This window comes from Salmo trutta, chromosome 4 (assembly GCF_901001165.1).
Source record: "Salmo trutta chromosome 4, fSalTru1.1, whole genome shotgun sequence".
Lineage (NCBI taxonomy): Eukaryota > Metazoa > Chordata > Actinopteri > Salmoniformes > Salmonidae > Salmo > Salmo trutta.
In genome coordinates, this window is record NC_042960.1 from 5,227,556 (window position 1) to 5,299,644 (window position 72,089).

The window sequence follows — 72,089 nt, forward strand, 5'->3', positions numbered from 1 at the left end:
TAATAATTGTGCACACTTATATATTTCCCTGAGAAAGACAAAACTCACTTTTACTTTGTTCAAAATTCAGGTTTGAGGTTCAATGACATTTTGATTGACTGTGAGCATTGTGTTTGTTCAACAATAAAATTAATCCAGAGGAATACAATTTCCCTAATAATTGTGCACGCAGTGTATAGCTGAGGTAGTACAGGCATACGGACAAGATGCCCCATGAGTGAGCCAACAGACCTCAGGAGAGCAAGCAGAAGCGACAGTGGCAAGAAAAAAACTCCCTTGAAGGAAGAAAACCTTGAGGAACCAGGCTCAGCTGGGGAACCAATTGTCTTTTGGCTGGTTGGGTACGATACGGTGCGTGAGTTGGATGGTGTCCGTGAAATGAGGCAAAGACTGGAGGACTGTGCCCGAGTTAATGCAGGTTCTGAGAGATGAGCATGTTGTGGTCTGTCCTGATGTTGTTGATGTCAGAACAGATGTAGGAATGATAGGCTTGAGAGGACCAGCAGCCAAGGAGTTGTATGGTGTGGTCTTAGATGCCATGTCGGGTGCCATGGAAGTGGCTCCAATGCGGAAGGTGTGTCTGGAGATTTGCTCAGCAGGATACCCAAACAGGGATAGTATTTGTCTCAGGTGGAACCATTGGCGATGGGATAAGATCGGATGGAGAGGCATGTGGAGATTGTCTGAGCTGCAGGAAGTAGGTGAATGGTTTGTAAGGGCTGATGGTAGTCGTGAACAGGTAGACTGGTGTGATTCTGCCAAACTGATCGGTTTCTCTGTGTTTGATGGTGAAATATTTCGAGAATGGTGACATCTGACACGCTGAGATGACAAGAAGGGTTGTAGATAACAGATGTAAACTCTGAACATTGCAGGAATCCCAAAAATGACAAAAGAGACATTGATTCTAGTGTGGAAGAAACTGTGATGGAGATGTAGCCAGACCACAGCATCTGAATGCAGGCAGACAGGATGTCGAAGGTGATGGGCTGGCGGCAAGGGGGCTGGTTGACTTCGGTGTGTTGGAGGCCCTTGAGAAGGGAGACTTGCGGGTGAGAGGAGGAACATGAAGACCCAGTAAGCAACTTGAGAAAGAAGTTGATCCTAGCCAAGTACATCCGGATGGAGGATGTCCGCATGGAGAGGGATGAGCTGGCATGGGTGACGAAGGCAGACATGGTGACCAAGTTGTTGGAGGGAAAAGGCAGGTAATAGATTGTATGGAAAAGCTGGAAGCAGGAGGGCTGCAGGAGATGATGCAACCGCTGTAGAAATCCCTGTACACGATGGAAGGGGCAGCATCAGTGAAAAGCTGTAAGTCTGTGGGACAAGAGACAGTCATCATATAAAAAAGGTGATGCTGTTCCAATGACTGAGAAGGTGCCAAGGCCTGAGCTCTGCGAGGCAGGAGGGGTCAAAAACCAGGGTGTAAAAGGAAGGCACGGAGGAGAGAAAATGAAGGCCAGGGAGAGAAAGTGGGACACGAAGAAGCGGCCTTGAGAGATGACCCTCGATGCATTATTCAGGTGGCCAAGCAATAAAAGCAGCTGACATTTAGTGCAGTGAGGAGATTCCAATAATTGGACAGGAGAAAGGAAGTTTGTTGAGAGGCAGGGAGGACTGAAAGGAGACTGTCTCATATGATGGCGAGGAATTTGAGGCGAGTAGAGGGGCCTTCTGTCTTCTCCTCAGAGAGTGGTACACCAAGGAGAATGAAGGTGGAGACAAGGGTGGAAAGGCTCAGCGCGGCTGGGGATGAAGCGGTGCCAATAGTGAGGAAACCGTTGAGGTGATAGAGATCATAAAAGGAAGCCTGTTGACATTCAGCAAGATCCAACACAGGGCCTCAGGCTAAGGTGTTGAATATTTGAGGGCTGCTCTTGCATTCAAAAGTCAGGTAGACAGAAGTAATACCGCCCCTCCCATCAGACTCCGAAGAGATTCCAGGTGTTGGGATAGAGGGGCTGCAACTTGAAGGTGGATATTATGTCAGCTTTGGCAAGAAAGGTTCCACGGCTAGAAAGTTTAATGAGAATCATGGCATGGTTAACCGTGGCGTACTGGAAAGAGAAGTCAGAACTCGGGATGAGGCTGTTGACTGAAGATTCATGGGGGGCAGAGAGATTGATGATGATACGCTTCTTGCTTGAATACTTTTGGGTGGCAATTCCAAGGGGACTGATGTGGTAGGTGAAGAATAGCAGGGATGAGAAGGGGCCAATCATAACCCCTGCTTCACCTTCTTGGTGAGGAGGTTGGAGCATAAGTGAGGAGTACAAGGAATAGAGAAAAAAATTAACTATTCATGCCATCAAATAAATATTGGACAAAGGAGGGGTCAGGGTGAAAGTCCAAGTCTGCAGCCCTGGTGGTGATGTTGATGGGGGTGGTGAGGTTGGCCAACATTCAGTAGAAGGAGGAGTGGGATTGAGGGCAGGAGGTATGGGCGCCACTGCAGCATGTGCAGGAGCTTGCATGACGAAGTGTTACAGCCATAGATGCTGAAGTTGTTGCAGATCATGCGAACTTCGGAGAAGATTACAGGATGACCACGGCGGTCCTTCCTCCCTCAGGACACGGCAAAGGCAGAACATTGAGTAGAAGGAAGAAGAAGGTAGGGCGGAACAGCAAGCAGAGGCAGGGAAGATGACACTTCAGAGGGGCAGACAGGGAGCATGGTGGCAGGGTGGGATGGGCAGCCACAGAGGTCGCAGGTGAGGGACACTTTTCCGGCAAAGATGCGACAGTGGAGCTCCACGTCGAGGGCGCCACAGTACATCACGATGTTCCACTGCAGGAGCCTGGAGGCATCGGCTTCCGAGAACCGGCGATGGTAGTCATAAAAGGTTGCACCACCGAAACGGACAGCCGGATCCGTGATGATGGATTGGTAGTCGTCCAACTCTTGGTGGCGGGAAGGATGTTCTGAGATGATCTCTGTAATGGAAGAAAGCCAAGTAAAATTCTGGAACAGTGAAACCCTGGAGTGGTGAGAGTCAGTGGAGCGAAGGGGAACCTATAAGAAGTCTCAGTTGATCATGCGGGGTAAGTCCTGTGTGGTAGAAGGAGTGAGGAGAGCAGCAAGATTAACGTCTGCACCCTGTACAATCTGCTGGCATAGAGAGGAAGGGACTGGAGGCGGATTGAGGATCATGTCGTTGGGTGGAGAATGAGCCGGGGTGGCCGTAGAGACGGAGTGGTGGGCCGGAGGGTGGGGCTGGGCTGCGAAGACTGGATCAAAGAGGCAGTCTGTAACTGGCTGAGTAGGTGGGGATGTGAGAGGCCATTGAGGTCAAAGAGAAGGTGAGAGGCTGCAGTGGTGGCAGCAAGACCTGTGAGAAAGGTTGACACTGGTAGATAGAAAGGGACCTGAGGTGGGGGACGGGAGCCGGAGAGAGAGAGACACAGAGAGAGATGGAAGGCGTTTGGCGGGGGGGGGGGGGGGGGGCTGGTGAGCTCCGGCGGGCAGATCGGCCTGGAACGGTGGCGGGGCACAGAGACAATGGACCGCAGCCGTCTGGTTAGCGGTGTTGTGTCCTTGATAATGGAGAAGGGAGAGTCTGGAACATGGTCTGAAAACACCTCAGAATCCGAGGCAGTGAGATCAATCTCCCTAGTAAATGAAGTAAAGAAGCTAACTTAAGTAAACTGTGTAGAACTACAATAAATCGAGGCAATTTCAGTGTCTTGTATGTGAAGCAAAACAGAGGATGAATATAATTATTGTCAGCCGAGCACCGATCATCATGTCATCGGCATACAAATAATACCCTCGATATTTATTGAAAATTCGCATCATGTTCATCACCATGCGCTTCACCAAAATGCGAAGTTCATCAAACTTCTTTCATCTATAGACTAATAAACTCTTCATGCTTTTCCACATTGTGGTGGGAGGACAACAACATATCATTGAGTGTCTCCAAGTTTACTTCAGCATGATAGTTAATATATAAATATCTGATCATAAAAGCATTTGCACCGCAATTGTGGCATTGTCAAAAAAATTATCCACCCTTGTCTTAAGTATTTTGTTTTGTCAATGTTAGGATATTTTCCTGAAAATGTGCTATTTCCGTCAGGCCTGTCGGGAGTTTTGTTATGCTTCAGCTAATTAATCCACAGAAAATGGCTGGATGCAGTGTTTTCTAACGGCGGTCAGTGTTTTAAACATCAAACGGGGTTATCAATGACAGAATATGTGAATGACAGATGCCAGGGCTGCTCCGTGGTTGAAGCGAAAAAATTAAGGGCTATTAACAAACATTTTACGGCTAAGAGATTCACAGAAATGTATCACAACAGTACAAACCTGACAGAGTTCAGCCTGACGTTTGAATCACTCTACGGAGGTTTGTAATGCTAGGTGTATGTTTTATAACGATAACCAGCTCATTACGATTTGGCTTGACTGACTCGTCAAATGTGAGAGGCATATCCAATGTTAATATTGTATAATCGTAAAGAATTCAGAAGGCCTTATTTTAGATTTACCTAGAGTGTTGTTGTTTCATCCATACAGTTTTTAAATATGTTAGCTGGTAATTTAGCAAATCCAAAATAACCTGGCTAGAATTTTGGGAGAATGTAGCAATGATAGTGAAAATGAATTGTATCAGTTAGCCGTACATTCAAAAGCATGGGAATGCAGGGTGGGTGGAGGGGGTGGTCCAAATCTGTGCTTATTTTTGTGAAATGCTTAGCACTTTCCCTAGACTTTGAATGCACTGCTAGTGTGTACTCAGGGGTCTCCAACCCTTTCTAGCATGAAAGCTACATTTAAAAAATTAAACGTTACGAGCTACACATTTCTTTCTAGCTTTCAAATAGGCACATACATCTCCTCTCCCCTGCAACTCTTCCCTGGGTCCTTAGTGTACAAGAGAACGTAGTGCACTGTTTTTTGTTAATATACCTCATAAAATAATGGTAAATAAACAATGCTAAGGGTGGTGCTATAAAATCTGTGGTTTCCCCCCCTAAAAAAGTATGTTTATATTTTCCCATAACATGTTTTCACCATTTTATTTGGTTCAGAATCTATAATGGAAAGGGGAGACTCTCAAGATAGTGTTCTTCTCTGTTTTGCTCTATGACCACCGGAAGTGTCACAGGACTCATCTGAAATCGGTAACGCTGATGTAGCGTTCAAACCGTTTAAGCCACTATGGAAAGGGGAGACTCTCACGAACGCAATGGTGTTCTCTGTTTTGCTCTACTGGACTCGTCTGAAGATAAACCATACAAACAAATGGAAGTATGGAGGTAGTTTTGTGCCAAGAAAAATAAGGGGTTAAATAAACTCAGCAAAACAATAAACTTCCCTTTTTCAGGACCCTGTCTTTCAAAGATAATTCGTTAAATTACAAATAACTTCACAGATCTTCATTTTAAAGGGTTTAAACAATGTTTCCCATGCTTGTTCAATGAACAATTAATGAACATGCACCTGTGGAATGGTCGTTAAGACACTAAGAGCTTATAGACGGTAGGCAATTAAGGTCACAGTTGTGAAAACTTAGGACAATAAAGAGGCCTTTCTACTGACTCTGAAAAACACCAAACGAAAGATGCCCAGGGTCCCTGCTCATCTGCGTGAACGTGCCTTAGGCATGCTGCAAGGAGGCATGACGACTGCAGATGTGGCCAAGGCAATAAATTGCAATGTCCATACTGTGAGACGTCTAAGACAGCGCTACAGGGAGACAGGACGGACAGCTGATCGTCCTCGCAGTGGCAGACCACGTGTAACAACACCTGCACAGGATCGGTACATCTGAACAGCACACCTGCGGGACAGGTACAGGATGGCAACAACAACTGCCCGAGTTACACCAGGAACACACAATCCCTCCATCAGTGCTCAGACTGTCCGCAATAGGCTGAGCGAGGCTGGACTGAGGGCTTGTAGGCCTGTTGTAAGGCAGGTCCTCACCAGACATCACCGGCAACAACGTCGCCTATGGGCACAATCCCACTGTCGCTGGACCAGACAGGACTGGCAAAAAGTGCTCTTCACTGACGAGTCGCGGTTTTGTCTCACCAGGGGTGATGGTCGGATTCGCGTTTATCGACAAAGGAATGAGCTTTACACTGATGTCTGTCCTCTGGAGCGGGATCAATTTGGAGGTGGAGGGTCCGTCATGGTCTGGGGCGGTGTGTCACAGCATCATTGGACTGAGCTTGTTGTCATTGCAGGCAATCTCAACACTGTGCATTACAGGGAAGACATCCTCCTCCCTCATGTGGTACCCTTCCTGCTGGCTCATCCTGAATGACCCTCCAGCATGACAATGCCACCAGCCATACTGCTCGTTCTGTACGTAATTTCCTGCAAGACAGGAATGTTAGTGTTCTGCCATGGCCAGTGAAGAGCCCGGATCTCAATCCCATTGAGCACGTCTGGGACCTGTTGGATCGGAGGTTGAGGGCTAGGGCCATTCCCCTCAGAAATGTCCGGGAACTTGCAGGTGCCTTGGTGGAAGAGTGGGGTAACATCTCACAGCCGGAATTGACAAATCTGGTGCAGTCCATGAGGAGGAGATGCACTGCAGTACTTAATGCAGCTGGTGGCCAGATACTGACATTTTTTATTTTTATTTTGACTCCCCTTTGTTTAGGGACACATTATTCCATTTCTGTTAGTCACATGTCTGTGGAACTTGTTCAGTTTTTCTCAGTTGTTGAATCTTGTTATGTTCATACAAATATTTATACATGTTAAGTTTGCTGAAAATAAACGCAGATGACAGTGAGAGGACGTTTCTTTTTTTTCAGAGTTTATGTATTCACCCTAAAAATATATGGGGGGTTGGAAATGATGCAGACAATTACATTGATGGAAACGACAATCTGCAATATTAAAGCTGATCAACCCCCCCCCCCAAAAAAAAACACTAAAGGAATAAAATATATATATAAATAAATATATAATTATATATTTTTTTAAATGAACAATTCACTCGAAAAGCACCCTGGGAAACCCTACAGTGGTAAAACACCCCCCCCCAAAATACTGTAACACTACATGTGTAATTCCCTAACGCTGGGTAAGTGTAACAGCATCAACTCTAATAAAGTGCTAATTTAAGTCGGAATTTGAAACACCCATGGTGTTAGGGACCCAACACTCTGGGGGTGTTAGTTCATCAACATATTGAAAAATGTTAGTTTAACACCATTTCGGTGGGTCAAATAGAATTTCTAAGAAAGTATTATATTTAACACTGTGGGTGTTCAAATTCTAATCTCATTTGCTGTGTACTGGGCCAAACCGAACCAGGCCAAACCAGGCAGTACTGAGATGGCCTGGTTACGTTGCTGGAAACAGTTTGGTTCGGTATGATAAAGGTGACTTAAAAAAAACGTAAATGAGAGTTGTACTATAATTTCATAATCGTTTTATGCATGTCTTTTTTTATTTAATACATGAGGATGTTAGACAGCGCTTCAACCTAAATGAGATGAGGTGCAGGCAAATATCACAAGAGACCGGTGTCATAAGCGTCATAAGGATTGGACCAAGGCGCAGTGGGTAAAGTGCTCATCTTCTTAATTTATTAGAAATAACACTTAAACAAAAGAAACAAACAACGAAACAGTCCCATAAGGTGCACAGACTATACAGGAAATAACCACCCACAAAACACAAGTGAAACAAACCTCAACTAAATATGGCCTCCAATTAGAGACAACGACAACCAGCTGCCTCTAATTGGAGGTCCTACCAAAAACCCAACATAGAAATAGAAAACTAGATTTAAACACAGAAATAGAAAACATAGAACCTAAACCAAAAACACCAAAACAAACAAAACAAACACCTCCTGCCATGCCCTGACCAAACTACAATGACAAATAATCCCTTTTACTGGTCAGGACGTGACAACCGGAGATTAAAAATGATTAGCTTTTAAATGTAAACGAGAGTCACGCCTATTGTTCTCTCATATTATTCTGATACTTGTTTAATGTTCATCAACATTTCAGTGTCACATCATTTAGCAGGAGAGCTCATTTTCACCAACAGTCCCTGTAGTCCGTAGTTATGTGGCACCAGAAATGAGTCCGTAAGAAAGACCCTGTATTTCTTAACACCCATTAACACATACAAATGTAATAATAACATCAACAATTTTTTTTTGTCCGTGAGAGGGACACCATGTGGTGGTGTGTGTTGGCTTAACACAGTTAACACTCATGAGACAGCGATAACATTCTGACTGAACCAATGGTGAGATTTCCCTTTATCTGAATGAATTGGAACAGTTTAGCGAAGCTCCAAAAATGGTCATGCTCAATAAAACATTGTCTAGATTGAAGGTGTGGCATGTTTACTAGTGTATGACTCCAGAATCATTACATGGCCTGGGTCGTGTTCATCAGGGCACGCAACGTTTTTGGCTTATCTAAATGGCCACTGTGTTCTCCACCACAGAAGGTAGGTGTATGGCACTGGTAGCCCAGAGTTCCTGGCATTGATGGTCTCGCTGAAGACTTTCAGCTCTGCCTGGAACTTCTTGATCATCTTGCATATGGAGACCTTCCTCTGGGTACTGGCCAAGGGCCACCTGCATATGGAGAATAATCAAAGTTAGAGAAATATTGCTAGTTACAATATCATTAACATTAAAAAGCACACGTAAATAGGATATTTTGTACCTAAATATAGTATTTTGGGCCTAGATGATATTGATAATAGTTCATGAAAGATGGCAGACTCACAAAGTCACTGGATTGCTTGCTAAGGAGCCACATAGTGGACATGCCCTGTGCTGTTGTGCTGACATCGGGGAAGGTCTTCAGCATGGTGCTCTCAGTAGACTGCCCCTTAGTGGTGGGAGGTGGCTGTTGCAGGGAGATGGGGGTGTTGGGCATCCAGCCACCATAGTCATACTGTAACATGAAGAAGAATGACTGATTATTACTGACATCCAATATGGTGGTATTCTGAAATGATGATATGATAGTGGCAAGGAATTACAGCAAAAACCTTGCAACATTTTTACAAATACAGTACCAGTCTAAAGTTTTTCTTTATTTTTACTATTTTCTACATTATGGAGGCAAAGGGTAGCTACTTTGAAGAATCTCAAATATAAAATATATTTTGATTTGTTTCACACTTTTTTATTTACTACATGATTCCATATATGTTATTTCATAGTTTTGATGTCTTCACTATTATTCTACAATGTAGAAAATAGTTAAAAAAAAGAAAAAACCTTTGAATGAGTAGGTGTGTCCAAACTTTTGACTGGTACTGTATGTGAATCCATTCAATTTACTTAGTTATTAAATACTTGATAGTCGCTTCTCATGACCATTCAAACGTTTACTAGACTTCGTATATGCAAATTACACCATCGGATTATGGGTCTTGTTGAGGTTATTTTCCACTCGACTACATCATCAATCTAATACTAAGCATTGGATTCAATACCAATGTTTTTCGGAGTTGGTGTTTACCTAATCCCTCTCTTTTGTCTGGCTCCCTCTGGCCTCAAGGGAAAAAAATACTGGAAACTGATCTTGCTTTGGATAGGCAAGACCTCAAAGAGATGCTCTATGTACTCTAGGTGAGAGTGTGGAGATAGGCCATTTTGAAATGCTTGTGCTTTCTGCTAACACAAGCATTGCTCATAGGAGGGTTTTTCATACTACTTAATGGGACCCATGTCATCCAAAGGGTTGACTCAAGTTTGCCAAAAAAACACCTGGAAGACCTTGGATGAACATCAAGACTCTTGGAAGAATGTTCTATGGACAGATGAGTCAAAAGTATAACTTTTTGGATGACATGGGTCCCATTATGCCTGGCGAATACCAAACACTGCGTACATAGGGTCAAGCATGGTGGTGGTAGTGTGATGGTTTGGGGATGCTTTGCTGCCTCAGGAACTGGACGACTTGCCTTAATAGAAGGAACCATGAATTCTGCTCTGTATCAGAGAATTTTACAGGAGAATGTCAGACCATCTGTCTGTGAGCTAAAGCTGAAGAGCATCTGGGTAATGCAGCAAGACAATGATCCTAAACACACAATCAAGTCTACATGAAATACCTAAAAAGCAACACATTTGAAGTTTTGGAATGGCTTAGTCAAAGTCCAGACCTAATCCCACAATTGAGATGTTGTGTCAGGACTTGAAACGAGCAGCTCATGCTTGAAAACCCACAAATGGTCGCTGAGTTAAAACAGTTCTGCATGGAAGAGTGGGCCATAATTCCTCCAAAGCAACGAGAAACACTGATCGACAACTACAGGATGTGTTTGGTTGTAGTCATTGTAGCTAAAGGTGGCACAATCAGCAATTACTTTTTCACACAGGGGCATTAGGTGTTGGTTAACTTTGTTTATGAAACAAATCAAATAAGTATGCAGTTGTTGTGTTATTTGTTCACTCAGGTTCCCTTTATCTAATATTAGGTTTTGGTTGAAGAAGAGGCAAATACTTTTTCACTGCAATAGAGTGTTCCAAGGACTGATGGAAACCTGTCCACTCAGGGGAACATTACAAAAATGTTCTCTCTCCCTATACTTGCTAGCTGGGTAAGCCCCCATTTACAACTTGCATAAACATGCAACATGTGATAGGAACATGTGGTGCATGGATCATCCACGTTTGACCAAATCGGGGACGTATTCATTAGCAAAATGTTTCACAACGGAAAACGAAAAAAACACATTTCTTATTGGACAAATTCTGCTTGGATCGTATACGACCCTGGTGTTGCCTAGAAACACACAGGACGCATTATAATCCGAAGCGACATATTTTAATACCAAATGTACCACTAATCTAATAGTGATTCTACTGTCTTGATCTGATAACAGTTGTTAATATAGTAGCATGTGTATTGTAAACGGGACCAACAGTTTTTTTTACACTACAACAACAGGACATGATCGGTGATACATTGTGATGAAATCATCTGGGGGGCATGTTGGCACAAGTTAGATGGGTTCCAGAGAACAGGTGAAATCAGAAAAAAAGATTGGGCGTGGATAAGGAAAGAAGGGGAGATCTGGTTCTCAATATGACTAAAAGAGAGGGACGGGCAGTTTAGTTTATTAATTCGACCATTTAAAAAAACAAGCATACATGAAACTTGAAAAAGCCATACATGCACATGAATAAAATCATCGAGAATAACACACAAAGTGTGGGACTTATTTCCATTGTGGTCCTCTTGAGACAAGATGGCTAAACAAGATCGAACACAGGCAACTGACTAATTCTCATTTCAGTCAAACGTCCACTAAACCATTCAGATCACAACAACCTTCAAGTGAAGCTCAAGCTTAAAAATGAAACAATAACAAGTATATTTTTTTGTTTAAAACCAAAGAGCCTTGACTGGGTTGGCATGTCACAATTTTACATTTTAATGCCAATTAGTTGGTTCCAGGCATCCTTTGTGTCAAAAATATCTCCATGTCAATTTGTGTAAAATCGTTGTATCCATTCCTGGAACTTACATGAAAGCATTTCTATGTTGAAAAGGACATTCTTTTCATGAGTGTTTGAGTTCAGGTCTGTGCTCTATCTGCATAGATTGCTTTCAAGGTAAGGCTTTGCGTTACGCAGAAAATGCATCAAAATAGATAAGACTGAATATTTTTGCAGTGTATCTCCTGAGTCGTTTTAGATGGCTACATTGTTCTCTACAGTCTCAGAGTTCAAATAGGTGTAGGGCTTCATTACAGACAGAAATACTCCTCAGTTTCATCGGCTGGTCTCAGACAATCCCGCAAGTGAAGATGCAAGATGTGGAGGTCCTTGACTGGTGGGGTTATACGTGGTCTGCGGTTCTGAGGCCAGTTGGACGTACTGCCAAATTCTCTAAAACGACATTGGAGGCAGCTTATGGTAAAGAAATGAACATTAAATTCTCTGGCAACAGCTCTGGTGGACATTCCTGCAGTCAGTGTGCTGATTGCACGCTCCCTCAAAACTTGAGACATCTGTGGCATTGTGTTGTGTGACAAAACTGCACATTTTAGAATGGTCTTTTATTGTCCCCAGCACAAGGTGCACCTGTGTAATAGTCATGCTGTTTAATAGGCTTCTTAATATGCCACACCTGTCAGGTGGATGGATTATCTTGGTAAAGGAGAAATCACTAACAGGGATATAAACAAATTTGTGCACAAAATTTGAGAGAAAGCTTTTAGTTAAAATTGAACATTTCTGGGATCTTTTACTTCAGCTCATGAAACATGGGACCATCACTTCACATGTCGCATTTACATTTTTGTTCAGTGTATTTGCCGCCATCTTTTCGAGGTCATTGATCGAGACAGGTGGGTGTCATTCAAAGCAACTCTTGATTTCTGAGTCAGGCTCATGACATGCAGCACTTTAGGGTGGACCATCTGTGGGGTGGACACCCATCGGTCTTGACCATGGAAGTGTAGAAGACACTAGTGCCTTCCAAGTTGAGAATTAAGTATCACCTAGTAAAGGTTAGTTGAAAAATGGTGCCCTATTCAATATCCAAAGCCATGACCCTGTTCATGGGAGGATAATCAATCACATTCCAAGTTATTTCAATAGCTGAATCATAGTGTAACATGAAGAATAATAACTGACTACTGTATTAACCACTATAGTCTTGTGGATATATACACGTTTCACCATCTGCACCTTTTCTTTTTTTTATTTCACCAGGTAGGCTAGTTGAGAACAAGTTCTCATTTACAACTGTGACCTGGCCAAGATAAAACAAAGCAGTGCAACACAAACACAGAATTACACATGGAACAAACATACAGTCTATAATATCAGTTATGTCCTTGCGCGCTACTCAGTTTAAGGCGCCGGTATGTAAGGGTCAACCAGTTGAACAAAACTGCTTGGGCCACATGGACAATGAACACTGAAAGAGACAAGGATGATGATTAACTAAGACTTTATTGCATGAAATCAAAAAGCTCTTGATCAGCCAGCAAATAGAGTTAAAGTTATAATCTCTATCTTGGCTGAATGGACAGTTTTTTCCAATTGAGTGGGTTCAAGCTACACTGCTAATAAATCAGGAACGTCACATGCAGTTTCCTCTCAGCAGCAAGGCACTATGGGAAGTGATGTCTAAGTGTTGGCCATTTGGTAGTTTACTCGCAACACTCCCCTTTTAGAGGGAGGCAGGTATCTGAAAGAAGTTATCCTTAAAGTCACCTGTCTCTATGGGAACCATACACCACACCTCCTGCTGGTTAGCTGAAAAATGGAAGGCCACATAATGAGTCTAGGTGAAGCAAATACAGTAGATTCCTGTTTTGCATGCAAGGTTAGGTTTTGCCAATAACAGGAAGGGGCCCGAGGCACAAACTTTCAGTTATACAAGGGTGAAGAACCCAACTAAAGACTTAGATAAAAAGGATCAGCTAGTGGCATTCACAACACAGAAGTAGAAACATTTAACTTCTCATCTTGGCTGCATGTGGCTATTAAAAATAAAACGTGGACTGAACCGCAATAGACTAAACTGCCTGGGTCTAATGATTAGGGCACACCATAAGATAAATGTTTTAAAACAGGTTTCAACAGAAAACATTTTTTTAAACGTTTTTTTCCCCCTTTGGTGCCTAATAAATATGACCCCGATTCATTTTACAGGGCCACACTGTTCTCCACATTGTTGGGATTCAGGTAGGTGTATGGCAAGGGCAAAGAGACATTCCTGCCTTGGATTTCAAAGTTGTATTTCTTCAGCACATCTTGAGTTTCGTGAATCAGTTCCAGAGGGGTCTTCTCACTGAAGTGATCCTGATAGCCATTTCCAAGAGCGATCTAAGTAGATAAGAGTTGACGAAATGTGAAATTCATGAACCACTGATATACTAATTATGACTACTAAGCAAACGATTCGATTTGAGATTGTCATGAAATGCTTTAACGTCATATATAGATTTTTAAATACAGTTTCTCGTATACTCACAAAGTCAGTGGACTGCGAGCTCAGAAGGTACACCGCTGCCATGCCATGGACCGTGGTATTGATGTCAGGGAAAGTCTTCAGCATTGTGCTCTCAGTACACTGCCCCTTAGTGGTGGGAGGTGGTTGTTGCAGAGCGATGGGGAAGTTGGGCATCCAGCCCCCAAAATCAAACTGGAATGACAATGGTGAAATAGATCAAACCACTGCTTTTCCAATATAATTCAACAGAAACGAACTAAAATCACATTTTGAATAACAGCGGAGGATACTGCACACAGGTCTTTCACATGTTTCAAAGTTTATTACCTGTCCATTGTTGACTGCAGCATGTTGGACAGTCACTGTGAAGATCACCATGGTGAGAAACTTGATCAGCTCTGTCACTGAACTGAAAGACTGAGGGATTCCTGCACAGAGGAGACAGTATGCCACAATGATCCGACACCGAATTGACAAATGATCCAGAATATAGTTTGAGATTGATAAGCATAAGGGAATGGACACGTTTATTATGAGAAATAATTGAAGTCTGGTCTGTCAAATTGCACCCTTTTCCCTATATAGTACAGTAGTTTTGACAAGAGAGCTGTTGCCAGTTGTGACTCAGATTGTGTCATTTAAATGAGAAAAACGTAACCTGTGCTGGTTTTGGCCAGGAACCCATGGAAAAAGATTTCCTTGATCCAGTTCTGCAGTTCAGAGTCCTTCTGGACGTCTGAGTCACAGGTGTAGTAGTGAGCAATCATTTTCTTAACAAACCTATACAAAATATCAGGCATTAGCCAAAACACTATGACAACATGGCAAAAGAGCACAAATGCATTTTAGAAAACCAGGTACTAAGATAAGTGTTTTTCCAGTTTTGTTTTGGTGAAGACATTGAGTTTACTAGCAATTCTAAATATTTTGGTATTTTTATTGATGAACATATTAACTTTCTATACGGAACATCAGCCCTAGCCGACTCAGCAAGTAGAGCTCTTGGAGTTATAGGAACAACAAAAACTCAAAGATATTGGTTATGTTACGTATTCCAAACTGCATCAGACATGCGTGTGTCCTGTTCTGGACTATTCAGCAGGAGTGTGGGCTGCTAAGAGGTATTTTAAAAACAAACATGTCCATAACAGAGCAGTACGTTACTTTTTAGGTGTCCACAAGTCTAGAGTTTAGTAAACGGATCAATGCAAAATGCAGTTGCATGAATTTATAAACGCACAAATCAAATCATTCTGCTTTATGATGTTTACAGAATTTCTTTGTGCAGATCTGGGCTTTTTTGCACCATGGAAATCTATAGGCCTGTACAAGCATTACCTGTGGACGATGTCCCACAGCCTGAGTCCATCATCCCTGTAGAAGAAGTTGGGGATTGACTCCAGACCGCGTCCAGTGATGTCCTCTGGCAAACAGAGGGAGCTGTAGGTCAATGAGGCCATCGCTTTCTGCAGGAACTCCACCATCCCTGGACCTCCTACACCGGCATTCTTCAAGATGGGTTAAAAGGATAGTTAACCTTGTTTTGGAGGTCTAGTTTAGGGCAGACAGAGCAAAAATTGTAGTGTGTCTGGGGACTCACGATGAGCATTTCTAAAATTGCAGATAAAGTAAACCCGAAGCAAACATTACATCGCAGCCCACTATCCTGGAATTTAGATTTTTACAGGCTCCCGGGCTCCACAGCATCCCGGTAATTTTTTGACATGTTCGAAAAATTCTGCATTATCTACAGTGTGAGTAGTACTAATCTAGTGTCAGCCATTAAGATACTATAAACTACCGTAAAACTTCCATTTCACAAGTTTAAAGACCAGACATGAAAATGAGTTTAGAATATTTGAGGAAATGAATGATTAAGGAGGGAAATTATAATGGACTGGAGGAAGCTAAGGGATGCAGATGAAGGATCCGGAGAAGTTGACTGTAAGGTTTGGCTTGGAATCTCAGGTAGACATCAGTCAGGCCATGGTAGATAGGAATTGCCTTCACCACAGAAGCCTGATAAGAGAACGTGAAGTGAGTCGGACCCTGGAGGGGATGTGAGCTGCAGGGGCTGAATGGTTGGCGATATAGCGGAGGTACTACAAGATGCCCATGAGTGAGACAACAGACCCAAGGAGCAACGGTGGTAATTCCCTTCAAGTAAGGAAACCGTGAGGAACCAGGCTCAGCTGGGGAGCCATTCCACTTTTGGCTGGTTGGGTACGATATGGTCAGTGAGTTGGATGGTGTCCGTGAAATGAGGCATAGACTGGAGAACTGTGCCAGAGTTAATGCAGGTTTTGAGAGATGAGAATGTTGTGGGCTGTCCTGATGTTGATGTAAGAAGAGATGTAGGAACGATAGGCTTGAGAGGACCAGCGTTCAAGGAGTTGTCTTAGATGCCATGGTAAAGGCTCCAATGTGTAAGGATTGTCCGGAGAATTAGTCAGCAGGATAGCCGGACAGGGATAGTATTTGTCTCAGATGGGAATGGAACCAGAATCTGTGATGAATAGTGGATCGGACGGAGAGACATTTTTAGATTTAGCTGCAGGAAGCAGGTTCGATGGTAGACGGCAGCCAGAACAGGTAGACTGTGGTTCTGTGGTAATAGATGGTATGGAAACATCTCCAGGCTGTCCAGTAAGAGGACAGTGTCCTTGGTGCAACGGCAGATAGGATGGAGTGGCTGGGAGATTAGGAGAAGGTTCACGGGAAAGTCGTCATGGCGTAAGGAGGGATTGGGGTTGGTAGGGGTTCTCCATATGGGGCCAAGCACCTGAATCTCTGAAATTGGAGATGGGACAGAGAATCAGCGAATGAGTTACATTGACCGGGTACATGTGCAGCTCTGAGAAGGAACTAATGGGTGACGGATGGCCAGGTTAGACGTCTTAAGAAACTCATGATAGGGAGGTAGTCAGAACAGCTCTTGTTAATGAGGTGTACCATGGAAGGTTGTCAGAATGGATGAGTATGGCCCTTTGACCATTTGTTCCTCCAGAGAGAAGCAGCTACGACAATTAGGTACAACTCGAAAGGGGCAGATGGGGCTGCAGGAAAGGTTTGGCAGGCCATGCGGCAGCAAACCAACAACCACTGTAGAAATCCCCGTAAGCAGAAAGATTGATGATACGCTTCTTGCCTGAATACTTTTGGGTGGCAATTCTGAGGGGACTGATGCGGTAGGTGGAGAATAGCGGGGAGGAAAAGGGGCCAATCAGAAATCCCTGCTTCACCTCCTTGACCAGGAGGGAGAAGACTGGCTCATCAAGAGCAGAACAGAGGTTGTAGCAGAAGTGAGGAGACCAGAACAATATTTCAGGCCGTCAAGCAAATAAATATCGGACAAAGGAGGGGTCAGGGTGAAAATCCAAGTCCACAGCCATGGCGGTGAAGTTGATGGGGGTGGTGAGGTTGGCTAACAGTCATTTATCAGTAGAAGGAGTGGGATTGAGGGCAGGATTTTAGAGTCCCACTACAGAATGTGTACGAGCTTGCATTACGAAGTGCTGCAGCCGTAGTTATTGAAATCGTTGCAGATTATGCGACCAGTGAAGAGCACAGGATGACCACGGTGGTCCTTCCTCCCACAGGACACGGCAAACACATAATATCGTCTAGCAGGAGGAAGAAGGTAGGGCGGAACAGCGAGCAGAGGCAGGGCAGATGACACTTCAGGGGCCGCTGAGCAGAAAGCGAGCATGGTGGGATGGGCAAACACAGAGGTATTTCCCTCATTAAAATGCAAATCAGTTTATAACATTTCTGACATGCGTTTTTCTGGATATTTTTGTTGTTATTCTGTCTCTCACTGTTCAAATAAACCTACCATTAAAATTATAGACTGATCCTTTCTTTGTCAGTGGGCAAACGTACAAAATCAGCAGGGGATCAAATACTTTTTCCCCCCACTGTATTTCCTTTAGGCCTGTCAGGAGTTTTTTTATGCGTCAGCTAATTCAGTGTTTTCTAACGGCGATCAGTGTTTTCAACATCAAACGGGTTATCGATTACAGAACATGTGAATGACAGATTTCTGGGCTGCTCCGTGGTTCAAGCAAAAAAAACAGGCTATTAATTACATGTTTATGGCTGAGAGGTTCACATAAATGTGTCACAATAATGTAAACCTGAAAGAGTTTAGCCCGATGATAGAATCACTCTACTGAGGTATGTGTTGCTAGGTGTTCATCTCATAACGATAACCAGCTCATTACGATTTGGCTTGACTGATTCGTCAAATGTGAGAGGTTCCCCAATGTTAAGATTGTATAATCGTATAGTCTTCAGAAGGCCTTATTTGAGATTTACCTAGTGTTGTTTCATCCATACAGTTTTTAACCTCTACAGGCTCCGTGTCCCCACTGTACCTTGTCACACCACCCTGGATTACTGAGCTCTGCCTGCCCCTGTTCTAGTAATAAACTTTTGTTACTTCTTCACTGTCTGCATCTGGGTCTTCCCTAAAACATGATAAGCGCTTGATGGTTTTTGACTGGTACTGTATATTTTCTGAGCTTTCTTAAATATCCTAGATATAGGACAGACAGTTAAAACTTTTATTCATTATGATTTGTCAATGCGTTTCTATGGGCTATAGTAAAGGCCAAATTCAATATTTTATCAAATAATTTGTACATATTTTGTGGGATACCTAAAGTGGTCCTACAATTCTACCACGTAAGCCTACTTTGCATTTAACATTTAATTAAGAAGGTTTATGGGAAAGTATTTGTCAACCCACAATACGGTTATCACATCAACTGGCTACACACAGACGAAGTGATAGACAAACGCACGCATCACACAAACAGACGGAGGCAATATTGCTGGAAATTAACTGGCAGATATTGTTTTAGGTTTCGCTTTTTAAGGCAATAGTGGCGACCCAGCGGTGGGATAATGTTGCATTGATTAGTTGGTGTCTAATACTGAGATTTGTTGATGAATAGTTTGGCGAGCTACTCATGTGGTCTGCGAGCTACTGGTATCTCGCGATCGACCTGTAGGAGACCCCTGTACTAACTGATACAATCAGTTTCCGCTAGCATTTTGACATTCCATAAGTATTAGCGTATTATAGAACATTATAAGAATGGAATAGGCAGTACCTCTGTGATCACCCCCTTCTCTGATATGAGGGCCTGTCTAGCCAGAGTGTTGATCTGCAGAGTGTAGCGGAAGTGAGAGATCAGGAGCTGTGGAGAAAGATGGAACGATCGTACATGAAATTCACACCTAAAAATGCTATGTATTGTACTGTACTACAAACAACCTACTGCTTCTTTCAATTACAAAAAATACATACAATGAATACATTTATTTCCAAATACTTCAGGTTCTCTTAATCATGTTAAAAGTATTGAGTTAATAGGAAAATGAGAACTCACACAACTGTAGTGTTATAACAGTTGAAAACAAACAGTGTCTGCATGCACAGCAGCAGGTATGTACCTTGTAGATGGGATGCACCATTGGTAGGTTGCGCAGTGTCGACACGGCAAACACCTCAGCCAGCAGGTGAGTCCTCAGCAGGTGAAAGTTCAGCTCGTGTTCGGCGAAGTCGGAGTTCCTCACAAAGATCTTGGCCAGGAGCCAGTCATACTCAGAGTCAGTAGGAAGGAAGATGGGGTTGTCTTCTCCAGGCTCCTGCTTCAGCTGTGAAAGGAAACGCAAAACACAAATCATAACTTGTTTCATTAATTGAGAATGTGTATATTATTACTATAATTAATTTAAAGACAGAGTACCAGTCAAAAGTTTGAACACACCTACTCATTACATTTACATTTACATTTAAGTCATTTAGCAGACGCTCTTATCCAGAGCGACTTACAAATTGGTGCATTCACCTTAAGATATCCAGTGGAACAACCACTTTACAATAGTGCATCTAAATCATTCAAGGGTTTTATTTATTTTACTATTTTCTACATTGTAGAATTGTCACGCCCTGACCAGGGGAACTCTGCTATTTTGGTCAGGGTGTGGTATTTCTATGGTTTATTTTCTATGTTTTGTTATAGCCTTTCTTTGTGGTTTATTTCTATGTTGGGCTCGGGGGTGATTTCCAATCAGACAGCTGTCGCTAGTTATGTCTGATTGGGAATCACATTTAAGTTCCTTTCCCCCCCGATGTTTGTGGGTTGTTGTCTCTTTTTGTTTGAGCAGTAGCGATACGTTTATTCTCTGTTTTGACCGTGTTATTTCAGTCTGAAATAAATAACATGTGTTCGCTCCCAGCTGCGCCTTGGTCCACTTCTTCCTTCATGCACGACGATCGTTACAGAACAACCCACCGAACCAGGACCAAGCAGCGGGAGGATAAGGAGCGCGAGAGATGGGCTCGCGAGGGGAAGGAGTTCTGGACCTGGGAGGAGATCATGTCGGGGAAAGGACACTGGCGGAAGGATTCCCAGGTCGAGGAGGTGATGCCAGCCGGTGGAAGGAGTCGCAGGCGGCGGTCGAGGAGGCCCGGAAGACACCCTCAAGAAAATTTTTTGGGGGGGCTAATGGGGTGGTCCGGAAGGGCAGAGGAAGAGCCCAGACCACTGCTCTCGTGGGGGATAACGGCGAAGGAGGAGGCAGAGATGTGGCAGGTCCTGTAGGACCTGCGTAGGGACAGCGTGGAGGAAGAGCCTTGGGTGGCAGAGGTGCGCACGGTATCGCCAGTGCGCCTGCACAGCCCAGTGCGCTCTGTGCCAGCGCCCCACATTTGCCGGGCTAGGGGGAGTGTTCAGCGAGGACGTGTTGTGCCGGCTCAGCGCTCCTGGCCTCCGGTGCCCCTTCTCGGTCCGATGTATCCTGCGCCGAGGACGCGCACTGTGTCTCCGGTACGGCTGCACAGCCCAGTGCGTTCTGTGCCAGCGCTCCACACTTGCCAGGCTAAGGTGGGCGTTGAGCCAGAACGGGTGATGTCAGCTGTGCACTCCAGACCTCCAGTGCGCCTCCTCGGTCCAGGATATCCGGCGCCGCTTATGCGCACTGTGTCGCCGGTGTGCGGTCACGGTCCAGCACGTCCTGTGCCAGCACCTCGCCCTTGCCGGGCGAATGTGGTGCGTGTCCACAGTCCAGTCCGGCCCATCCCTGCTCCCCGCACCAAGCCAGTGGTGCGTGTCCCCAGTCCTGTCCGGCCCATCCCTGCTCCCCGCACCAAGTTAGTGGTGCGTGTCCACAGTCCTGTCCGGCCCATTCCTGCTCCCCGCACCAAGCCAGTGGTGCGTGTCCCCAGTCCTGTCCGGCCCGTCCCTGCTCCCCGCACCAGGTTGGTGGTGCGTGTCCACAGTCCTGTCCGGCCCATCCCTGCTCCCCGCACCAAGCCAGTGGTGCGTGTCCCCAGTCCAGTCCGGCCCGTCCCTGCTCCCCGCACCAAGCCAGTGGTGCGTGTCCCCAGTCCAGTCCGGCCCGTCCCTGCTCCCCGCACCAGGTTAGTGGTGCGTGTCCACAGTCCTGTCCGGCCCATCCCGGCTCCCCGCACCAAGCCGGTGGTGCGTGTCCCCAGTCCAGTCCGGCCCGTCCCTGCTCCCCGCACCAGGTTGGTGGTGCGTGTCCCCAGGCCAGTCCGGCCCGTCCCTGCTCCCCGCACCAGGTTGGTGGTGCGTGTCCCCGGTCCTGTCCGGCCCGTCCCTGTTCCCCGCACCAGGCCCACGGCGCGTGTCCACAGTCCGGCACGGCCTGTGTCCGGTCCACCGGTGACCAGTCCTGTTCCGGTCGGCGGCTCCGCTCCGGAGCCTGAGCATGCCGCTCCACCGTGGTCCAGTCCGGGCCAGAGGGGTAGGGCTAGGGTGGAGGCAGGGGGAGAAACACGCCCGGGGCCAGAGCCTCCACCGAGGGTGAGGCGCCCACCCGGGTCCCCCCCCTAATAGACTTTAGGTTGGTGCGCCGGGAGTACGCACCGTTGGAGGGGGGGTACTGTCACGCCCTGACCAGGGGAACTCTGCTATTTTGGTCAGGGTGTGGTATTTCTATGGTTTATTTTCTATGTTTTGTTATAGCCTTTCTTTGTGGTTTATTTCTATGTTGGGCTCGGGGGTGATTTCCAATCAGACAGCTGTCGCTAGTTATGTCTGATTGAGAATCACATTTAAGTTCCTTTCCCCCCACGATGTTTGTGGGTTGTTGTCTCTTTTTGTTTGAGCAGTAGCGATACGTTTATTCTCTGTTTTGACCGTGTTATTTCAGTCTGAAATAAATAACATGTGTTCGCTCCCAGCTGCGCCTTGGTCCACTTCTTCCTTCATGCACGACGATCGTTACAAGAATAGTAGTGAAGACATCGAAACTATAAAATAACACATATGGAATCATGTTATAATGGGAATTTAAATTTTTGTGCTTTTCTTATAACTCATTTCTGTGTTCTATTCATGTGCTGTTCTATAAACCAATTTCTGTGTTCATGCAATTGGCTGACTGTACAAATCCTCACTCTCAGCAGCTGCAATTTGCCCAGACCGTGTTTTGAGAACGAACTAGAGATATCCGTTTCAAGGTCTCAGCTTAGAGAGAAAGAAGCCTCGTGAGGCATTGGTCTGTCACATGTTATGAACCAGTATTGGTCTGTCACATGAATTAAACAAAATGGTAATGATTAATTAATTATGCTAAATCATGCAAATATAACTTGTCTGTGTATTGCCGTATATACATGTAAGACAACTGCTAGGTCTGCCCAGGCAGACGTCCTGATTGACATATGTACTATGATGCATTGAGTTGGTTGGAACCTCTCCAGCTCGCTGACTAATAATGATTCATTTAATATTGATTTCGAGTGTCCCTGTGAAAGAATTTCCACAACAATGTAGTAACCAAAACAGTGTGAAACAAATCAAAATATATTTCAGATTCTTCAAAGTAGCCATTGTCTCCTCAGACAAAGGAAATCTGTCCTTTGAGGAGTCAATTTTAGATTTTTGGTGCCAACCGCCGTGTCTTTATGAGACGCAGAGTAGGTGAACGAATGATCTCCGCATGTGTGGTTCCCACTGTGAAGCATGGAGGAGGTGTGGGGGTGCTTTGCTGGTGACATTGTCAGTGATTTATTTAAAATTCTAGGCACACTTAACCAGCATGGCTACTACAGCATTCTGCAGCCATCCCATCAGGTTTGCGCTTAGTGGGACTATCATTTGTTTTTCAACAGGACAATGACCCAACACATCTCCAGGCTGTGTAAGGGCGATTTGACCAAGAAGGAGTGTGATGGAGTGCTGCATCAGATGACCTAAAGGAAAAGCAGCTAACATGTGCTCAGCATATGGGAACTCCTTCAAGACTGATGGAAAAGCATTCCAGGTGTAGCTGGTTGAGAGAATGCCAAGAGTGTGCAAAGCTGTCATCAAGGCAAAGGTTAGCTACTTTGAAGAATCTAAAATCTAAAATATATTTTAATTTGTTGGTTATTAAATAATTCCATATGTGTAATTTCATAGTTTTGATGTCTTCACTATTACTCTACAATGTAGAAAATAGTAAAATTACAGAAAACCCCTTGAATGAGTAGGTGTGTCAAGTTTTGACTGGTACTGTATATTTTATCTGTTTCGTTTGTTATAAGTGAGTCATCATATCCCCACTAGAAACTGTGTGTATGCATGGTGTAAAGGAAAGATAGCACATGCTCAAGTCAAGTTCACTTTTTATAACTTCCAACTTTTGCTTGAAAACGGGCGGACACATGTTTTGGGGTACATTTTGTACATACTCACCGTTTATAAATGCAGCCCCAGTTCTTCTCTATGGCCAAAGGGACCCAAAGAAAGAGAGGCATTTGTTGAACACCAGCTCAAACATAACGTGCTTTGTATTGGATTGATGACAAAAAGGCCCACTTAACCAGCATGGCTACCACAACATTCTGCAGTGATATGCCATCCCATCTGGTTTGTGCTTATTGGGACTATGACCCAAAACATGGCCCAAACACACCTCCAGGCTGTGTAAGGGCTATATGACCAAGGCGGCGAGTGATGGAGGGCTGCATCAAATGACCTGGCCTCCACAATCACCCAACCTCAACCAATTGAGATGGTTTGGGATGAGTTGGACCTCAGAGTGAAGGAAAAGCAGCCAACAAGTGCTCAGCATATGTGGGAACTCCTTCAAGACAGTTGGAAAAGCATTCCTCATGAAGCTGGTTGAGAGGATGCCAAGAGTGTGCAAAGCTGTCATTAAGGCAAAGGGTGGCTACTTTGAAAAATCTAAAATATATAGTATTTTCATTTGTATTTTGACACTTTTTTGGTTACTATATGATTCCATATGTGTAATTTCATAGTTTTGATGTCTTCTCTGTCATTCTACAATGTATAAAATAGTACAAATATAGAAAATACCCTTGAATAAGTAGGTGTCCAAACTTTTTACTGGTACTGGACATAAGTTTAATTGTTTACTGAAAACTTTGTTTTGAGTGTTGTCTGTATGGTACATAAGGTCATATGATATAACATTAACCAAATTCTTAACGCTTTAGTTTTAGGCTAACAGTATATGCTGTTAGGTAATTTCTGGGCAATATTTCTGTCCATTTAGGGGACCCCTTATGGTTCAAGAGCATCCCCAGTGGCAAATGTTCTGTTGAGCTTCTTCAATGTGGAGTTCAGAACTCTGCATTTTTCTCTCATGTGAGATGTACCTGGATTGCGATGGGCATGAGCTTATCTTCTGGAGTCATGTAGAGCAAGCAGAGCGGAGCAGCCAAGAAGTGCCGTTTCCTGTTGATCACGTTTGCAGTCACTCCATGCAGGTGCTTGTAGTCAACCAGGAAGATGTTGCCTTTCTGTTTAGGTTAGGACATGAATGAGTTAGGAAGACGTCAACACCATACCAAAGAATACACACAACTTACTCAGGAAGAAACCAAAAGAGCAATAACAGAACGATGAGTGACAGCAGACAGACTTTTGACAGACCTGAAATTCCGATTCAAGGCTTTTTCCAAAAAGGGAAGCCTTCACCATGTCTTCTGTGACGGGGAAGTTCTCTGGAAGCTTGGAGCAGCGATGGATCATCATGGGGTTGAGGCCGTTCAGAAGCTGGTACCCGAAAAACTCATCCTTCTTCCAGTTCTTTTCAACATAGTCTAATAGATAACAAAAGTATCAAATAATAATGAGATGCTAATGGTTCCAGTAAACCATTTGAATCCATGACTTATTCAAGACAGACATCACTGACCAGGCCTTACCATAAACATCAGTCTTGCGGCTATTGAAGACGTGACTGAGTTCACCTAGGCTCTTCCATTGCTCCTTGTTGGTGGACAGTCCTGCTAGATTCAACTGCACCAATCTGCCGGGTCAGAGAAGGAAATTAACTTCAACATGCAAAAGATTTCGTTGGATGGTGCAGTTGGTTAGAGAATGGTTTTAACACCACCAGAGTGTCCCCCAGGTGTCTGTGTTGGGTCCCTTACTCTTCATCCTCCCCCTTGGGTGGTTGATTCATGCACAGGCCACATATTGAATATGTGTCAATCGCGATTTGATAAATGTCTGCTCTATAGTCCTGTGTGTCCAGTTGGTAGACCATGGTTACAATGATAGTGGGTTTGATTACTGCTGGGGCCACCAATATGAAAAATGCATGCACGCACTTTAAATTGCTTTGGCTTAAAGTGTCTGCTATATGGAATATATTAATGTATTATATTTATATACAAAATAAACATACCATATACATAACATATCAAACTTTATTTGTCACATGCGCCGAATACAACAAGTGCAGACCTTACCGTGAAATTCTTACAAACCCTTAACCAACAGTGCATTTCAAGAAGAGTTAAGTAAATATTTACCAAATAAACGAAATAAAAAAATAAGTAACACAATAACATAACAATAACGAGGCTATAAACCGGGGTTATCGGTACCGGGTGTGGCAGACCAGGGGGTTGGGTCAAAACGTTTACACAGATCAGACACGGACAGACTAGGATTAGCTCAGTTTCAAAGGTGTTTATTAAACTAATAGTTCAAAAGAGAAGTATTGGTCTCCCTATTATTGGATATTTGCAGGAACTGGAACACGTTGTCGTACATGTCGATCCAGAGCATCCCAAATATGTTCAATGGGTGATATGTCTGGTGAGTATGCAGGCCATGGAGGAACTAGGACATTTTCAGCTTCCTGGAATTGTGTACAAATCCTTGCGACATGGGGCTATGCATGATCATACTGAAAAATGAGGTGATAGCGGCGGATAAATGGCACGACAATGGGACTCAGGCTCTCGTCACTGCATTCAAATTGGCATCTATAAAATGCAATTGTGTTTGTTGTTCGTAGCTTATGCCTGCTCATACCATAACCCCACCTAAAATGACGTTGGAGGCGGCTTATGGTAGAGAAATTAACATTAAATTCTCTGGCAACAGCTCTGGTGGACATTCTTGCAGTCAGCATGCCAATTGCACGCTCCCTCAAAACTTCAGACATCTGTGGCATTGTGTGTTGCACATTTTAGAGTGGCCTTTTATTGTCCTCAGCACAAGGTGCACCTGTGTAATGATCATGCTGTTTAATCAGCTTATTGATATGTCACAACTATCAGGTGGATGGATGATCTTGGAAAAAGAGAAATGCTCACTAAGAGGGATGTAAACACATTTCTGAACAAAATCTGAGAGAAATAAGCTTTTTTGGGCATATGGAACATTTCTGGAATCTTTTATTTCAGCTCATGAAACATGGAACCAACACTTTACATGTTGTGTTGATATTTTTGGTCAGTGTATATAACCTATATAACATTTCTGCTAAATGTCTTAATGGCTTGTTAGTTATACAATTTTAGATATGATTTGAGGAGCTAAAAATATAAATCATTTAGGCAAACCTAGCCTGAGGTGTCATTCTTGGCATCGTTGCCATATTCCACGCTTCACAATCCTGGCGGCCAAATTCTCCTCTTCTCAGAATCTTGCAATTACCTGAACAGGTCTAGGAGAATCATATCTCATTGAAAAGGAAATCTTTTCACAGGTATGTTGGGGACATGCCAACATAGATTATGACAGATCGAATACATTTCCTGGTGTTGCCTCATGGTTCTCAACCTGGGGTCCATGTACCCCTGGGGGTTCTTGGCCTGTACTTGGGAAGATTCATAAGAAAATATGCCTAAAGGTGAAATTCACACAAAGGGGGTACTTCAGGTGTTATCCATAAAGAGCTAAATGTGATTGGAGTACAGTAAGCAAAAGAAGGTTGAGAACCAGTGCTCTAACTTACGCTTTGGCTGCTGTGAACTTGAACTCCAAGTCCTTGGTGAAAGAGAAGCGGACCTCAGCAGGGAGTTCAGAAGTGCTGGCAACTTTCATTATTTGGGGTAGACCCTCTGCATATATACTCCAGCTGAAGGGAATAGACATGGTAAATCAAGACGGGATACACAGCCTGTCGTTCACTATTACACAATTATTTTTTCCAAACTACTTGACAAAAATTACACACAATATCAAATTGGAATTCTGAAACACATAATTGATTATTTTGTTTAACACCCAGACCTGGGTTGATTATTTTTTTTAAGTGCAAACCCCGCCCACCTGCTACTCCAGGCAGGCTAAACTAAGTGCTCAAAGTATTTGAAAGATTTTCAATGGTATTTGAACCCAGGCCTAAACCATGCAAAAAGGGAGGTGGCTTATATAAAAATGATGTCGTTAAGCAGACACACTTATCCAAGCAATTAGGGTTAAGTGCCTTTCAAACAGATTTTTCAAAAACTCAGCTCAGGGATACAAACCAGCAACCTTTTGATTACTGGCTTAGCGCTCTTAACAACTTGGCCACCCGCTGCTTTTATTACAATTGCACATCAATTTATCTGTGTGTAAGAGTTATGTTTTTATTTGGATGTTGTTTAAAGTTGTTACTGTATCTTTACAAATTAGTAATGTTTCCATAAAGCTCACCGGTACACCTCATGGCGACTCTGCAGCTCCTTCTTTCTCTCCTCTATGGCCTCTGGGCAGGTCTCATTGAATATTAGCTTACCTTATATACAAAAGACCAGAAATGTTGATCATTTTCATGTTTTTATGGATTGGTCAACATCTTAAGAAATCCACTGTACACACTACTGTTCAAGAGTTTGGGGTCACTTAGAAATGTCCTTGTTTTCCATGAAAACATACATGAAATTAGTTGCAAAATGAATAGTAAATATAGTCAAGACGTTGACAAGGTTATAAATAATGACTTTTTTGATTGAAAAAATAATTGTCCTTCAAACTTTGCTTTTGTCAAAGAATCTGCCATTTGCAGCAATTACAGCCTTGCAGACCTTTGGCATTCTAGTTGTCAATTTGTTGAGGTTATCTGAAGAAATTTCACGCCATGCTTCCTGAAGCACCTCCCACAAGTTGGATTGGCACTTAGGTACCATACGGTTAAGCTGCTCCCACAACAGCTCAATAGGGTGAGGTCCGGTGACTGTGCTGGACACTCCATTATAGACAGAATACCAGCTGACTGCTTCTTCCCTAAATAGTTATTGCATAGTTTGGAGCTGTGCTTTGGGTCATTGTCCTGTTGCAGGAGGAAATTGGCTCCAATTAAGCACCGTCCACAGGATATGGCATGGCGTTGCAAAATGGAGTGATAGCCTTCCTTCTTAAAGATCCCTTTTACACTGTATAAATCTCCCACTTTACCAACACCAAAGCACCCCCAGACAATCACATTGCCTCCATGATGCTTGACAGAAGGCGTCAAGCACTCCTCCAGCATTTTCTCTGCATCTCACGAATGTTCTTCTTTGTGATCCGAACACCTCAAACTTAGATTTGTCTGTCCATTACACCTTTTTCCAATCTTCCTCTGTCCATTATCTGTGTTCTTTTGCCCATCTTAATATTTTATTTTTATTGGCCAGTCTGAGATATGGCTTTTCTTTGCAACTCTGCCTAGAAGACCAGCATCACGGAGTCGCCTCTTCACTGTTGACGTTGAGACTGGTGTTTTGCGGGTACTAATTAATGAAGCTGCCAGTTGAGGACTTGTGAGGCGTCTGTTTCTCAAACTAGACACTAATGTACTTGTCCTTTTGCTCAGTTGTGCACCGGGGCCTCCCATTCTTTCTATTCTGGTTAGAGCCAGTTTGCACTGTTCTGTGAAGGGAGTAGTTCACAGCGTTGTACGAGATCTTCAGTTTCTTGGCAATTTCTCGCATGGAATAGCCTTCATGTTTTAGTAGAAAGTCTTTGTTTCTGGGCATTTTGAGCCTGTAATCGAACCCACAAATGCTGATGCTCCAGATTCTCAACTAGTCAAAAGAAGGACAGTTTTATTGCTTCTTTAATCAGAACAACAGTTTTCAGCTGTGCTAACATAATTGCAAAAGGGTTTTCTAATGATCAAGTAGCCTTTTAAAATTATAAACTTGGATTAGCTAACGCAACGTGCCATTGGAACACAGCAGTAATGGTTGCTGATAATGGGCCTCTGTAGATACTCCATTAAAAATCAGCCGTTTCCAGCTACAATAGTCATTTACAACATTAATAATGTCTACACTGTATTTCTGATCAATTTGATGTTATTTTAAATGGACAATTGTTTTTCTTTTCTTTCAAAAACAAGGACATTTCTAAGTGACCCCAAGCTTTTGAACGGTAGTGTATATCGACCATTCTTCCATATGGCCCCTTTCATACACAATTCAAAATAAACTATGACTACCCAGACTATTTGCAATGAACCCCTCTTTATTCTTATTAGTACATTCACATATGCTGCTGATATTCTCTGGTCATTACCTATGCACTTTACACCTACCCTTCAAGTACATACAGTTAAAGTCAGAAGTTTACATACACTTAGGTTGGAGTCATTAAAACTCGTTTTTCAACCACTCCACAAATTTCTTACTAACAAACTACAGTTTTGGCAAGTCGGTTACGACATCTACTCTGTGCATGACACAAGTCATTTATCCAACAACTGTTTACAGACAGATTATTTCACTTAAAATTCACTGTATGACAATTCCAGTGGGTCAGAAGTTTACATACACTAAGTTGACTGTGCCTTTAAACAGCTTGGAAAATTCCAGAACATTATGTCATGGCTTTAGAAGCTTCTGATAGGCCAATTGACATCATTTGAGTCAATTGGTGGTGTACCTGTGGATGTATTTCAAGGCCTACCTTCAAACTCAGTGCCTCTTTGCTTGACATCATGGGAAAATCAAAAGAAATCAGCCAAAACCTCAGAATTTTCTTTTGACCTCCACAAGTCTGGTTCATCCTTGAGAGAAATTTCCAAACACCTGAAGGTACCACATTCATCTGTACAAACAATAGTACGCAACTATAAACACCATGGGACCACCTAGCCATCATACCGCTCAGGAAGGAGACGCTTTCTGTCTCCTAGAGATGAACATACTTTGGTGCGAAAAGTGCAAACCAATCCCAGAGCAACAGCAAAGGACCTTGTGAAGATGCTGGGGGAAACAGGTACAAAAGTATCTATATCCACAGTAAAACGAGTCCTATGTCGACATAACTTGAAAGGCCGCTCAGCAAGGAAGAAGCCACTGCTCCAAAACCGCCATAAAAAAGCCAGACTATGGTTTGCAAATGCACATGGGAACAAAGATCGTACTTTATGGAGAAATGTCCTCTGGTCTGATGAAACAAAACTAGAACTGTTTGGCCATAATGACTATCGTTATGTTTGGAGGAAAAAGGGAGATGCTTGCAAGCAGAAGAACACCATCCCAACCGTGAAGCACAGGGTGGCACCATAATGTTTTGGGGGTGCTTTGCTGCAGGAGGTACTTGTGCACTTCACAAAATAGATGGCATCATGAGAGAGGAAAATTATGTGGATATATTGAAGCAACATCTCAAGACATCAGTCAGGAAGTTAAAGCTTGGTCGCAAATGGGTCTTCCAAATGGACAATGACCCCAAGCATACTTCCAAAGTTGTGGCAAAATAGCTTAAGGACAACAAGTCAAAATGTTGGAGTGGCTATCACAAATCCTTGACCTCAATCCCATAGAATATTCATGGGCAGAACTGAAAAAGCATGTTCAAGCAAGGAGGCCTAGAAACCTTACTCGGTTACATCAGCTCTGTCAGAAGGAATGGGCCAACATTCACTCAACTTATTGTGGGAAGCTTGTGGAAGGCTACCCGAAACATTTGACCCAAGTTAAACAATTTAAAGGCAATGCTACCAAATACTAATTGAGTGTACGTAAACTTCTGACCCACTGGGAATGTGTTGAAAGAAATACAAAGCTGAAATAAATCATTCTCTCTACTATTATTCTGACATTTCACATTCTTAAAATAAAGTGGTGATCCTAACTGACCTAAGACAGGGAACTTTTACTAGGATTAAATGTCAGGAATTGTGAAAAACTGAGTTTAAATGTATTTGGCTAATGTGCATGTAAACTTCCAACTTCAACTGTCTCGACTAACCTGTACCTCTGCACATTGACTCAGTACCGGGACCCTTTGTACAGTGGCTTGCGAAAGTATTCACCCCCCTTGGCATTTTTCCTATTTTGTTGCCTTACAACCTGGAATTAAAATAGATTTTTGGGGGGTTGGTATCATTTGATTTACACAACATGCCTACCACTTTGAAGATGCAAAATATTTTTTATTGTGAAAAAGAAATAAGATAAAAAAACTGAAAACTTGAGCGTGCATAACTATTCACCCCCCAAAGTCAATACTTTGCATAGCCACCTTTTGCAGCAATTAGCTGCAAGTCTCTTGGGGTATGTCTCTATAAGCTTGGCACATCTAGCCACTGGGATTTTTGCCCATTCTTCAAGGCAAAACTGCTCCAGCGCCTTCAAGTTGGATGGGTTCTGCTGGTGTACAGCAATCTTTAAGTCATACCACAGATTATCAATTGGATTGAGGTCTGGGCTTTGACTATGCCATTCCAAGACATTTAAATGTTTTCTCTTAAACCACTCGGGTGTTGCTTTAGCAGTATGCTTTGGGTCATTGTCCTACTGGAAGGTGAACCACCTTCCCAGTCTCAAATCTCTGGAAGACTGAAACCGGTTTCCCTCAAGAATTTCCCTGTATTTAGCACCATCCATCATTCCTTCAATTCTGACCAGTTTCCCAGTCCCTGCCGATGAAAAACATCCCCACAGCACAATGCTGCCCCCACCATGCTTCACTGGGGATGAAGTTCTTGGGGTGATGAGAGGTGCTGGGTTTGCGCCAGACATAGCGTTTTCCTTGATGGCCAAAAAGCTTAATTTTAGTCTCATCTGACCACAGTACCTTCTTCCATATGTTTGGGGAGTCTCCCACATGCTTTTGGCGAACACCAAACGTGTTTGCTTATTTTTTTCTTTAAGCAATAGCTTTTTTTCTGGCCACTCTTCTGTAAAGCCCAGCTGCAGCAGTGGAGTGTACTGCTTAAAGTGGTCCCATGGACAGATGCTCCACAGCAGAGATTGCAGTTTTGCAGCTCCTTCAGGGTTATGTTTGGTCTCTTTGATTAATGCCCTCCTGCTTGGTCTGCGAGTTTTGGTGGGCGGCCCTCTCTTGTCAGGTTTGTTGTGGTGTCATATTCTTTCCATTTTTTAATAATGGATTTAAATGGTGCTCCGTGGGATGTTTAACATTTCTGATAAAACATTTTTATAACAGAACCCTGATCTGTACTTCGCCACATCTTTGTCCCTGACCTGTTGTTTTCGGAGAGCTCTTTGGTCTTCATAGTGCCGCTTGCTTGGTGGTGCCCCTTGCTTAGTGGTGTTGCAGACTCTGGGGCCTTTCAGAACAGGTGTATATATACTGAGATCATGTGACACTTAAATAAAGTCCACCTGTGTGCAATTTAACTAATTATGTGACTTCTGAAGGTAATTGATTGCACCAGATCTTATTTAGGGGCTTCATCACAAAGGGGGTGAATACATATGCACATTAGAATTTTTTGAAACATGTTATTTTTTTCATTTCACCAATTTCAATTATTTTGTGTATGTCCATTACATGAAATCCAAATAAAACCCCATTTCAATTACAGGTTGTAATGCAACAAAATAGGAAAAACGCCAAGGGGGATGAATACTTTTGCAAGGCACTGTACATAGCCTTGTTATTGCTATTTTATTGTGTTACTATTGTTTTTTAGCAAATATTTACTTTTTTTAAAACTCTGCTTTGTTGGTTAAGGACTTGTAAGTAAGCATTTCACGGTAAGGTCTAGACCTGTTGTATTCGGCACGTGACAAACGTAATTAGATTTTAAACTTCAAATGACATTCAGCTAGCTGACCTATAGCTATGTGTAATAGGCACAGCAGTTCTACCCAAAACTAAACCTACACAATGATCTATATACCAACATACTGACCAGTGGCCTCTCTGAACACCAGACGCTCATGGCCTGAGATCCAGCGGTAACAGGGGAAGTTGGCCGTGTTGATCTCTGGTGTGGTCACCACAACTTTAGAACAGAACCAGACATCGTTGATGTAGGCGAGCAGGGCATACGGCTCTGTGTCCAGCACCACAAACTCCAGGTGGCCCAGGGAGGAAGGACAGGGCACATCAAGCTCAATCACCTACAGAGAGATAGATGACGTGTTGGAATGATCCCAGCAAACAAACAACGTTCTCTAAACGTTGACTAAGTTGAGCCTGTTTGTTATTTTTCGAATTCCAGAATTGAGCTTTCATTTGGCAATTGCAACACCCAGATGGATTGTGGTATAATACAACTTTTGAGAACTTACCGATCCTTGGCTGGCGGTTTTAGGGATGTACACGCGTTTACTTTCTCCCTTTGTGCCGACCAGTTTAACGTAAACACTATTCAGTGTGCCGGCAAGCAGCATTTCTCCAGTAAACACTTTCACTGTGTATTTCACCATGATGATTCTGTAAGACAAATAATTGTACACATACAGCTCGACAACGTATTAGACATACAGCATTACAACTTAACGAGAACCAACATAAGACGACCAACTGCGACCAAATACTTGCCACAGTAAAGATGTACCATACAACTTTTTCCACATTTTGTTGTGTTACAGCCTGAATTTGAAATGGATTAAATTAAGATTGTGTCACTGGCCTATACACACACACACTACCCCATAATGTCAAAGTGGCATTATGTTTTAGAAATTATTACAAATTAATTCAAATTTAAAATCTGAAATGTCTTGACTCAATATTATATTCAACCCCTTTTTTAGGGCAAGCCTAAACAAGTTCAGAAGTAAAAATGTGCTTAACAAGTTACATTATAAGTGACATGGACTCACTGTGTGTGTGTAATAATAGTATTTAACATGATTTTTGAGTGACGACCTCATCTCTGTACCCCACACATACAGATAATTGTAAGGTCACTCAGTCGAGCAGTGAATTTCAAACCCAGAAATAACCACAAAGACCAGGGAGGTTTTTCAATGCCTCGCAAAGAAGTGCACCTATTGGTCGATGGGTAAAAAAAAAGCTGACATTGAATATCCCTTTGAGCATGGTGAAGTTATTAATTACACTGTGTCAATACACCCAGTCACTACACTGAAAAAAAAGCGGGATAAGGTGGGCTGTCAGATTTAAGAAAACGTGTGATTTACTGTTTTGTTTCTCCTCTCAATGCGATTTCTTTGCTTGCAATCAATGCAACATGAAGCAAAATCAGATCTACAGTACTAGTTTGAATCATATAGAGGGACTGTGAACCAATAAAGTTAATTAATGACGAGTAAAGAGGAACGATTCAAACAGCACGAGAGAAAAATCTTCCAGAAAGAACGCTGGTGCATTAGCGGAGAAGACAGTACCTCGAGAATTTTGGTCAAGGTATGCATGGTGATTGATTTTATTCAACGTTTGTCTGTGTGGTTGTAGTCAATTGTAAGCAGTAACGTTATTAGTGATTGCTCCATATCTCCATTTTGTCCTCTTGAGTCTGAAACATATTGGCGTGGCAGCTAAATATGTGTTTACGGACATATTCACTCAACCCTTATCCCAGTCTGCTGTTCCCACATGCTTTAAGAGGGCCACCATTGTTCCTATTCCCAAGAAAGCGAAGGTAACTGAGCTAAATGACTATCGCCTCGTAGCACTCACTTCCGTCATAATGAAGTGCTTTGAGAGACTAGTCAAAGACCATAATCACCTCCACCCTACCTGACACCCTAGACCCACTCCAATTTCCTTACCGCCCCAATAGGTCCACAGACGACGCAATCGCAATCACACTGCACACTGCCCTAACCCATCTGGACAAAAGGAATACCTATGTAAGAATGCTGTTCATCGACTACAGCTCAGCATTTTACACCATAGTACCTTCCAAACTCGCCATTAAGCTCAAGACCCTGGGTCTCGACCCCGCCCTGTGCAACTGGGTCCTGGACTTCCTGACGGGCCGCCCCCAGGTGGTGAGGGTAGGTAACATCTTCACCCCGCTGATCTTCAACACTGGGGCCCCACAAGGGTGCGTTCTCAGCCCTCTCCTGTACTCCCTGTTCACCCATGACTGCGTGGCCATGCACGCCTCCAACTCAATCATCAAGTTTGCAGATAACACTACAGTGGTAGGCTTGATTACCAACAACGACGAGACGGTCTACAGGGAGGAGGTGAGGGCCCTCGGAGTGTGGTGTCAGGAAAATAACCTCACCCTCAATGTCAACAAAACAAAAGGAGATGATTGTGGACTTCAGGAAACAGCAGAGGGAGCAGCCCCCAATGCACATCAACGGGACAGTAGTGGAGAAGGTAGAAAGTTAAGTTCCTCGGCGTACACATCACGGACAAACTGAAATGGTCCACCCATACAGACAGCGTGGTGAAGGCAGCGCAGCACCACCTCTTCAACCTCAGGAGGCTGAAGAAATTCGGCTTGTCACCAAAAACACTCAAACTTTTACAGATGCACAATTGAGAGCATCCTGTCGGGCTATATCACTGCCTGGTACGGCAACTGCTCCGACCACAACTGTAAGGCTCTCCAGAGGGTAGTGAAGTCTGCACAGCGCATCACCGGGGGCAAACTACCTGCCCTCCAGGACACCTACACCACCCGATGTCACAGGAAGGCCAAAAAGATCATCAAGGACAACAACCACCCGAGCCACTGCCTGTTCACCCCGCTATCATCCAGAAGGCAAGGTCAGTACAGGTGCATCAAAGCGGGGACCGAGAGACTGAAAAACAGCTTCTATCTCAAGGCCATCAGACTGTTAAACAGCCATCACTAACATTGAGTGGCTGCTGCCAACATACTGACTCATCTCTAGCCACTTTAATAATGAAAAATTGATGTAATAAATGTATCACTAGCCACTTAAACAATGCCACTTTATATAATGTTTACATACTCTACATTACTCATCTCATATGTATATACTGTACTCTATACCATCTACTGCATCTTGCCTATGCCGTTCGGCCATCGCTCATTCATATATTTTTATGTACATATTCCTATTCATTCCTTTACACTTGTAGGTAGTTGTTGTGAAATTGTTAGGTTAGATTACTTGTTCCGACCATGCAATAATATCTAACTAGAAGCACAAGCATTTCGCTACACTCGCATTAACATCTGCTAACCATGTGTATGTGACAAATAACATTTGATTTGAAAGGTAAAAGACCATGTTGCTAGCTAGCTTCTATGAACAGTAAAACAGGACTAGGTCAAGATTAACATTTTGCAAGGAGGTAAAGTTAGGCGGCGAAACACCATGATATTTACCTATTGTTCAATAACTTAGAATTTACCAAGTTTTGCTGAGGAGTGCACACCGCTTGAGCTAGCTAACTTGCTAACTAATGCTTTGGTGCTTGTGCACGACATCGTCTGCAATCACTTTGCAGCAGCATTCAGTGCACCAAATTTTTTTTGTTAGATAAAAGTGAAACATTTTAAAAAGTTAATGTATTTGTATCAAAACAGACATTTAAAAAATCGTTTTTCATTACATATTTAAGATCTAATGATTATACACCTAATCCAATAAGATTGGTGCTTTCATGCAGTTAAACAGTTTTCCCATGGCTGCCTCCATGTTGTAAAACGTGGTGCAAAGTTGACATACAGACTTATTGAAATGGGATGTGGAGTTCATTTTAGCATTTTAGCAACAGTGTTACTTTATATTATGGGTGTCCATTTATCAATACATTCAACGTATGTGCATATGAGTGGATGCATGCATAAATCAATAGATAAAACATTTCATAATGAAAAACATATATAATTTCATGAACAAAATGTATATTTACAGGTTCATGATGTTTGCCAACTACAGTTGTGCTGCTTTTTTCCCAGTGTTGTGGAAATGTAAGGGGTGTTCAGAATTGGTGTCAAGTAGGTTCCAACTTTTGCATCATTACAAGTTAAAGCACCCACATTACGGCCATACTGTCCGTTACTTATGTACATACATTGACTGCCTTAATTGTGCACCAAAGTAATGTCCACTCAACAGAGGTTACTAAAATTCTGACTGAGAAGTGTTCCTTCACTGTATGTGGAGGATGGAAAACCAGTTTGAAATACAAGCTGGCAATCTACCGCACCCGCCTGAGAAGACTGGGATGTCCAGAGGTGATGATAAACTTCTTGAAGCACAAACCTGCAGGGAAGTCAAGTGCAGCCTATGGTGTTAAAAAGCCACAGAGAGCAGAAGTTAACTTTTGCAGAAGAGAGCCTCGAGGACATGCGGAAAGCTCTGCTGTCCGATGTGAAGAAAAGGAAAAACAGAGAGACAGTGAAGTTCAAAAATGGAGAATACATTTGCATACAGGAGACATGAAGTTGTCCGTGATGCACCCATGGCAGAGGACTTCATGGCAAGATGGCCTGCGCTCTTTGAAGTCATTGTGGTAAGTTAGCCATGCTTGTCTTATTGTTGGGTATGTTATCTGGGATTTGTTGGTGAAGGTAGAAGATTATTTTCCTTCAGCTTGCCACATAAGTGAGCCTTAATCAGAGTTATCACCATTTGTGCCGACTGCCTAGTTATTTCTCTCCCTATAGAGAACCCTCTTGTTTGCTGCATGTGTGATCATCTCCAGTCTATTTTCCTTTCTGCTTTTTAAAAAAAAATCTAATTTGTTTAACTACCATTTTTCAGGTCAATGCTGAGTTTAAGAGAATCACCCCAATCCCAGTCCAAATGTCTTTCTCAGCGTGATATACACTCAGATAACCTGCTGAAGTTGTTCCAAAGAAGGAGGACGGCAGCTGGGCAGAAGACTCATATCAAGCATGGCACCTATGGCTGATGTAAGAGTTCCTTATGCTTCAAAAGACATATTCATATGTGGTTCTACACCAAACGTTGATTTAAAAATTAGACATAAATAAAAAAAATCCTTCTCTTTTCTTAGAATAGCAACATAGATGTCGGACGAGAGTGCATCAAAAAGGAAGTGTGAGTGTATATGGGTGAAGACCCAGAAAACCTTGTTCAGGAATATGTGGTATGTTATTTATATTTGTATTATTTCACCATTATTTAACCAGGTAGGCCAGTTGAGAACAAGTTCTCATTTACAACTGCGACCTGGCCAAGATAAAGCAAAGCAGTGCGACAAAAACAACACAGAGTTACACATAAACAAACGTACAGTCAATATCACAATGTTATTGTGTGTTAATAGATGGAAACACTTCATTCTTCCTTCCTTTTTATTTCTCTTCCTTTCCTGCTCAGTGCCACCATCATATTCTATCACTAGCTGTTATATTACTGTGTCATCTCCTCTGTCTTCCATCTTGTTTCAATAGCTGCGGTTAGATGCACTTTTTGAAATTCAGAATTGTATTATTCAGATTAGACTCCATGTCTTTGTTTGTTTGCATGAATGCTGAATAGTGATCAAATGTAATCGGAATAGAATGGAAATCTTGATTAGAACCTCTTAATTTTAGCCTTGTAATAGGCGGTGTTCAAATATTACCAGCAGTTCTTGATTTAGTTGACTCCAGTCTTGATTGATTTCTGTCTGTATCATGCTCTTGTGCTTCATGAGCTATACTGTTTTGCAATCTAGAGTCCCTAACTGTAAACACTTCATTGATGAAGGATTAATTTTGTATGATTGACAAATGTTGCTTTTGTGTCTTGTTCAGGGCATGGATGAAGAGTCCACCAAGGCAGCCATTGAGGAAACTACTGTGGGGGATCTACATTATCGAAGACCATTGCCGCGAGTGAGGAAACAGAGGACACTGGGATTGTCCTTGAAGGCATCAAGTTGCAGCAGGATCTGGGCAACGTAGCATTTGCTGTTCGGCCTGATGTATGCCATGAACCTCAGTTACCCTACTGAGCTCCGCCACACCTTTGAAGTCTTTCAGAAGGTTATGGAACTGAATAGGAACAAACTTTCAAACAAAGCTGTTGCATTTAAAAACAGGCTGTTTCAGTGAGCTGTTTTGTTGTGTGTTTCAGACTGTTTGACTTATGCTGAACTTGTTCACAAACACTCAAAACAGAATGTGCATGTCCAAAGATGGAGCTATTGTGATTTTGTATAGATGCCCTTATTTTTCTGCTTATGGAAAAAGTTCAGCTTCACTTTGTAATGACTTTTAGTCAATAGAATTAACATGCACAAATATGTACACATACCTACCTCATTCTTTGTCTGTTACTCCTTATGAAAAATAACTACCTCATTTTGTAACAAAATGCATTAGAGAGAGTGCCCAATCATTGTTAGGCAACTCTTTTTTTTATACAGTCATATAGCCTACAGCACTGTGATTTAGACCTGTGCAATTCATTGAACACTGAATGTCAGTGAATTTACATTTGTCATTCCAAAGAGCTGAACCGTTACAGAAAAATACAGTACAATTTTTTTAACACATGCCTTTTGCCTTTGTTGCTGATGCAAATGGTCTCTTGCTCCTTGGTTACACATCTTTAGCATGTACTTTATATTTCCCTATTATTTTGTATGAATACAAACACTAAGGTAGAAAATGGCAGCATTTAATCTTGTGCTTACATTAATAATTATGTAGAACCTTGTCCATAATACAGAGTGATGTCATCAATAAAATAATGTTAGTGATCAGGTTTAGGGAACATGATCAAATCCATTTGAAGCTACACATTTAATTCAAATAAAATTAGCTTTACCAAATCATGTTAAATTGATTTTATCCCATTACAATGCATTTATGCAAATTATTATATTTGCTTCACAAAAATAAAAAGTTGTGTTTAACATGTTTCATTCATGTGGAACCAATGTACACATTTTAATTAAGTAAATTCAAGGCACCATTTTTTTCAGTGTACCAAGATGCAGGCATCCTTCCTAACTCATTTGCCTGAGAGGAAGGAAACCACTCAGGGATTTCACCATGGGGACAATGGTGACTTTAAAAACAGTTACCATTCATCAAAAGCTGTGATAGGAGAAAACTGAGGATGGATCAACAACATTGTAGTTACTCCACAACACTAACCTAAATGACAGAGTGAAAAGAAGGAAGCCTGTACAGAATACAAATATTCCAAAACATGCATCCTGTTTGCAACAAGGCACTAAAGTAATATTGTAAAAAAATGTGGCAAAGCCATTCACTTTTTTGCCTGAATACAAGTGTTACGTTTGGGGCAAATCCAAGACAACACATTACTCTTCAAATGTTCACTTTATCAATGGTCTTGACTAGCCTATTTGATTACATTGGGCAGGACAAAAAGAGGAGGGAAGGCAATGTTTGGTTTTTAATTAAATAAAACGAAATGGGGAAAAATCATTAGTCTTTGATGTTTCTAAATATTAAGTATACAGGCACCAAAAGTACATCTCATTCCATACACATATGGGCAATGTGCTTCACAGCTGTATAACCTGCGTTTCCGCTGTCAAAATTCATGCCATGACCAACTGCGTTACCACTAAAACCAGCTTTGGTTGGTCTTAAATATCCCTACCAGCGCTGTCTGAAATTAGCACTTTGAATTTTTCCTGAGTTTTTCCTAGCCACTGTGCTTCTACAGCTGCATTGCTTGCTGTTTGGGGTTTTAGGCTGGGTTTCTGTACAGCACTTTGAGATATCAGCTGATGTAAGAAGGGCTATATAAATAAATTCAAATCATATTTTTAAGGACACACATCAAATATTTCCACCCCTCCCATCTGAGCGCTGATGTTAGACAGGTAAATTGCTTTCTGTCAACGTTCTTATCCCTTGCTTGCTAGCTAGCCAACTTTGGCAAACACAGTCACGTCAAACAGTAGAGCCAGAATAACAACAAAGTAGCTTCATATGCATTTGTTCAAGCTGTTTTCTAGTGATTTATTTTTTGTACATCCATAACAAATCAGCTAATGATGTGCCATTTCGCATGGCATAGAATATTTGCTCTTTTGCCAGGCCACTGTTCTAAGAGATTGCCAACTACACAGCTAACACAATCACTTCAAACTGAAGCTGGAATGACAGCAAACTAGCTGCATTTTGTGTTTTTCTATTGATTTCTTTGTATATATGCATAAACCTCATGCTGATTCATGATTTCGACTGGCTGAGAAAAGCTGCCAGCCTGTCTGTCTTGTCCCGACACATTCATTACCATAGGACAGATGGGGATCGATATTTGCAACAGTGAAATTCAGAGAGACAGACAGCAAGGTTACTACGAATCTCCACTGTTGAAAACCAAAATGTTAGTCTAAAAGAAATGGGAGATAATGTCTAGATGCTTTTTACAGTGTAGATCTAGTATATACTGATGAGACAGTGGATTGCGCAGTCAGATGGAACAGAGTAAATAGGCATTTCAACATCAGATTTAGCAGGTGACTTGTATAATACACACCAGCTGGAACGCGGTTTTAACAAATGAGCATCCAGGATTAGACCCACATGTTGTATAAAATAAATGGTATATTTAATTGAGAGACTGATGACCAATCATTTTGTTTAGCTATTGTGTCAGAATAAGGCCACACAATGATCCAAAAGGATTGTCATCTTAGTATTTTTTGTTTTCTAAAAACATATAGATGACAATCAGTACAGTATACTTTATACAAAGATCCACAAATATTAGGTACAAGGTCAAAATTAGAGTCAACACTTATTGCAATATAAAGTTTAAAGTTTTAAAGTCGTATGTACGGGATACGCATGGTATACACGTCCAACGAAATGCTTACTCGCAGGTTCCTTTTGACAATGTGAAACGTTATATTCAACAGCAACGTCAAATGAGAAAAGGCCATGGAATCCATCTATTACATGTCAAATAATAAAGAACGTTATGAATATATAGGTTCATATAAGCTTTCTTACCCCGATAAGATGCAGTAATTCAGCAATGAGAAATCGTAGTTCCACTGTACTCAGCACCTCAGACATCGTGGCTCTTTTATATGGTTTGTTGTCTCGTAGGGACAATGAAAAGCATTCATTGACACCTTCCTGATTCAGTGGAAAAAGGAACATTTTTATTTGCTTATGTCAAATGTCATTCTCTGGAACCAAGACAGAACAAAAAAAACATCCTGCTTGTGCAATGTATTCAAAGTAGTAAGACAAGATGTGCTCACAACCCAACCCCCCCCCCGAGAAACAAAATGTTGCCACTTTGTATGAATCTTGTCAACCAAGCCCATTAGTGTGAATTGTATTTGCTCAAGCTTAGAAATCAGAACATTTTATTGGTCACATACACATATTTAGCGGATGATATTGCAGGTGTAGAAACATGCTTGTGTTCCTAGCTCCAACAGTGCAGTAGTATCTAACAATTCACACAAATCTAAAAGTAAAAGAATGCATAAATATGAAATATATAAATATTAGGATGAGCAATGTCGGAATGACATTGACTAAAATACAATAGAATACAATATATACATATGAAATGAGTAAAGCAGTATGTAAACATTATTATAGTGGCTTGTGTTACATTATTAAAGTGACCAGTAATTCCATGTCTATGTACATAGGGAGGCAACCTCTAAGGTGCAGAGTTGAGTAACCGTGTGGTAGATGGCTGGTGATGGCTGTTTAACAGTCTGATGGCCTTGAGATAGAAGCTGTTTTTCAGTCTCTCGGTCCCAGCTTTGATGCACCTGTACTGACCTTGCCGTATGGATGATAGCGGCGTGAACAGGCAGTGGCTCGGGATGTCCTGATGATCTTTTTGGCCTTCCTGTGACATCGGGTGATGTAGGTGTCCTGGAGGGCAGGCAGTGTGCCCCCGGAGATGCATTGGGCAGACCACACCACCCTCTGAAGAGCCCTGCGGTTGTGGGCGGTGCAGTTGCTGTACCAGGCAGTGACACAGCCCGACAGGATGCTTTCAATTGTGCATCTGTAAAAGTTTGTGAGGGTCTTAGGGGCCAAGCCGAAGTCTTCAGCCTCCTCAGGTTGTTGCGCCTTCTTCACCACACTGTCTGTGTGGGTGGACAATTTCAGATTGTCATTGATGCGTACTTTGAGGAACTTTTCACCTTTTACACTGCGGTCCCGTCGATGTGGATAGGAACTTACTCCCTCTGCTGTCTCCTGAAGTCCATGATAAGCTCCTTGGTTTTGTTGATGTTGAGGGAGAGGTTATTTTCCTGGCACCACTCCGCCAGGGCCCTCAAATCCTCCCTGTAGGCTGTCTCGTCATTGTTGGTAATCAGGCCTACTACTGTTGTGTTGTCTGCAAATTTCACGATTGAGTTGGAGGCGTGAGTGGCCATGCAGTCATGGGTGAACAGGGAGTACAGGAGGAGGCTGAGCATGCACCCTTGTGGGGCCACTTTGTTGAGGATCAACATAGTGGAGGTGTTGTTTCCTACCTTCACCACCTGGGGGCGGCTCGTCAGGAAGTTCAGGACCCACTTGCACAGGGCGGGGTTCAGACTCAGAGTGCAGTGCGATGGCGATTGCATCGTCTACGGATCTATTGGGGCGGAATGCAAATTGAAGTGGGTTTAGGGTTTCAGGTAAGGTGGAGGTGATATGATCCTTATACCTCTTAGGGCTAGGGGGCACTATTTTCATGTCCGGCTGAAAAGCGTGCCCAAAGTAAACTGCCTGTTACTCAGGCCCAGGATTATTTTTCAATGCTGATACCGACTATTGGAGGACCAAAAAAAAGCCGATACCGATTAATCGGACGGTTTTTTATTTATTTATTTGTAATAATGACAATTACAACAATACTGAATGAACACTTATTTTAAGTTAATATAATACATCAATAAAATCAATTTAGCCTCAAATAAATAATGAAACATGTTCAATTTGGTTTAAATAATGCAAAAACGAAGTGTTGGAGAAGAAAGTAAAAGTGCATTATGTGCCATGTAAGAAAGCTAAAGTTTAAGTTCCTTGCTCAGAACATATGAAAGCTGGCGGTTCCTTTTAACATGAGTCTTCAATATTCCCAGGTAAGAAGTTTTAGGTTGTAGTTATTATAGGACTATTTCTCTCTATACGATTTGTATTTAATATACCTTTGACTATTGGATGTTCTTATAGGCACTTTAGTATTGCCAGTGTAACAGTATAGCTTCCGTCCCTCTCCTCGCTCCTACCTGGGCTCAAACCAGGAACACATCGACAACAGCCACCCTCGAAGCAGCGTTACCCATGCAGAGCAAGGGGAAACAACTACTCCAAGTCTCAGAATGAGTGACGTTTGAAACGCTATTAGCACGCACCTGGCTAACTAGCTAGCCATTGCACATCGGTTACACCAGCCTCATCTTGGGAGTTGATAGGCTTGAAGTCATAAACAGCGCAATGCACTGCGAAGGGCTGCTGGCAAAACGCACGAAAGTGCTATTTTGAATGAACGCTTACGAGCCTGCTGGTGCCTACCAACGCTCAGTCAGACTGCTCTATCAAATAGACTTAATTATAACATAATAACACACAAACACGAGCCTTAGGTCATTAATATGGTCGAATCCGGAAACTATCACGGTTATTCTTTCAGTGAAATACGGAACCATTCCGTATTTTACCTAACGGGTGGCATCCATAAGTCTAAATGTTCCTGTTACATTGCACAACCTCCAATGGTATGTCATAATTACGTAAAATTCTGGCAAATTAGTTCGCAACAAGCTAGGCGGCCCAAACTGTTGCATATACCCTGATTCTGTGTGCAAGGAACGCAAGAGAACTGACACAATTTCATCTGGTTAATATTGCCTGCTAACCTGGATTTCCTGGTGTATGCAGCAGTTTGGGCCGCCTGGCTCGTTGCGAACTGTGAAGACTATTTCTTCCTAACAAAGACAGCCGACTTCGCCAAACGGAGGATAATTTAACAAATGCGCATTTGCGAAAAAAGCACAATCGTTGCACGACTGTACCTAACCATAAACATCAATGCCTTTCTTAAAATCAAGACACAGAAGTATATATTTTTAAACCTGCATATTTAGCTAAAAGAAATCCAGGTTAGCAGGCAATATTAACCAGGTGAAATTGTGTCATTTTGCGTTCATTGCACGCAGTCAGGGTATATGCAACAGTTTGGGCCGCCTGGCTCGTTGCGAACTAATTTGCCAGAATTTTACGTAATTATGACATAACATTGAAGGTTGTGCAATGTAACAGGGCTCCGGGCAGCCGAGCGGAAATGGAGGAAAACTCGCCTCCCTGCGGACCTCGCATCCTTTCACTCCCTCCTCTCTACATTTTCCTCTTCTGTCTCTGCTGCTAAAGCCACTTTCTACCACTCTAAATTCCAAGCATCTGCCTCTAACCCTAGGAAGCTTTTTGCTACCTTCTCCTCCCTCCTGAATCCTCCTCCCCCCCCCCCCCCTCCTCCCTCACTGCGGATGACTTCGTCAACCATTTTGAAAAGAAGGTTGACGACATCCGATCCTCGTTTGCTAAGTCAAGCGACACCGCTGGTCCTGCTCACACTGCCCTACCCTGTGCTTTGACCTCTTTCTCCCCTCTCTCTCCAGATGAAATCTCGCGTCTTGTGACGGCCGGCCGCCCAACAACCTGCCCACTTGACCCTATCCCCTCCTCTCTTCTCCAGACCATTTCCGGAGACCTTCTCCCCTACCTCACCTCGCTCATCAACTCATCCTTGACCGCTGGCTACGTCCCTTCCGTCTTCAAGAGAGCGAGAGTTGCACCCCTTCTGAAAAAACCTACACTCGATCCCTCCGATGTCAACAACTACAGACCAGTATCCCTTCTTTCTTTTCTCTCCAAAACTCTTGAACGTGCCGTCCTTGGCCAGCTCTCCTGCTATCTCTCTCAGAACGACCTTCTTGATCCTAATCAGTCAGGTTTCAAGACTGGGCATTCAACTGAGACTGCTCTTCTCTGTGTCACGGAGGCTCTCCGCACTGCTAAAGCTAACTCTCTCTCCTCTGCTCTCATCCTTCTAGACCTATCTGCTGCCTTTGATACTGTGAACCATCAGATCCTCCTCTCCACCCTCTCCGAGCTGGGCATCTCCGGCGCGGCCCACGCTTGGATTGCGTCCTACCTGACAGGTCGCTCCTACCAGGTGGCGTGGCGAGAAGCTGTCTCCGCACCATGTGCTCTCACCACTGGTGTCCCCCAGGGCTCTGTTCTAGGCCCTCTCCTATTCTCGCTATACACCAAGTCACTTGGCTCTGTCATATCCTCACACGGTCTCTCCTATCATTGCTATGCAGACGACACACAATTAATCTTCTCCTTTCCCCCTTCTGACAACCAGGTGGCGAATCGCATCTCTGCATGTCTGGCAGACATATCAGTGTGGATGACGAATCACCACCTCAAGCTGAACCTCGGCAAGACGGAGCTGCTCTTCCTCCCGGGGAAGGACTGCCCGTTCCATGATCTCGCCATCACGGTTGACAACTCCCTTGTGTCCTCCTCCCAGAGTGCTAAGAACCTTGGCGTGATCCTGGACAACACCCTGTCGTTCTCCACTAACATCAAGGCGGTGACCCGATCCTGTAGGTTCATGCTCTACAACATTCGCAGAGTACGACCCTGCCTCACACAGGAAGCGGCGCAGGTCCTAATCCAGGCACTTGTCATCTCCCGTCTGGATTACTGCAACTCGCTGTTGGCTGGGCTCCCTGCCTGTGCCATCAAACCCCTACAACTCATCCAGAACGCCGCAGCCCGTCTGGTGTTCAACCTTCCCAAGTTCTCTCACGTCACCCCGCTCCTCCGCTCTCTCCACTGGCTTCCAGTTGAAGCTCGCATCCGCTACAAGACCATGGTGCTTGCCTACGGAGCTGTGAGGGGAACGGCATCTCCGTACCTTCAGGCTCTGATCAGGCCCTACACCCAAACAAGGGCACTGCGTTCATCCACCTCTGGCCTGCTCGCCTCCCTACCTCTGAGGAAGCACAGTTCCCGCTCAGCCCAGTCAAAACTGTTCGCCGCTCTGGCACCCCAATGGTGGAACAATCTCCCTCACGATGCCAGGACAGCGGAGTCAATCACCACCTTCCGGAGACACCTGAAACCCCACCTCTTTAAGGAATACCTGGGATAGGATAAAGTAATCCTTCTAACCCCCACCCCCTTTAAAGGATTTAGATGCACTATTGTAAAGTGTTTGTTCTACTGGATATTATAGGTGAATGCACCAATTTGTAAGTCGCTCTGGATAAGAGCGTCTGCTAAATGACTTAAATGTAAATGTAAAATGTAAATGTAAGTGAAGCTCAAGCATAAAAATTGAACAAAAACAAGTATAGTTTTTTGTTTAAAACCAAAGAGCCTTGATTGGGTTGGCATGTCACAATTTTACATTTTAATGCCAATTAGTTGGTTCCAGGCATCCTTTGTGTCAAAAATATCTCCATGTCAATTTGTGTAAAATCTTTGTATCCATTCCTAGAACTTATATGAAAGCATTTCTATGTTGAAAAGGACAAAAATATTATCAACGTAAAGGAACATTTGGATTTTGTTTTTTGTCACTCAACTTTTATCCTAAATCCAATTACAAGGTTCACATTTTGTGAAGTTTCATGTTGAATTCTCACAACTCAATCAAATGTAACTAAACGTTGAACTGACGTCTGTGTTTTTTGGAGCTGTTTTTTTTGGAGCTGATGTTCACCAAATGTCTCCTTCTTCCCTCTGGCCTCAGAGAAGAACTGGACATTTGGTCAAGCAAGAATATTACATTGGATAATATTTGGAAGAGCAAGATTTCAAAGTGATGCTCAAAATACTAGAGAGTGAGTGAGGGAGTGAGTGAGTGAGTGAGAGAGTGAGTGATTTGATATTAAAATACAGGACATACGGTGGCTTTAGAGCAGGAATGCGAGTGGCGTAACAGATACATCTAACAAAAACGTCTGGAATTTATCTAAGCTCATGATTTTCTTTGAGGGAGGTAGACAGCAATTCAACCAACATGAGACAAGTTGGAGGCAAAAATCACAAGACCTGAGAGAAATATATTAGCTTTTAATTGTAAGGGAGAGTTGGGTCTATTTTTCTCTTCCACTTTACTAAAATGTTTCATCGTCTCTCGGGAAGGTTTGTAGAAAACATAGTAAGAGAGGAAAGATAAGGTGTAGTGGTGTTTTCAGGAAAATATAGGTAAGACAATGGGTGTGAAAATGTTTACCTAATACATTTCAGACTCAAAGCCATGAACAATAACCAGTATAGTTTTGTTTAAAATTAAAAAGCCTTTATTGGGTTGGCTTGTCATACATTTTAAACACAATAACAGAGTTGGTTCCAGGCATCCTTTGTGTCAAAAATCTCTCCGATGTCAATTTGTGTAAAATCTTTGTATCCATTCCTAGAACTTATATGAAAGCATTTCTATAGCGAAAAGGACATTCTTTGATAAAATGTTTTTTTTCTTCAGGTTTTCATGAGTGTTTGAGTTCAGGTCCATAACTGTACTCTGTCTGCTTTGCGTTACCCAGAAAATGCATAAAAAAAGGTAAGATTGAATATTTTTGCAGTGTATCTCCCAAGTCGGTTTAGATGGCTATACTGTTCTCTACATTCTCAGGGTTCAAATAGGTGTAGGGCAGTGCATGGCTTTGATTTTGTATTTAAAGACTTTCAGCTCCTTCTGGAGTTCTTTGAACTTCTCCAGTGGGTTCTCCTCAGGAAACTGCTGCTCGGGGTGGTCTCCCAGAGGGACCTGAGGAAGTCAGGGAGGATAGGAAAAGTCTGAGGATGTATCCCAAATGGCACCCTATCCCCTATATAGTGCACTACTTTTGACACTCGCCAGCAATTTAATCAGACCTGGCTTGAAATACTACCGTAAATTCCGGACTATAAGCCGCAACTTTTTTCCCAGGCTTTGAACCTCGCGGCTTAAACAATGACGCGGCTAATATATGGATTTTTCCCGCTTTCAATTTTTTTTTTTTTTTTAAAACACATTCTGTGACGTGCTCAGTTTTTTGGCGGCATGAAGCTTTCATTAGACCAATGAAATTGCCAGACGGGTTAAGGTCAAACAACTTTTTTGTTTACTGTTTAGATTAAATCGAGCGCTCTCAAACTTCCCATCATTCTGATTACGGTAGTCCTTTTGTCACCCTCATCATGGCAAAGACACGGAGAAATGCATATGATGCAGCTTTCAAGTTGAAGGCGATTGATCTGGCTGTTGGAAAAGGAAATAGAGCTGCTGCACGGGAGCTTGGTCTTAATGAGTCGATGATAAGACGTTGGAAACAGCAGCGTGAGGAATTGACTCAGTGCAAAAAGACAACTAAAGCTTACTGCTCATTTTTTTTGTTGTTGTTACAAGCCGTGTTTCGTTAAAGCCTATTTATTTTTGTTACAAACCGTGTTTCGTTAAAGCCTATTTATTTTTGTTACAAGCCGTGTTTCGTTAAAGCCTGTGTAAAGTTAATTTGTTTCAATGTACCGGTAGGCACCTGCGGCTTATAGACATGTGCGGCTTATTTATGTTCAAAATAATATATTTTTTTTAATTCAGTGGGTGCGGCTTATATTCAGGTGCGCTTAATAGTCCGGAAATTACGGTAATTGAAATAATTTCAGGTACTTTAGCTGTGCTTGATTGAGCTAGCCAGTTGCAATGGAACCAATAGAAAAGTCCCAAAAGTGGAAACCTCGCCCACCTGGCGAGCAAACACTCAAAGTATTCTAAAGATTTCAAATCGCGTTTGAACTGGATGTCTCAAATTTTTTTTGTCTGGTTTCGTCAATTCACTCAGAGACCAATAAAATCAAATCAAGCATAGAGACCATGGATGGGAGTTTCACTAGACTAGACAGACACTACCTAGGAATACAGGGTTCCAGGTCAACTACATTGCAGTCACATGCCAGATCTCATAGTGCCTGTCACGAGCGTCTAGGACCAGTAGATATGTGAAATCAGGAGCAGGAGACAGAGGGCCGGAGCAACTGAGTTTTAATAAGAAATACCAGTCGTAATAGCCGTTGGGCACAGCGCGTGTGGCGAAGTCCGCCAGGAGAAAACACTTTTCTCAAAAAAAACAAAGAAGCGCACTGAAAAAACAAACAGCGCGCGGGGCGCAGCCCGGCAATATAATGACTTCTTAATCGGATACAATACAACTGTCCTTCGTGAACAAATGAACAATCCCGCACGAGAACCCCAACTGAAAATACACATTAAATAACCCCCCACTAATGACAAACACAAAACAGGTGCGGGATAGACAGACAAAACCAACAGACACAGAAACAACGATCGGTGGCAGCTAATAGGCCGGCGACGACGACCGGCGAGCGCCACCTTCGTTAGATACTGTGACAGTACCCCTCCCCTGACGCGCGGCTCGGGGACGGCCCGGAGGGCGAGGCGCCGGCCGATCCGGACGGCGACGGTGGAATTCTTGTAGCATCGGTGGATCTAGAATGTCCGCCGCCGGAACCCAGCACCTCTCCTCCGGACCGTACCCCTCCCAGTCCACGAGGTACTGCAGGCCCCCTACCCGACGTCGGGAGTCCAGGATGGTTCGGACTGTGTACGCCGGGGCCCCCCCGATGTCCAGGGGGGGCGGGGGGACCTCCAGCACCTCATCGTCCTATAGTGGACCAGCTACCACCGGCCTGAGGAGAGACACATGAAACGAGGGGTTAATGCGGTAATATGTAGGGAGTTGTAACCTGTAACACACCTCGTTTATCCTCCTCAGGACTTTGAACGGCCCCACAAACCGCGGACCCAGCTTCCGGCAGGGCAGGCGGAGGGGCAGGTTCCGCGTCGAGAGCCAGACTCTGTCCCCCGGATTATACACGGGGGCGTCACTGCGGTGGCGGTCAGCGCTCTCCTTGTGTCGTTCAACAGCTCTCCTTAGGCACTCCTGGACACCATTCCAGGTCTCCTGAGAGCGCTCCACCCATGCCTCCACCGCAGGAGCCTCCGTCTGGCTCTGTTGCCATGGCACCAGGACCGGCTGATATCCCAAGACCACCTGGAAGGGTGACAGGTTGGTAGAGGAGTGGCGCTGAGAGTTCTGGGCCATCTCGGCCCATGGCACGAACTGCGCCCACTCCCCTGGCCGGTCCTGGCAATATGACCGCAGAAACCTGCCCACCTCCTGGTTGATGCGTTCTACCTGCCCATTACTCTCGGGGTGGAAACCCGAGGTCAGGCTGACCGAGACCCCCAGCCTCTCCATAAACGATCTCCACACCCTGGACGTGAACTGGGGACCCCGATCAGATACGATGTCCTCGGGCACCCCATAGTGCCGGAAGACATGGGTGAACAGGGCCTCCGCGGTCTGCAGGGCCGTAGGAAGACCGGGCAAAGGGAGCAGACGGCAGGACTTAGAGAACCTGTCCACAACGACCAGGATCGCCGTATTCCCCTGGGACGGCGGGAGATCCGTGAGGAAATCCACCGAGAGGTGAGACCAAGGTCGTTGCGGAACAGGGAGGGGCTGTAATTTCCCTCGAGGCAGGTGCCTAGGAGCCTTGCACTGAGCGCACACCGAACAGGAAGAGACATAACGCCGAACATCCTCAGCCAAGGTGGGCCACCAGTACCTTCCCTTCAGGCCCCGCACTGTCCGTTCCACCCCAGGATGACCCGAGGAGGGTAGAGTGTGGGACCATCGGATCAGTCGATCGCGAACACCAAGCGGAACGTATTTCAGGCCCACGGGACACTGCGGTGGAGTGGGTTCTGACCAACCCGCCCGCTCGATGTCCGCATCCACCTCCCATACCACCGGCGCCACCAGACAGGAGGCGGGAAGTATGGGAGTAGGATCGATGGTCCGCTCCTCGGTGTCGTAGAGACGCGACAGTGCGTCAGCCTTCCGGTTCCGGGAACCTGGAATGTACGAGAGAGTGAAGTTAAACCTCGTAAAAAACATGGCCCACCTTGCCTGACGGGGATTAAGCCTCCTCGCTGCCCGGATATACTCCAGGTTACGGTGGTCGGTCCAGATGAGAAAAGGGTGACGTGCCCCCTCAAGCCAATGTCTCCACACCGTCAAAGCCCTGACCACAGCTAACAGCTCCCGGTCCCCCACATCATAGTTGCGCTCCGCCGGGCTCAGCTTCTTAGAAAAGAAGGCACATGGGCGGAGCTTCGGAGGAACGCCCGAGCGCTGCGATAGCACAGCTCCTACCCCAGCCTCGGACGCGTCCACCTCCACTATGAATGGCAAAGAGGGGTCCGGATGCGCCAGGACAGGTGCGTTGGTAAACAGAACCTTCAGACGAAGGAAGGCTCTGTTCGCCTCTGCTGACCATCGTAGCCGCACCGGCCCCCCCTTCAACAGTGAGGTAATGGGAGCCGCCACCTGACCAAAACCCCGGATAAACCTCCGATAATAATTAGCGAACCCCAAGAACCGCTGCACCTCCTTCACAGTTGTTGGGGTTGGCCAATTACGCACAGCCGTCACGCGGTCACACTCCACCTCCACCCCCGAGGTGGAAATGCGATATCCTAGAAATGAGACGTCTCTTTTGAAGAACTCACATTTCTCCGCCTTGACATATAGGTTATGCTCCAGCAGCCGCCCAAGCACTTTACGCACCAGGGACACATGCTCGGCGCGTGTGGCGGAGCAAATCAGGATGTCATCGATGTACACCACCACACCCTGCCCGAGCATGTCCCGAAGGACCTCGTCCACAAAGGATTGGAAGACAGCGGGAGCGTTCTTTAACCCATACGGCATGACGAGGTACTCATAATGGCCCGATGTGGTACTAAATGCGGTTTTCCACTCGTCTCCATCTCGGATACGCACCAGGTTATATGCGCTCCTGAGATCTAATTTCGTGAAGAAGCGCGCCCCGTGAAATGACTCCACTGCCGTAGCAATGAGAGGTAGCGGGTAACTGAAACCCACTGTGATAGCATTTAGACCTCTATAGTCAATGCACGGGCGCAGACCTCCCTCCTTCTTTTTCACGAAAAAGAAGCTCGAGGAGACGGGGGATTTAGAGGGCCGAATGTATCCCTGTCTCAAGGACTCAGTGACGTATGTATCCATAGCCACTGTCTCCTCCTGAGACAGAGGATACACGTGACTCCTAGGAAGAACCGCGTCGGCCTGGAGGTTTATCGCACAATCCCCTCGTCGATGGGGTGGTAATAGAGTCGCCTTCGTCTTACTGAAGGCGATAGCCAAATCGGCATACTCTGAGGGAATGTGCACGGTGGAGACTTGGTCTGGACTCTCCACCGTAGTCGCACCGATGGAAACTCCTATGCACCTACCTGAGCACTCCCTCGACCACCCCGTAAGAGCCCTCTGTCTCCACGAAATCTGAGGGTTGTGCGTAGCCAGCCAGGGTATTCCCAGTACCACCGGAAACGCTGGGGAGTCAATGAGGAACAGGCTGATACGCTCCTCATGACCCCCCCACGTCTGCATCACCAGTGGCACTGTGACCTCCCCTACCTGGCCTGACCCTAGCGGTCGACTATCTAAGGCGTGCACGGGGAAGGGGTGGTCCAGCTGAACCAGGGGAATCCCTAACCTCTTCGCTAACCCAAGGTCCATAAAACTCCCAGCTGCACCTGAATCGACTAGTGCCTTATACTGGAAGTGAGGGGAAAAATCTGGAAAACAAACCGAGGTGTACATGTGGTCGACAGGGGGCTCTGGGTGTGGCTGGTGCGGACTCACCTGGGGTTTCGAAGTAGTGCTCTGCCTGCCCTCCGAACTCCCGGGGGGACCACTCCAGCACCGGTCCACAGTGTGTCCTCTGCGTCCACATCGGGTGCAGGAGAGACCCCCCCCTCCGGTCCTCCTCGACGCAGCCCCCCCTATCTCCATGGGCTGTGGAGCGGGGGGACTGGGAGGCGGAACGAACAGGCCCCGACTGGAACATCCCCGGGAAGCCAGCAGGTTGTCCAGTCTAATGGACAAGTCCACCAGTTGGTCGAGGGTGGAGGCGTTGTCCCTACAGGCCAGCTCCCGGCGGACGTCCTCGCGAAGGCTACACCTATAGTTGTCTATCAAGGCCCGCTCGTTCCACCCCGATCCAGCGGCGAGAGTCCGGAATTCCAGGGCGAAATCCTGAGCGCTCCTCGTCTCCTGTCTCAAATGGAATAACCGCTCACCCGCCGCCCTGCCCTCCGGGGGATGATCGAAAACCGCCCGGAAGCGGCGGGTGAACTCAGGGTAGTCGCCCCGAGCCGAGTCTGGGCCATCCCAGACCGCATTGGCCCATTCTAGGGCTCGACCCGTGAGACAGGAGACGAGGACGCTCACCCTCTCTTCGTCGGAAGGGGGGGCGGACGGTCGCCAGGTAGAGTTCCAATTGGAGCAAGAACCCCTTGCACCCAGCGGCCGTCCCATTGAACTCCCGGGGAGGAGTAATCCGGATACCACCGGCGCCCGCTTCAGGGGGTGTGTGTAGGGGCTCCAGGTCAACTACATTGCAGTCACATGCCAGATCTCATAGTGCCTGTCACGAGCGTCTAGGACCAGTAGATATGTGAAATCAGGAGCAGGAGACAGAGAGCCGGAGCAACTGAGTTTTAATAAGAAATACCAGTTGTAATAGCCGTTGGGCACAGGGCGTGTGGCGAAGTCCGCCAGGAGAAAACACTTTTCTCAAAAAAAACAAAGAAGCGCACTGAAAAAACAAACAGCGCGCGGGGCGCAGCCCGGCAATATAATGACTTCTTAATCGGATACAATACAACTGTCCTTCGTGAACAAATGAACAATCCCGCACAAGAACCCCAACTGAAAATACACATTAAATAACCCCCCACTAATGACAAACACAAAACAGGTGCGGGATAGACAGACAAAACCAACAGACACAGAAACAACGATCGGTGGCAGCTAATAGGCCGGCGACGACGACCGGCGAGCGCCGCCCGACCGAGGAGGGGCGCCACCTTCGTTAGATACTGTGACAGTGCCTGGAAAGCTAATATGATACTGCTATGATATAGCTCATATGATATTAACTACTATCAATATCGGTCGTCAGTAGGACTAATAACCACAAATATTCAACTGCCTATTTACTGTTAGTTACCTTCAGGTGGTATAGCCTACGTTACCAATCCATTTAATGCATTGTTTTGTTAACCTCCATTTGCTTCCTCTGTAAACCCAGTCACAACCATGTGGTTGTTGCTGAGTATCACTAGTAACAATGCTTAGTGCAGGCAATGGTTAGTGCAGGCAACAGACAAGGGTATAGCCTACTATTGTACACAATTCTCCCTATTATAATTCTATGTACAATCATTTTGCAACATTACCATGGGTTGAAGAACTTAATATGGCAGTTTTCAAAATGAATCAAACCAGCGTTTTCTTTCTTTCCTAAAGGCTCTCCAAAGCTGTTTTTTATGATTCATTAATACTTTCCTAACCCTAAATAATCTACAAGCGAACCACGCCTGCAAAGCCCTTTACGCAACTGCACAAGGGAAGTTTGAATACCAACTACTGAGAAGTGCGTAGGAAAGGTGCGTGTAAGAAAGGCATATTTTCTATGTGGGATTCGGGGGCATAGCACACCACTAGATTGCATTAGCATAGTTCAGCTATTTTTGGTGGACATCCAATCAAATTTGGTGTATAGATTCAGTCGTTTCTTGTAAAATGCTGGAGTGGGATTCACAGAGTATTGATGACCTATTCCAAGATAAAAATATTTTTTATATGTATCTATTTGTCTTCTCAAAACAACTTCCTGTCACGTCCTGACCAGCAGAGGGAGGTATTGTATTAGTTTTGGTCAGGACGTGGCAGGTTTTTTGTGTGTTAAGAGTTGTATTGGTGATTAGGACTCCCAATTGAAGGCAGGTGTGTTGAGTTGCCTTTGATTGGGAGTCCTATATAGGAGTGTGTGTTTTTCTTTGGGGTTGTGGGTAGTTGTTTTTGCACTGCGTTTTGTGTGCCTGCAAAACTGTTGCTGTCGTGTTTATTGTTGGTTTTCCTGTGGATGCTTTACTTGAGTTTATTAAAAAACTATGAGTATCCACATACCCGCTGCGCCTTGGTCCATTCCTAACGACAAGCCTTACAGAACTACCCACCACAAAAGGACCAAGCAGCGGAAGAGGAGGGAGCCACAGGAGTACAGTGTGATGGACCAATGGACGTGGGAACAAATCCTGGACGGAGAGGGACCATGGACTCGGCCAGGCTGGGGATTATCGCCTCCCGCAGTGGGAGATTGAGGCGGCGAGAGCGGAGAGGTGATTCTATGAGGAGAAAGAGCGCAACGAACAGGTGGAGGCACTGAGAAGAGTTTTGATATCTTCACTATTATTCTACAATGTAGAAAATAGTAAAAATAAAGAAAAACTGCAATGAGTAGGTGTGTCCAAACTATTGACTGTTACTGTAGGTTTGGGAGTGTCAGGTATTGGCATGAAACTCTTCTGAGGAATACAATCATTACACAAACATGTCTTTCTGAGGAATTCTGCCTATCTGCATTGTTCCCACCTCTGGGGAGTAGAAGTGTTGTGATCACATCCTGTAGGTCTGGTGATCTGATTGGAAGTTAACTTTTACAGGATTATATTGGTCAACAACTCATAGTTTGAATACCAGCAGAACAAATGGTTTTAAAAGGTTCTCAGATCTCTTTTTGATGCTGTCCTGAGGTTTTCTCTCTCTAAATGATCATTCATTTAAATGCATGCTTTTGCGTTGTATAATGGAATTAATTCATTTTACAATGTTGTTAAATGCCTTTGATTTAACCAATTCAGACCAATTTTTTATAGTCATCTATAACTCATAGCCTAATACTTTATTGCTCATGTCACGGGATACTAGGAGTGGTGGTAGGAGTCAGGCGCAGAGAGCAGAGGTAAAGTATAACATCCTTTATTTCTTCCGGCACAAACCGGTCACTCCAAAACAGACTGGCTCGTAAAACAAACGACCAACCCAGAACAACGGGTAAACAGTCCGGAGAGAGATAACAAGGCGTAAGCCAGCACATCCAAAATACACAACAGCAAAAGTAATCCTGCACAAACCTGGGCGGGCTAAACAGGCTTATATAAACACAAATCAAGAAACACAATAGGGAACAGGTGCAACCAATAAGACATTACAAACAGAAAAGGAAAAAGGGATCAGCGGTGGCTAGTAGGCCGGTGACGACGACCGCCGAGCGCCGCTCGAGCAGGCAGGGGAGCCACCTTCGGTGGGATTCGTGACAGCGCAATGTTAATTAACCAGGCGGTATCAGAGGAAGGCCCTAAAAATTGTCAAAGACTCCAGCCACCCTAGTCATAGACTGTTCTCTCGGTTACCGCACGGCAAGCGGTACCGGAGAGCAAAGTCTAGGTCCTAAAGACTTCTTAATCTTAGAGCGGAGACCCCGCTAGCGGGATCAAATTCGACAACATCCGGTGAAATCGGAGCGCGCCAAATTGAAAATACTAAATCATAATATTAAACATTCATGAAAATACAAGTGTCATACATGATTCTTTAGCTTAGAATCTTGCATTAGAACTGCGTTGTCAGATTTAAAAAAGGCTTTACTGTAACGGCTGTCTGAAGTAGTAGACCAAGGTGCAGCGTGGAATTTGTTCATCATTTATTTTAGATGAAAAAAGGCACTTCACAAAGAAACACAGACGACAGCCAAACAGTCCTGTCAGGTATCCTAACACACTAAACAGAAAACATCTACCCACAAAACCCAAAGGAAAAACATGCTGCCCAAGTATGACTCCCAATCAGCAACAACGATGTACAGCTGTTCCTGATTGGGAGCCATACGCGGCCAAAACAAAGCAATCCCCAACATAGAAATACAGACATAGAATGCCCACCCAAATCACACCCTGACCAAACCTAAATAGAGACATAAAAAGGCTCTCTTAGGTCAGGGCATGACAGTACCCCCCCCAAAGGTGCGGACTCCGGCTGCAAAACCTGAACCTATAGGGGAGGGTCTGGGTGGGCATTTCTCCGCGGTGGAGGCGCTGGAGCGGGACGCAGACCCCGCTCCACCACTGGCTCACCCCACTTCACTGGCTCCCCTAGAGCGTGATCTCCTGCCGCCGACCACGGACTGGGGACCCTCGCAGCGGGCCCCGGACTGGAGGGCGATTCTGGCTGCGCCCGGCTGGCGGGCGACTCTGGCTGCTCCGGACAGGCGGGCGGCTCTGGCGGCTCCGGACAGGCGGGCGGCTCTGGCGGCTCCGGACTGGCGGGCGGCTCTGGCGGCTCCGGACTAGCGGGCGGCTCTGGCGGCTCCGGACTGGCGGGCGGCTCTGGCGGCTCTGGACTGGCTCTGGGCGCAGGCACAGGATTCACCAGGCTGGGGAGACATGCAGGAGGCCTGGCTCTGGGCGCAGGCACAGGACTCACCAGGCTGGGGAGACATGCAGGAGGCCTGGCTCTGGGCGCAGGCACAGGACTCACCAGGCTGGGGAGACATGCAGGAGGCCTGGCTCTGGGCGCAGGCACAGGATTCACCAGGCTGGGGAGACATGCAGGAGGCCTGGCTCTGGGCGCAGGCACAGGACTCACCAGGCTGGGGAGACATGCAGGAGGCCTGGTTCTGGGCGCAGGCACAGGATAGACCGGGTCCTGAAGACGCACTGGAGGTTTAGAGCGCACGGCCTGCACAACCCATCCTGGCTCGATGCCCACTCTAGCATGGCACTTGCGGGGGGCTGGGATGTAGCGCACTTGGCTATGAGCGCGCACTGGAGACACTGTGCGCTCTACCGCATAACACGGTGCCTGACCAGTACCACGCCGCTTCCGGTAAGCACGGGCAGTTGGCTCAGGTCTAATGCCTGACTCCGCCAATCTCCCCGTGTGCCCCCCCCCCAAAGAATATTTGGGGCTGCCTCTTCACCTCCACCTGCTTCCCCGGCAGGTTGTTGCAATGGTCAAATAGCTGTTCCCAAGTCCAGTCTATTCTTCCCTCCAATTCCTCCAGCGACCAGGATGCCATCACCTCCCGAGCACGCTGCTTCCTCCACTCCTGGTGCTGCTCCCGTCCACGCTGCTTGGTCCGTTTTTGGTGGGTAGATCTGTAACGGCTGTCTGAAGTAGTAGACCAAGGTGCAGCGTGGAATTTGTTCATCTTTTATTTTAGATGAAAAAAGGCACTTCACACAGAAACACAGACAACAGCCAAACAGTCCTGTCAGGTATCCTAACACACTAAACAGAAAACATCTACCCACAAAACCCAAAGGAAAAACATGCTGCCTAAGTATGACTCCCAATCAGCAACAACGATGTACAGCTGTTCCTGATTGGGAGCCATACCCGGCCGAAACAAAGGAATCCCCAACATAGAAATACAGACATAGAATGCCCACCCAAATCACACCCTGACCAAACCTAAATAGAGACATAAAAAGGCTCTCTCAGGTCAGGGCGTGACATTTACGGCGAAAGCATAGCAGTCGATTGTCTGAGGACAGCGCCTCACATTAGCATATTTTCTAAACCAGCACAAGAGTCACGAAATAACAAATAGCAATAAAATAAATCACTTACTTTTGAAGATCTTCCTCTGTTTACAATCCCAAGGGTCCCAGCTACACATTGAATAGTGGTTTTGTTTGATAAAGTCCTTCTTTATATCCCAAAAATGCTGTTTAGTTGGCCCCATTGAATTCAATAATCCAGTCCTTCAACATGCATACAAAGGATTCCAAAAATTTACCAGCAAAGTTCGTCCAAACGAGTCAAACTACGTTTTAATCCTCAGGTTGTCTAATATCTAAATAAACGATAATATTTCAGACGGAGATTACTATGTTCAATAGCAAAGGAAAAGAATGAAGAGCGCGCCCATGTTCACGCACGTAAAAAGACTACTTTTGCCCTGGCGCTCAACTTGGAAAGACAACAAATACTTCTTAATTTAAAAATAAAACAAGCCTAAAACCTTGTATAAAGACTGTTGACATCTACTGGAAGCCATAGGAACTGCAATATGGGAGGAGGAAATTAGATCTCTCAATAGCATTGCATTGGAAGTCATTCGGAGCTCCAAAGCAAAATTTTCCGGATTGATTTTCTTCGGGTTTTCGCCTGCTATATCAGTTTTGTTATACTCACAGACATTATTTTAACAGTTTTAGAAACTTCAGAGTGTTTTCCATCCAATTCTACCAATTAAATGCACATGCTAGCTTCTGGGCCTGAGTAACAGGCAGTTTACTTTGGCACGTCAGACAGGCGGAAATTCAAGAAACTAGCCTTACTCGCAGAGAGGTTACAGGTTTTACCCCCAAGCCATAAGACTCCCGAAGAGCTAATCAAATGGCTACCCAGACCCCTCTGTTACGCTGCTGCTACTCTCTGTTTATTATCTATGCATAGTCACTTTAACTCTACCTACATGTACATATTACCACAATTACCTTGTGTTTGAGTTCAGGTCCACAACTGTACTCTGTCTGCTTAGACTGCTTTCAAGGTAAGGCTTTGCGTTACCCAGAAAAAGCAACAAAATAGGTAAGACTGTCATGACGTACTGCCAAATTCTCTAAAACAACATTGGAGGCAGCTTATGGTAGAGAAATGAACATTAAATTCTGGTGGACATTCCTGCAGTCAGCATGCCGATTGTAAGCTCCCTCAAAACTTCAGACATGTGGCATTGTGTTGTTTGACAAAACTGCACATTTTAGAGTGGACTTTTATTGTCCCCAGCACAAGGTGCACCCATGTAATGATCATGCTGTTTAATCAGCTTCTTGATATGTCACACCTGTCAGGTGGATGGATCATCTTGCCAAAGAGAAATGCTCATTAACAGGGATGTAAACAAATTTGTTCCCAAATTTGTAGTGAAATAAGCTTTGTGTGCATATGGAACATTTCTGGGATGTTTTATTTCAGCTCATGAAACGTGGGACCAACACTTTACAGGTTGCGTTCATATTTTTGTTTAGTATACAGTACAAGATACCATAATTATGGCCATCGTAATTAGAGTTTTTGGGAAAACTGTGCAAGGGGTGTGTAGATTTACACTAGGTACTGTAGTTCAGGGGTTTCCATTTCTATGAAAAGTTAAGAACGTCCTCGAGAGATCTCTGATTCAGTGGAATGAAAAATACTTAGAATGAGGAAAGCTTTTTTTTAAGTCTAGGCCAGACATCATACATAGGTATGTTTACATCATACATGTTCAACAAAATCACATACCTGGTTTAACTTATCTCAAATCTTCGTAGTGTTTGCAGTAGTTAATTACTTTTGGCAAAACATTTAAGTAAAATAATATAATTAATGTGTCGTGTGAATTAAAGACTCTGCTCAGACAACTAAGTTGACAGGACCACTTTGAAAAAGAGAGCATGGAGTTATTGGCCTAGCAGATAAAATGTCTAGTTCCAAAGACTCAAGTTCTGTATCTTGAAGGTTCAGAAAGAACAGGCCCATTGGGCACAGACGTCAGTTCAACATCTAGTTTTAATTTACACTAACCTTGAATTCAACAACAACTGTCACCATGTCATTGGATAGATGTTAAAGGTTGATTGAATTATTATTATTTTAATTCTTAGGTTGATGACTTTTTGCAAATCCAATCAGTTTTCCACAATGAATCAATGTAATAACACTGATTTTTTGGAGGTTGAAATTACGTGGAAAGAACATTGATTTAACCAGTTTTATCCCAGTGGGGTGTTTCATTAAATCACCAGGTAGTTTTGATGTAGTGAACAACATGGGCACAAACTGGTTGAATCAACTTTGTTTCCGCGTCATTTCAACAAAGGATGTCACTGTCACCTAATTGTATTTAAAAAATATTATCAACGTAAAGGAACATTTGGATTTTGTCTTTTCTCACTCAACTTTTAACCTAAATCCAATTACAAGGTTCACATTTTGTGGGGTTTCACGTTGAATTCTCACAACTCAATCAAATGTAAATGAGAACTTAACGTTGAACTGACGTCTGTGTTTTTTGGAGCTGGTGTTCACCAAATGTCTCTCTTCCTTCTTTCTGGCCTCAGAGAAGAACTGGACATTTGGTCAAGCAAGAATATTACATTGGATAATATTGGGAAGAGCAAGATTTGAAAGGGATGCTCATAATACTAGAGAGTGAGTGAGTGTGAAGGTAAGTTATTTGATATTAAAATACAGGACATACGGTGGTTTAGAGCAGGAATGAGAGTGGCGTAACAAAAACATCTGGAATTTATCTAAGCTCATGATTTTCTTTGTATTGACAGGTTTTTTTAATTGAGAGATGAGCTTAAAGTTCTTTGCTGACCATAATTTTCACTTGTCTGACCGCTTGCATGATGATGAGTTTCTCACACGACTGGCCTATCTGGGTGATGTTTTTTTATCTGAATCAAGGATTACAGGGACTCTCCACAACTATATGCAATGTGCATGAAAACTAAATACAGGCTGTGTGTACACTGTGTGTGGAAAATGATTAAAGACTGAGACTCTCTCCAATACAACCCAACATTGCAGAGTTATGCGCATCCTTTCAAGCACACCCTTCTCATTAACCTGTGGTGAGTTATTCACAATTTTCGATGAGCAAATAAGGTTTTATATGTAAGACGGTTAAATAAAGAGCAAAATGAATGATTATTATTATTTGTGCCCTGGTCCTATAAGAGATCTTTGGCACTAAGAACCGGGTTGTGACAACTCATTGTTATGTTTAATAAGTATATGGTATAGTGTGTGTGGCAGGCTTACAATGATGGCAAAAAACAACATTTGAGAGTGCGCTGACCCTGGTGCTAGAATGGGTACGCAGCTGGAGGTTGAATGTTTGAAGGGGACTATAAAAAGTTTGGGAACCACTGCTTTAGACCATGCGTACGCACAGTTTCTAGTGGGGATATGATGACACGCTTATTCATAACAAACGAGACAGGTAAATGCAATTATAAGATGCAATCTTTTGCCATTAATGAGAAGAGGGAGGATATTTTTTTGCGTCTTTGTATTCTAAAATAGTTAGAAATAGGCAACTATTTCCTATTTCATTTCCATGAGTTCCTCACCTTTTCTGACTGTGATGGCTACTCAAGTATAGGCAGTTAGCTCATGCTAGCTAGATAGCCAGTTAACTCATGCTAGCTAGCTCCTGAAGTTGTATTTTTCCTTGTTGTAAAACATTCCTGGATATTGTTGTACTTTTAGTTATTACTGGAGTCACCATCTTAACATGATGGAGATAGGCACAGCTTGGCAGGCTTGCTAGCATTGGCATAGACCTCTTCTTATGAGATACTTAATTTGTATGCTCTAACTCTGCCATGGCTTGTTGGCCAAAGCCTATGGGGAAATGAATGATTTTTATAGGGTTTTGGATAAATTCAGAAAGAAAGTCCAGTGGTAAACACAGGCTTAGGAGATCTTATACGTTTTGTTCTATGAGATCATCTTCAGCTGTCATCACTTTGTGAATTTTGAAGCATTTAGGTAATAAAAAACAAGCACATATAGCACTTAAAGGCTTCATAATTCATAAAGGTCATGGTAACCAGGTCAACTCTGAGCAGTTGTTTTGGGCCCTGTACGGGTACCCCCCCCCCCCAACAAAATTAATAATCAGAAAATAGATAGTGACATATCATTTGAAAGCTATAAGCGATGTCTTTTCAGAAATCAAACTCAAATCTTGCTGCTGGCAATGCCATAAGAACCCTCCTCCCCCTCATTAAGGCCATAAATAATGCCGTATGGACATTCTCATGGAGTATGCAAGTCACCAAAAGTACAAGCATTTAGTATGAATGGAAAGGGTACACCCTGATGGTCATTGTAAAGCAATGCATTTTCTAATCCATCCACATTACCTTATATGCATCCTCCACATGCTCCGTTTAGTTAGCTCATCGTTTACAATAGGATAAGTGAATAGGAGAACAAGTTCGAAGTTTCTTCACCTGTCTTTCAAAAAATAAATAAATAAATATCAGTAACTTCAAAGCCCTGATTGCTAAGGTCATTTTAAGTTGTCAAGCTTGAAAACTCTGTTCAGCAATTTTGGCATAGTGACTCACTACCCAAACCAAACGCAACAAGTTTCAACTACACAGGAGACATCATGTGATCTTTACCGCTATCTAGTGGGTGAACTGGGAATTAGGAATAATTTACATCAATGGATAGAGAGACTTCAGCTTTCTCTTCATATCTACAGTACCAGTCAAAAGTTTGGGCACACCTACTCATTCAAGGGTTCCTATTAATTGTGATATTTTCTACATTGTAGAATAATAGTGTAGACATAAAAACTATGAAAACACATACGGAATCATGTACAAACCCCCAAAAAGTGCTAAACAAATCAAAATAGATTTTAGATGAGAGATTCTTCAAAAGAGCCACCTTTTGCCTTCATGAGAGTTTTGCACACTCTTGGCATTCTCTCAACCAGCTTCACCTGGAATGCTTTTCCAACAGTCTTGAAGGAGTTCCCACATATGCTGAGCACTTGCTGGCTGCTTTTCCTTCACTCTGCGGTCCAACTCATCCCAAACCTTCTCAATTCTGTTGAGGTAGGTGATTGTGGAGGCCAGGTCATCTGATGCAGCACTCTATCATTATCTTTCTTGGTCAAATAGCCCTTACACAGCCAGGAGGTGTGTTGGGTCATTGTCCTGTTGAAAAACAAATTATTGTCCCATGAAGCAAAAACCAGATGGGATGGTGTATCGCTGCAGAATGCTGTTGTATCCATGCTGGTTAAGTTTTCCTTGAATTCTAAATAAATCAGACAGTGTCACCAGCAAAGGACTCCCACACCATCAAACCTTCTGCTCCATGCTTCATGGTGGGACCCACAAATGCAGAGATCATCTGTTCATCTACTCAGCATCTCACAAATAAACGATGGTTGGAACCAAAAATCTCACATTTGGACTCATCAGACCAAACTACAGATTTCCAATGGTCTAATATCTATTGCTTGTGTTTCCTGGCACAAGCAAGTCTTCTTATTGGTGTCCTTCAGTTGTGGTTTCTTTGCAGATGTGTCTATTACTTGAACTCTGTGAAGCATTTTTTTGGGCTGCAGTTTCTGAGGCTGGTAACTAATGAACATATCCTCTGCAGCAGAGGTAACTCTGGTTCTTCATTCCTGTGGCGGTCCTCATGAGAGCCAGTTTCATCATAGCGCTTGATGGTTTTTGCGACTGCACCTGAAGAAACATTCAAAGTTCTTGAAATGTTCCAGATTGACTAAACGTAATGTCTTATAGTAATAATGGACTGTCATTTCTCTTTGCTAATTTGAGCTGTTCTTGCCATAACATGAACTTGGTCTTTTACCAAATAGGGCCATCTTCAACTGATTGGCTCAAACGCATGAAGAAGGTAAGAAATTCCACAAATTAACTTAAGGCACACCTGTTAATTGAAAATTGAAATGCATTCCAGGTGACTACCTCATGAAGCTGGTTGAGAGAATGCCAAGAGTGTGCAAAGCTTTCATCAAGGCAAAGGGTGGCTACTTTGAAGAATCTCAAATATAAAATATCTTTTGATTTGTTTAACACTTTTTTTGGTTACTGTATGATTCCATATGTGTTATTCCATAGTGTTGATGTCTTCACTATTATTCTACAATATAGAAAATTGTCAAAATAAAGAAAAACCCTTCTGTCGAAACTGTTGACTGGTACTGTATATCATTCCAATAAAATGAAAACGACACGTTGGACAAGCCCTGCACTTTTAAAATGCCTGTGTTCCAATGGGAATTTGTGCATGTTTAAGGTGTCACCATTTGGTAAAAGATATTAGAAATATCTGTACTTTAATTCCTTTTGGAACAGTAATTGCTGACATTTTCTCAAACCTTTTCTCAAACCATTTTCTAAAAATTTTCTCCAACATGTGGACAATTGCGAGGACGACCCCCCCCCCAAAAGAAATTCTGCTCAGTCTCGGGCTCTGTAGTAGTCACATTGTTTCTGACACCTTTATAGGAATCCCACAGTTCTTACCTTCCTAATTCCTAACAGTACTAAGCATGTGTTTGCAAGACATATAGTTTTGAAACGGAAATGTACTTTATGAGGGTAGTATACAATGCGTCGTTTAGAAATGCTACCAGAGGGAGTCAGAGTTTAACAGGTTAAACGACTGATATTATCTGATCGAACAAAACGGATCAGGTCTAAGCCTGTGTTAACCTCAGACCAACCCTTACGTGGCGATACTTACTTAAATCTCGACTTGGAAGGCACCAGTGTCTTCTAAACTCCCATGGCTAGTTATAGGTTGAATGTTGGAATTTACGAAATGTATTAACATTTAACAAAAAATTACACCATGAAGTAATCTAACAAACTGTACGTTTGTTTATTCCTCTGTGTTGTTGTTTTTGTCGCACTGCTTTGCTTTATCTTGGCCAGGTCACAGTTGTAAATGAGAATTTGTTCTCAACTGGCCTACCTGGTTAAAAAAAAGGTAGATATATGCATCTTTTGGTCAAAGAAACCTTAAGAAAATGGTAGGGGAGGGGATAATTATTATTATTTTCTTTTAAATAACTGTCAGTATCTGCTGTGACCACCATTTGCCTCATGCAGGGCAACACATTTCCTTTCCTTCGCATAGAGTTGATCAGGCTGTTGATTGTGGCCTGTGGAATATTGTCCCACTCCCCTTCAATGGGTGTGCGAAGTTGCTGGATATTGGCGGGAACTGGAACACGCTGTTATAAAAGTTGATCCAGAGCATCCCAAACATGCTCAGTGGGTGACATGTCTGGTGAGTATGCAGGCCATGGAAGAGCTCGGACATTTAAAGCTTTCAGGAATTGTGTACAGATTCTTGCATTATCATGCGGAAACATGAGGTGATGGCAGCAGATGAATGGCACAACAATGGGCCTCAGGATCTCGCCACGGTATCTCTGTGCATTCAAATTTCCATTGTGTTCATCATAGCTTATGCCTACCCATACCAGAACCCCACCATGGGGGACTCTGTTCACAATGTTGACATCAGCAAACCACTCGCCCACACGATGCCATACACGTGGTGTACGGTTGTGAGGCCGGTTGGACGTACTAACAAATTCTCAAAAACTGTTGAAGGTGGCTTATGGTAGAGAAATTAACATTAAATTATTATCTGGCAACAACTCTGGACACTGATACAGTCAGCATGCCAATTGCACGCTCCCTCAAAACTTAAGACATCTGTGCCATTGTGACAAAACTGCACATTTTAGAGTGGCCTTTTATTGTCCCCAGCACAAGGTTCACCTGTGTAATGATCATGCTGTTTAATCAACTTCTTGATATGCCACATCTGTCAGGTGTACGGATTATTTTGGCAAAGTAGAAATGCTCACTAACAGGAATGTAAACAAATGTGTGCACAACATTTGAGAAAATATTTAGTTCATACAGACAATTATTGGGATCTTTTACTTCAGCTCATGAAACATGGGATGAACACTTTAAAATGTTGTTTATATTTTTGTTCAGTGTATATGCCGCCATCTGTTCGAGATCTGATCTCCTCTCATTGATCGATACAGGTGGGAGTCATTCAAAGCGACACTTGATTTCGGAGTCACGCTCATGACATGCATCACATTTGGGTGGACCGTATCTATGGGGTGGACACCCACCGGTCTTGGCCATGGAAATGTAGAAGACACTGGTGCCTTCCAAGTTGAGAATTAAGTATTGCCTAGTAAAGTTTGGTTAAAGAATGGTCCCCTATTCAATATTCTAAGCCATAACCCTGTTCATGGGAGGATAAGCCATCACATTGCAGGTTATTTCCATAGTGAATCATAGTGTAACATGAAGAAGAATGACTGGCAACTGAAAGGTATTAACCACTAAAGTCTGATGGATATATACACTCACGTTTCACCATCTGTACCTTTATATCATTTTGTGCTACTCAGAATAAGGCGCCGGTATGTAAAAGTCAACCAGGTGAACAAAACTGCTTGCGCCACATGGACCATGGACACTGAAAGAGACAAGGATGAAGATTAACTAAGACTTCATTGCATGAAATCAAAAATCTCTTGATCAGCCAGCAAATAGAGTTACAAAGCAGAGGTACAAAAAGATAATCTCTATCTTAGCTGTATGGACAGTAGTTTTCTTCGGGCTACCACACATTTATTGAGTGGGTTCAATTTAAAGCTACACTGCTAATAAATCAGGAACGTCACTTGCAGCTTGCTCTCAGCAACAAGGCCCTATGGGAAATGACGTCTGTAGTTTTCGTCCATTTGGTAGTTTACTCTCAACACTCCCCTTCTAGAGGGAGGCAGGTAGCTGAAATAAGTTCTCCTAAAGGTCACCTGTCTCTATAGGAACCACATACCACACCTCCTGCTGGTTAGCTGGAAAATGGAAGGCCATGGGGAGCAGCAACAGTAGCTTCCTGTTTTGCATGCAAGATTAGGTTTTGGCATTAACCATGAACAGGAAGGGAGCCAAGGCACAAACAATTCAGTTATACAAGGGAGAAAAACCCAACTAAAACACTCAGCTTGTGGCATACAAAACAGAAGTAGAAACATGTAACTTCTCATCTTGGCTGCATGGCCAGCTGTAGTTATGTGGCTATGGTGCTATTAAAAAGAAGAAAAAGTGGACTGAACCGCAATAGAGTAAAGTGCCTGGGTCGTAATGATTAGGACACACCATAAGATAAATGTTTTGAAACATGTTTCAACAGAAATCAAGGTAGTCTCCCCGTTTCAGTGAGTTTCCTTCCGTTTGGGGCCTAATAAACACAGCCCTGACTCATTACAGGGTCCCACTGTTCTCCACACTGTTGGGATTCAGGTAGGTGTATGGCAAGGGCAAAGACACATTCCTGCCTTGGATTTCAAAGTTGTATTTCTCCAGCACATCTTGAGTTTTGTGAATCAGTTTCAGAAGGATCTTCTCACTGAAGTGATTCTGATAGCCATTTCCAAGAGCGACCTAAGTAGGCAAGAGTTGACAAAATTTGAAATTCATGAACCACTGATATACTAATTATGACTACTAAGGAAGCAATTTGATTGAGATTAAACATTTCATTACAAACGTCAGAATATAGTTTCTCTCGTATACTCACAAAGTCAGTGGATTGCGTGCTCAGAAGGTACACCACTGCCATGCCATGGACGGTGGTATTGATGTCAGGGAAAGTCTTCAGCATGGTGCTCTCAGTACACTGCCCCTTAGTGGTGGGAGGTGGTTGTTGCAGAGCGATGGGGAAGTTGGGTATCCAGCCGCCAAAATCAAACTGAAATGACAATGGTGAAATAGATCAAACCACTGCTTTTCCAATGTAATTCAACAGAAACTAACTAAAATCACATTTTGAATAACAGCGGAGGATACTGCACACAGGTTTTTCACATGTTTCAAAGTTTATTACCTGTCCATTGTTGACTGCAGCATGTTGGCCAGTCACTGTGAAGATCACCATGGTGAGAAACTTGACTAGCTCTGTCATCAAACTGAAAAACTGAGGGATTCCTGCACAGAGAAGACACAGTATGCTAAGTTCAGACACCGAATTGACACATTTTGCAAATGATCCAGAATATAGTTAGGGAATGAGAAGCCTAAGGGAATGGACACGTTTGATATCAGAAATAATTGAATCAACAAACCAGATCTGTAGAGAACCATTGTGATTGAATATTATACTTTTGAGTTGCAGCGATGCAACAGTATCACAAATTTAAAAAGTGTAGTCTGTCAAATTGCACCCTTTTCCCTATATAGTACAGTAGTTTTGACCAGGGAGCTGTTGCCATTTGTGACGCAGATTGTGTCATTTAAATGAGAAAAGTGTAACCTGTGCTGTTTTTGCCAGGAACCCATGGAAGAAGATATCCTTGATCCAGTTCTGCAGTTCAGAGTCCTTCTGGACGTCTGAGTTACAGGTGTAGTAGGGACCAATCACTTTCTGAACAAACCTATACAAAACAACATCAGGCATTACCCAAAACACGATGACAACATGGCAAAAGAGCACAGACACAGTATGTGCAAAAGACACTGTAAAAGTCAATATAATCTGGCAGCATGGGGGGGTATACTAGAGTTTAGTAAACTGGGCAATGCAAAATGTAGTTGCATGAGTATACAATCCTTAATACACAAATCATGCTGCTTTATGAGGTTTAGAGAATTTCTTTGTGCAGATATGGGCTTTTTTGCACCATGGAAATCTATAGGCCTGTACAAACATTACCTGTGGACGATGTCCCACAACCTGAGTCCGTCATCCCTGTAGAGGAAGTTGGGGACTGACTCCAGACCGCGTGCAGTGATGTCCTCCGGCATACAGAGGGAGCTGTAGGTCAATGAGGCCACCGCTTTCTTCAGGAACTCCATCATCCCTGAACCTCCAACACTGGCATTCTTCAAGATGGGTTAAAGGGATAGTTCACCTTTTTAACTTTAGGGCAGATAGAGCAAAAAATGTTGCAGTGTCTGTGGACTCCCGATGAGCATTTCTGAAATCGCAGATAAAGTAAACTCAGGGGCGAACATTACATCGCAGCCCAGAATTTAGATTTTTACAGGCTCCCGGGCACTCTACAGCATACCTAAAAAAAATTGACATGTTAGAAATATTCTGCCTCAACTTTAGTGAGAGTAGTGCTAATCTAGTGTCAGTCAATCAGATACTCAAAACTACCATACAACTTCCATTTCACAAGTTTAAGGACCAGACATGAAAATGAGTTTAGAAAATGTATTGATGAAATGGATGTGAGAATGAGGTTTAAGGAGGGAAATGAGAATGGATCGGAGGAGATAAGGACAGCAGATGAAGGGTTGACTGTAGGGTTTGGCTTTGCGTCTCAGGTAGACAGTCAAGCTAGGCTGCTGTGGTGAAGACAAATCCCCAATAAGAGAACTTCAAGTTAGATGGACCCTGGAGAGGAAGTGAGCTGTTCTGGACTGCAGGTGCTGAACGGTTGGCGATATATTTCAAGTAGTACAGACATACGAACAAGATGCCCATGAGTGAGCCAACAGACCCCAGGAGAGCAAGCAGAAGCAACGGTATCACAAATCATATACTATCATATACTGTACTCTGTACCAACTTCTGGCTACAATTGTATTACTAAAGGAGAATATTAATACTTAAACAAAGAGTCTGTGTTTCCATTACTAATATGTGTCTAATAATTATATAGACCTGATCATCTGTTGAAGAAATTGACCAACACTTGCTTTGCCTTCCTTGTTGTTTTCCTTACAAATATTAACTTTGGACAGGAGTGCATTCATATCAATGTAAGTTCCTTATTTTCTGTATATCGTGTTGTCGTTTCTACTGTAGGCGCATACAGTATGTATGTATGGAGCATAATGTATTTACAGTGTTATTCACGTTTTCAAGTACTTGTGACAAATAATGCATTCCAATTATTGCATCTATTGTAATGGACACCTATGATGTGTAAAATACTTTTTTGAAGGTTGTACTGATGATAATAAGCTAAGCTATTTGCCAGCTATGTGTGGCGCCATGTTTGTTGACATTATATAATGCATTCTGGTGTCACGTAATCTGTCAGACCAAAGATGTTATAATGAGGTGAAAGAATGGTTCACGCATCTTTCAGATAAACTTCCGGAAGTGAATGAAGGGAAGCGGATGATCGTAGACGACACACCCCCTTCAACATGCATACTATAAACAGACCAAACTCATCTTGTCTCCTCTTATCTTTGGTTGATGCAAAAAAAATACCCATCTTTGGACTACTTTTGATTTCTAGAAAGTGTTTTACTCAAT

General features: G+C 43.7%; 1 protein-coding gene and 1 pseudogene across 1 annotated transcript; both read right to left on the reverse strand.

The window, feature by feature from the left end:
- Positions 1–8,316: 8,316 nt before the first annotated feature.
- On the reverse strand, positions 8,317–9,000 carry LOC115191718 (hydroperoxide isomerase ALOXE3-like; annotated as a pseudogene).
- A 3,898-nt stretch (positions 9,001–12,898) lies between these two features.
- LOC115191717 (hydroperoxide isomerase ALOXE3-like) lies at positions 12,899–42,341 on the reverse strand. The gene is made up of 15 exons (XM_029749575.1): positions 42,241–42,341; positions 33,674–33,818; positions 33,292–33,502; positions 27,855–27,936; positions 27,169–27,291; positions 25,121–25,224; positions 24,846–25,015; positions 24,569–24,712; positions 19,384–19,587; positions 19,041–19,127; positions 15,262–15,431; positions 14,582–14,703; positions 14,251–14,351; positions 13,945–14,115; positions 12,899–13,796 (listed from the first exon to the last, which is right to left on the reverse strand). Exons 2-15 carry the CDS (start codon positions 33,809–33,811, stop codon positions 13,617–13,619), a joined length of 2,007 nt encoding a protein of 668 aa, XP_029605435.1. The 5' UTR covers positions 33,812–33,818; positions 42,241–42,341; the 3' UTR covers positions 12,899–13,616.
- Positions 42,342–72,089: the final 29,748 nt, after the last annotated feature.

Coding starts and splice junctions, on each gene's coding strand:
- LOC115191717 (XM_029749575.1), bottom strand. CDS start 33,811: ATGGTGAAATACACAGTGAAAGTGTTTACTGGAGAAATGCTGCTTGCC. Junction 33,503..33,673: donor AAACCGCCAGCCAAGGATCG/GTAAGTTCTCAA, acceptor ATCTCTCTGTAG/GTGATTGAGCTTGATGTGCC. Junction 25,225..27,168: donor AAGTTCACAGCAGCCAAAGC/GTAAGTTAGAGC, acceptor CTGACCCGGCAG/ATTGGTGCAGTTGAATCTAG.